Below are 60,948 nucleotides of genomic sequence, written 5' to 3'. Positions count from 1 at the left end.
TTATATATATATTAAGGGTATTTTGGTAAATATTTTGGGTCGGGTAGGGTCGGATTTCATACAAACCCGACCCTGACCCGAATCCGATATTTTTAAAAATAAAATCGACCCGACCCGAAACCCGATTTTTGAAAAAAAAATTCGACCCTAAAATAGTCGGATCGGGTCGGAACCTGACGGTTTCGGGTTGATTTGCCCGACCCTAATCATAATTATACTAAAATTCAAAATAATAAATTATTAAATAATGAGCTATAATTATAATAAAATTATTATATATATTGTAATCATAGTATTAATATGAAAAATAATTACATATTAAATGTATATCATATTAAATATTTAAAATATTTTTTATATGATTTTATTAAATAAGTAATTGGATATTATAATTAAAAATTTAAAATAATTTTTATATATTTATATTAAATTAAAATAAATATAAATTACTAAATGTGTAATATGTTACAAACATATTTCAAGTGTCTTATATATATATATTCATGTAATATAATTTAATTAAAAATATATTTTTATATCTTATACGTATTAAAATTTATATTAACATAATTAAATATGAATATATTTTTTTCATTTTGCTTTATTATAATATCACCAGGTTATATCAATAAAATTTAACTCTAACTCAATTAAATAATTTTTTAAATTTAAAAATATTCAAATTCCACTAACTTAGATGTCAATCTCAAAATATCTAAGTAAAAATGATGCGAATCTAAAATTAAACTAAAAATAATCTGACTCCATAAAACTCGGATAGAAACTAACCTCAAAATCGAAATGACACAAATCCAAAATTGATCCATTTTTAAGGTCCGAAAGGACCTAACCTAAACCCCATCCTACCCGCCAATTGACAGGTCTAAATAAGGATGCAGGTCGAGTCAGGTAACAATTGGCAAAGGGGTTGGGTTCATCCACGGGAGTTTTGAAGACCAAAGGACAAAACAGAACAAACAAAATTCATCCTCAAATACAGGCACAGAAGGCGGCATGCCACGTTCTCTTTTCTCTACAACAATTAGAATAACAAAGCGATTGCTCTTTTATATTTTTTGGAGGCAGAGAGCATGGGTACGTCCCTTCCTTCCAAAGACTGACTCCTCCCTTCCTTATTACCATCTGCAAAGAAAAAGGAAAAAGAAAAAAATTGCCTTTCACTTGAGCATTCTTTTCAACACGTAACCATCTGCCAGATCTCAATACATCAGTCAATAGTATATAACATTTTCACTCCGCTTGTAAATCGTTTGAATGCCTTTCAAGCATAATCAGAGATGGCAATGACGTAATTAGGCTGATTTTTCCATTTCTTTTCAGCGAAACAAAGACAGATGGGGTCCGGTGGGAGCAAGGGTTCTTGCAGAGGATCTGCATCTTCTTCCAGCGGTGGCCGGCGGGGAAGATCCAAGGTGAAGAATAGAGTTTTCAAGTCCTCTTGTCTGGGAGCGCCATCTGGATCTGCTGACCCCGACTTTGACGCCCAGGTCCGACGCTTTTCTCATTTTTTTTTTTTTTCATCTTCTTCCTCTTCTTTTAAAATAGAAAATATCGTCTTCAGGTTGTTGATCACCGGAATAAAGACTACCCCTCTAATGTTACCAACCGGAACCCGAGAGAACTGGAATCGGAATCCAATCAGGTGAAAAGAGAATGTTACAGAAAGGTTAAAGGTGAAGCGGCATCTGATTATGAAATGCCAATGTCATGCATATCTTCCAGTGATGTAGATATAGATGTCTCGAGAAGTGGTAGCAGCTCCGGTGGAGCCGCCTCAGCAGCGCATCACTCTTCTTCTCGATGCCTCTCCGGCTTTAGCTTCCTTCCGGGTAACTTGAGCTTCAGATTAAGCCGGGCTAATAGTTTGGGGTCGTCTAGGGCATATCCTGTTTCTCCTACAAGTCTTGCAATGTTGAACCATGATGACAATTCTGAGACACTTGAAACTCAACAACTTCCCCACAATCCTTCTTCTGCTCACGATGCAAACTTACATTCTCCCATAATCTTCAATGATAGGGATAGGGATAGACGTGTTGGAGTTGGAAGTCGAGAGCCTGTTGAAAGGAATGCTCGTTTTAGCAGAACCTTAAGTGTTGGAAGGCTTCGTGACCGTGTTCTTCGTAGAGCTTCCTTATCCGACTTCACATTCTGCCCTTTACAACAAGACGGACAACTCACTACCCAAACCCACACATTTGGAGGAGACAGAGACACACGGCAATCAGCTACCTTTCCATCCACCACCACCACCACCACCACTCCCGCACATGAAATTGAAACTTCACGATCTAGAGAAGCCAGGTATCATGATTTACTGGAGCATAGATCCAATTTCCTTGAAAGGAGGAGAAGGATACGATCTCAGGTTTGTAATCTTCTTGAACGCATGACCCTACCTACTACTCTTTTTAATTTAATATCTGGTGAGTACAGAAGAACCCAAATAGCATCTTATCAGCCTAACCGTGCTTTCTTCATTAACGATTATGATTACAACAATTACTTAGGCTAACGCATGTTCTGGTGTTGTATTTGTATCTAATTGTCATCTGCTCCTTCTTTAGGTTTTGCCCGCATTCCTTTCCTGCTTTGGTTGATTAAATTATTCATTTCATTGAATGCAGTTACTTGTCTGTTTACATTAGTTACTGACCTATGAAATGCTCTCTAGGTTCGAGCTCTTCAACGGCTGGGAAGTCGTTTCGAGAACTTTTCTGGACATGAGAGGTCTTGCATTTTATCTGGTCAACATAGAACTGGTCGATGCGCCTGTCGTGTCAATAATCGAGATTCCAATTCAAATAATGACACCAGTGCTAGGGCTAGCATATCCAGAATTGTTATGTTAGCTGAAGCTTTGTTTGAGGTAATTTTTATTTGTTATTGCCTTCTCTGGATGATCCTTCCTCCTACTTTCTCGTTGCACCTATATCTTGGGTTAAACTTTTACATATTTTAATTAGGTTCTGGATGAAATTCACCATCAATCTATCGTTTTATCTTCTCGAACTTCTGTGTCTTCAATTGGATCTGTTCCTGCACCGAGTGAAGTTGTGGAATCGCTTCCTGTCAAAGTATACAACAAATCTCACAAACTTCAGAATGATGAGGCTGTGCAGTAAGTATTTATTTTCCTCTGCTATTTGATAGATGTTAAACCATTAATGAAGCTGTATTTTACATTGGATTACCTTATACAAGGATGACAATTATTCTTATTAGTTTCAAGCTTTTCTGATGTTTGAGTTACTTGATCTAAAATCATGTTCATAGATATTGCATATATTCACGAGAAGTTAATCAAACACTACATACTGATTAGCTTGGGTTTCAGGGCCTGCATTGTGTCAATCAATATTTTATTGTTTATATAATAGAAGAATGTGTACTCTGTATTCTGTTGGTTATTCCATAGTAAACGTTTTTCTTTTTACTGTTGGAAGCAATGGACTAAAAAAAAATTTCTTGTCAATGCTAATCTCTTTAATTTTGACATTTTCTTTAGCATTAGATATCATCCGCTTCAACTAATACGGTGCTTTAGATTAAGGTAGGCATTGCTGTAAATAATGTGTTCCATCAATTTATATGAAAATTATTGATTACATCTTTGCACTTGCGCTAGTTGCAGTGGTGTGAACATGGATATGAAAATGTGAGGTGAGCATGATATATTCTTCTCTTGCCAAAAGAAGAGGTGGAGGGTAAAATTCTGGCTTGGGTGCAAATTCCTGTAATCAGGTCAGATGGAACATAATCAATCGTACAAAGAAGGAAGTAAAAGCTTCTAAACTATAGTAGCTCCTTGAAAAGATAATGAGACAGCTTAACTTACATGGTAACTACAAATTAAGACAATGAGAGTGTGAGACAAATTAAATTATATGCTAATGAGACCTGAAAGAAGAATGGCTGCTAGTTCAATATTATGGAGGCAATGAAATACTACCTCTTTTTGGATGCCAAGTTATAAAGCATGCTTCTAAGTTATATTCACCAATAGGCTCAAGAATATTCGGTGTCTGAAACTCTTAAAAGCTTGCTTGAACTGGGGCTATGTTGTGCGTTGCACTTGTTCTATTGTTGGCAGACCTCATGAGCAACCACTTGTGTGGATTCATAAGTCTAATTCTATGTAATCTATGAAGTTGAATGGGATGATTTGTGTAAGGACTTATGAGAGAAGGAAAGTTGGTTAAAGTGAAGGAGAAAATTAATTATCCTGCCATTCACCCACGATATCATTTGGGATAAGTTCAATATGCAATTTTCTAGCTTAGGGGTCTCTAATTTGACTTTAACCTATGAGGTAGTAGCTCTGAATGATTTGATCATCAATTTTTTGGAGTGTGTAAATTTGAAATATAGGCATGGTAAAGATAACATGGATGTAATTGGAGATGTGAAATTAAGTTGAAGAATCTAGAATAAAAGCGTTGAGATTCACATGATACAATTATTCAGATATCTTATCCTTGAGCATCTATGCCTCAACTTTTAAACCTGCTAAGTTACCTGGCTACAGGTTAATGATTCTATTTGTCTTCAAACCAATATTAATACCTGAAATTTGGGAAACTAGCGATGGAATTTTAATCAGACTTAGGCATTGATGTATCCATATAGACTTATAGATCGGGGGGCTGATGTGTGGTTCCTAGGGGTCTAACTCCATCAGTATGCTTTCTTTTTCAATACCTCCCTATGGAATCAGTATGCAATCAGGCATTTTGGGCCTAATTTGTTTTCTTTTATTTCAATTAACAGATGTTACATATGCCTTGTGGAGTATGAGGAGGGGGATAGCATGCGGATATTGCCTTGTAATCATGAATTTCACATAACTTGTATAGACAAGTGGCTCAAGGAGATTCACAGGTCATTGCACTTCTTTTTAATTTATTGTGATTCTAAATATGTAATTAACAGTGTGTCAGATAAAATAGACAGTGTCATTTGGCATCTCTTCCCCTCAACGAGTACATCATGGGTTTCACGCCTGATGTAAGGTTATCATTAAGAATAGTGTAGCGAAGGGGAATAGAAAGACGGACAGTCATATAAGACTCAAATGGCTCATCTAGAGAAGATTCCTCTTCTGAAAACTGAGATAAACGAATTTGTCTGTTGTATGGTGGTACAACAAATATGAAACAGCTGAGGGATGATACCAACATGACATACAGCATGTTGTCCCTAGAGCCTTCAGATTGCATGTAGGTTCATTCACTGTTTTTTCTTTCCATCAACCTACCCCATATTTTCCTTTTTGGTAATTTCTAGTAAATGATCTGTTGATTGCTATTCAATCAAAGGCATTTTGATCCCTTACGTGTTTGTGACGGATTTGCCACTCTTTCTTGCTTCATAAGCTGGTGGTGGAATGTATGGAGAATTAGATTCTTGCAGTTCATAAGCATAACATCAACAGACAACCTAGGCTACACCAATTTAACAAGGGAATTCTTGTCTGGCTGTTAATATCTTTATCTAATTGATGGACATACTCAATATATATTTGTTTTATTTCAACTTTTTTTTAATTACTATTGGCTAGATAGAGCTCTACCTAATTTCTAGGATTGACACTTTCATTGTGAAGGATTGCAAGAAAATCTTGTAAACTTTAACTTCTAGGAAGGTTGTTTAAATTCGCTTGGCCACAGAAAGTTTATATATTTGTTGGCATCTGGTCAACAGTTTCCCTTTCCCTAACAGTGAGCTAGAAGGTACTGCTACAGGTTTGTTCCACTTGCATGCATAATACCTTTAACAAAAACCCACACAGGCTTTCCTGGTTTCTACTAATGACCTATTTTTTCAAACTTTGAAAACGTTGAGGGCCTATTTAGTTCGGAAAATGTTTTTCATTTTCTTTCTCCATTTTTACTTTAATATGGTCTATAAGATAAGGTACGCCGTCTAATACATTAGAAAACATGGGTTCCCAAACTATAGTTAAAATTAGTGGAGAACAATTTAGAATAGATTTCTAGAAAATTCAAACCAATAGTTTCAGCTATTTTGTTATTTATTTTATTTTGTTGATAACGTATAAAGTAAAAATGAAGTTTTAAATCCATATATAAAAAAAAAAGAAAGAAAAACAGAGTTGGAAAATTTAAAACGGTATCCAAAAATGAAGTGGCCCTTATGTTTCCTATAGAATGGCATCTTATGTGGTGGCATTGGTTTCCTTTCTTTTCTTTTTCACCCCTTGTGTTCTAATTCATTTGCTGCAAGATTATTTTGGTTTTAGGGATGTTTAGACGCTTTGCTAACTTGTTTATGGCTTGCAGGGTATGCCCTCTTTGTCGTGGGGATATTTGCGGACCTCATTCATTGCCTGCGGAAAACTAGAGGTTCCAATTTTTCTCCATATACTTCCTGAGGAGCATTTGTAACTGTTGGAGATTGTAAGTTTTTAACCAAGCAAAAGACTATTGGTGACAAAAAGGAAAAAGAAAAAGAGAGAACATGATGACTGATAAAGTGATAATCTTGAGCATGAATCATGATGCTTTATAGGAAGTTCAGTCGTTTTTTCTTTTTTGCCTGCAAGTTCTTTGTCATCTGTGGCTGGTCACTTTCGGCTGCATAATAAAGATCATTTGGGTTGGGGGAAATGGGCTGAACTTGCAATTTGTAGTGCCCTTGGGTGGAGTTGATTGGCCACGATAGCTGGAAAAGAATGGACGAAGTGGAGGAAGGGTTTGTATTGGCTGGGGAAGGAGGAGAAGAAATTCATTGTTCATTGTGTTCTTTTTTACCGAGAAATATTATTACTAAAATGCTTCTAAAATAAAAAAGTTCCTTCAGCATATTATATCATCCTCTCCCTACCTATACTTAACTCGTTTGAAAGATGACCAGCACAGTGACTTATTAACTTTTTATGCTTTCTAGAAACGAAAAAAAAAAGGGGCAAATCGTTTCATTTTTGTTTGGAGTCGGCAGCCCAATCTTTCGACGAATTTTGATATAATTCGATCTTATAAGATTGATTTATTTTTTAAAAAATTAAATTTCAAATTAAATTGGATCAAATATTATTAAAAAAAATTTAAGTCATGTCGTTTTAAATAAATTCGATTTGATATTTATATAAAGATTAATTTTTTAATTTTTTAATTTATATATATTTATATAATTATATATTTAAATATTTATATTTTAAAAATAATATTTTATATTTTTAAAAAATAATATTTTATTAATTTCAAATAAGATTAAATCAAATATAATTTATATAATATCAGATTAAATATAAAAAAAATTTTAGATCAAATTCAAATTTGATAGATACAAAATTAAATTGAATTTGAGATGAATAAAGATCTATCTGATCCAATCCAATGTCAACCTTAGTTTTGTTGCACTAGTTCTCAGGTCAAGAAACTGTACCTGTATGAATGATGGGCACTTAAATATCCTGGCCAAGTGGCGAAGTTCTTGTGCTGATACCAACCTTTAGCATTAAAGCTAATAAGTATAGTATTTATTAGATAGCTTTTAAGAAGAAAAGAAAAATGGGGGATCCTATCCTCTGACCTGGCAATTTGTTCTGTCGGAGGGGTAAATACGGCGGCCTTGATGCTTATAGGGGCAAATTTTTTTCACTCAAAATCTAATCTAATATTTATATTACCATTCAATATGCATCTCTTTTCCTTGTGCGACTGCAATTCCTCTGATATGTGTATCACAATTTAAAACGGTACCTATTTGTTACATCGATCATTTCCAGTTCATTGTACTTGGCTAATGGTATTCTGCATGCATGCTGTGGTAAGAGATCGGAGTGGCTAAATGCATTTCATTCCGTTGTTACTCGAGAATGTTAAAAAACAAACCATTCTTCAAGTGCTCAACAGTGTCACAAAATCTTCCAGTACATCATAAGGTTAGGTTTGGTTTGTTTCTTTTCCTTTTTTATTGTTCTCTTCTTCTGCCATGCCTCCAATCCCAGTTTGAATTGTATTTTTTGTCCATTGTTAGCATTATTAGCAAAATGTACTACAAGTCATAAACTATAAAAATTTACGCAAGGAAGAATATATAGTTCAGAAACATGCAAAAATGTGATAATAACCATTCAACTTGATTTGGAAATAAGTGGAGTATATATAGGAATAGGAAAAGCAAATGCCATCTCTTTAACCAACACTAACATTGAAGCAAAATTAAGACCAGTCATTGGCAATTACATAATAATACTGCAAGTTCAGGCACCTTTGAATTCTTAGCTTGTTTGATTCCAATATTATACACTTTATTTTTTCTTAATTTTGATAAAAAATAAATAGCAAACCTGAGAGGTATGCAGAGTAGAGATAGACAGCTAGGACTTGAAGAAGACATGAACATCATTCAATATGCATGAATTATGACTGCATAAAGTAAGCACTATATATTATATATCTGGGACTTGTGATTCAGAATCAGTGTTTTGGTAAGTGGGTTTGCAAGGGTAAGGGCAGTCTATCTTTTGAACGGGACTTTGCTCATAAAAGTGGGGTTGCAAGGGTAAGGGAAGTCTATCTTTTGAACAGGACTCTGCTCATAATACCAGTCTCCAACAGCCTTTGCAATTTTCTACAAGTATTTTCAATCACAAACAAATAATGAAAAATGTTTTAGGTCCTACTAGAGTTTAAATGTCCAACACCAACAAAATTATATGTAGACAAAAGAAAGAAGAACAAGGAATGAGATCTCTTATGTACGTACCGTGTTACCCACTGCTGGAGAATTATTTCTTGACCACGTTATCTGCTTTCCTGCACTTAAGAATTGCACCCTGAAATCTGTAATTATAAGACAATTTTTCCTTCATTCATGTAAACCTTCTATGCTTTCATTTACTAGAAAAACCAACTTGAAGCGCTTCAAAACTTGTCTCTACCTCCACATGTTGAATGCAATACATGTCATCCATGTCAGTATGCAAGGCCCTTGTCAAACTGAGAGGTCCAAAACGTTATTCTTCCAGTAAGAGATATAAGCTAATTTTCTTTTTCCACTCATTTTTTTTTTTGCTTTCCCAATCTTTGATCACATTGAATTGTACCATGAAGCCTAGCTCTCTCAATTGATTTTGACCATATTATGGTTTTGGGTATAGTAACATCAGCAAATGAACTGTCATATTGGCGTTTTCATAGTCTGCAAGAAACACTGCACAATAATGGTGAAAATGAAGAGTAAGTGCAGAAGAGTGAAGGTACTAATATTACTTTTTTTTTTTAATGGAAAAGATACAATCATTATGGTATCATATAGCCACACCTACCAACTCGGGTCTCATTCTCATTCTTGAAGTACAAGATGCTGGCAAATTCTTAACAGACCCCTGAACAAGACATTAGATTTATAAGACTGGTAAGGGTCCATCTCAGTCTTTTTTGAGAAAAAGAAAATGCATTTGATGAACAATTCTAATATAGCTCACAATCATTAAAAATCTTCAAAAAAGTTCACCCCAAAAAAGGATGAGAGAGAGAATAGAGACAATATGTGTAATTGAGCCATTTGGCCATAGAAATTTTCCATGTGCTGCCCTCCAGAAATGTCCTTCCTACCAGAAATAAGGAATCCTGTAATGTTAAATTAGAGAGTTTGCATTCATGGTTGAGATATTCTGCCATTGTTTTAGCTATAATAAAGCTCAAGGTAGAAGTTTCTTCATCTGAACTTACGCATGGATGAAGAAGCCAGCATCTGAAATGCATTTTACTTTAGTTGTAGAGGGAAGAAGAGCTCTAAATCTTTCACAGTGCGAAGCCAATCAACCAGCAGAACAGCCAGAAAGAATAGCCTATAATAAACAGATACCAACAAGTCATCAGCAAGCAGTAAAAAGGTTAATGAATAAATTACCAAATATTAAGCAAGGCCTTACATTTTTAGCATTTCTCATTCCTTTTGCTAAAAGATCATCAATTATAGCCTCCCAATTTCTATTTCCTCTGACGTAGAGACTATTAACTTAATCACATCACCATTAGGTTAAAAAACAGAAAATGCATTACGCAGTAATTTTCTCAAATAATTCAAATAACTTACTGGATTGGCTGCCTCCACATCGCCTGTGAATGATGATCCATCACAGTACCTAACCTTAATTCGATTCCAATTGTAGAAATCTACATGCTCAAATAAAATAATTTTGCTTAAGATGAAAGAAAGCATCCAAAGGTGGAACTAAACCAGAGGGAAATTGTCTAATCCTACCTGGATTGGATTTTTGCTGGCTGCTCAAACGTCCAGAGAAACCAAATTGCTTGGCCAGTTTCTTTGTGTTCCTTGTAGAAGGGATGTCCTGTTACATATGAAGAGGCAATAAAGCCTTAAGATTCTGCATTTTAGAAAGAAGAAATAACACTTGAATTTTAGTTGACCTTCTACCAAGGTTCTAATTGGGGATAAAAGGATTTTCAAAAAGAAAATGAAGGTGGATGGAATCATAGATAAATTTAAAGCAAGATTGATAACCAAAGACTTTATACAAAAGCAAAGGATTGGTTACTTTTATACTTAAAATTACTATAATTAAGCTTTTAATTTCACTTGCTTTTATTTATAACTAGCTTGTGGTCTTAGCTATGCATGGATTATATTTTTATATAATTATACATAAAAATATTATTTTTAGCAAAAATATAAAATTTACATATATATATATATATATCCAAATGATATCTAGGAAAATAATAGTTTTAAAATATTTAAACATTCAATATATAATATTATTTAATGCTTAATTAAATACTTGATAAAATTTACTTATCCATATATTCAAATGATATCTAAGAGTAACTCATTATCATATGAATACTACATGTAATTAAAAAGTCATACGAAAAAAAAATCAAATTAAACATTTTGTCATAAGCGTGATCAAATTTGCCTTAATTACTTTAAGATTTCAACTACTTTTTAAATCAATTAAAAGAAATGCATGATTCCTTTTAATAATTATTTGTCTTTTTATTAATTTGAATATACATATTTTAGTTATAAAATCATATCATTAAAAAAATTATTTTGCTTTTGAAACTAAAAATTTTAATAATTTAAGACATTGTAAGAAATGATTTTGGAAAAAAAAAATTATATACTGAAGTATATGCTAAACCAAAAATTTATTATATATGTTTGAGAAAAAAAACCAAATATTTATTATACATGTGTTAAAAAAAAAAAACAAAAGATTTATTATATACTAACTTGTGGCCTGTGCTAAGCACAAGTTATATTTTTTTATAATTATACATAAAAATATTATTTTTAACAAAAGTATAGAATTTACATATGTAGATATCCAAATCATCTATGGGAAAATAATACTTTTAAAATATTTAAACATTCAATAAATAATATTATTTAATACTTAATTAAATACTTGATAAAATTTACATATACATATATTCAAATGATATATAAGAGTAACTCATTATCATATGGATACTACGTGTAATTAAAAAGCTAAATGAAAAAAAAAATCAAATTAAATATTTTTACATAAGTGTGATCAAATTTGCCTTAATTACTTTAAGATTTCAACGTAATTTCACCTACTTTTTAAATCAATTAGAGGAAATGCATGATTTCTTTTAATAATTATTTGTCTTTTTATCAATTTGAATATACATATTTTAGTTATAAAATCATATCATTAAAAAAATTATTTCGCTTTAGAAACTAAAAATTTTAATAATTTAAGACATTGTAAGAAATATTTGTGGAAAACAGTGATTATATACTAAAGTATATGCTAAACCAAATATTTATTATATATGTTTGAGAAAAAAAAAACTAAATATTTATTATATTTGTGTGAAAAAGAATGAACAAAAAATTTATTATATATGTATGAACTTTGGGTTGAAAACCCAATATAAATTCAAAAATATCAAGCTGGTTAACCTTTGTGTTGAATCACATACAAAAAATGAAGAATAAAATTGTAAATAAAGATAAGTGAAGAATAGTTTCTCTTCTACTCATTACAAATGCAATACTTAGTAATCAAACAAAAAAAAAAAAGAGAAAAGTAGACTTTTAATCATTTTTTATTGGCAAATTGAATAATAAATTCATCAAAGAGATAAAAATACATAAGTGTCAAATATTAATAATAAATCAAAAAATTAAAAAAATATATATAAATAGATCAAGTGAAATCATTCAAAGAAGTCTATAAATAAAATTAAACTTTTGATAAAAACAATTTATCATCATTCATATTCTTTTTTTAACATTATAACTTTTTGTTTTAATATAAAAACCTTGTAACTATAAAATTGAGAAGAAAAGATTAATTATCAATTAATTTTCATAATAAAATATTCAAGAACACTAAACCAAAATTGAAATAAAAAGAAAAAAAATTAAATAATCATAATTAAGATAAATCTAATAATTCTAATTTGAATAATCAAGGAAAATATATTTACAAAAATATAATACAAAATAAAAAAAAAGAACATATCACAAAAAATAATAATACTCACAAAGTTATAATCTTGCAACAACCCTTTAAAGCTTATTATAAAATGCAAAAAATTGGTGTAAAATATCAAAAAGTTATACCATTATTTAAACAATATATTAAAGGAAAAAAAAAAAAAAGAACAAAAGAATACAAATGAAAATTTTTTGACACCAGTTGTTGTATGTGTCAACTTCATCATATCACCATCATATATATATATATATATATATATATATATATATATATATAGACAACATACATACTCATAAACCAATTACATATTTATTATGAAAACTTTTCATCTCCATTAATTACATATTACTATAGTGTTTAAATTTTAAATACATAATTAGACCTATCAGTTCTTTTTATTTTTAAAATCAAACACTTAAAATTAAGGTAATATAAGTATAAAAAGTTATAAAGAATTCAAAACAAAATTAAAGTTACTAAATGCATGGCCAATAAGACTTTAATTTATTGTGAAAAGTAAAAAGAAATATTTGCACTTAAAGTTTTAAAAAAAATTAAAGTCATTAAATAGTTAACAATATTTTTTGAACGATAATTGAAAAATATTAAATATTAAATTAATTTGTAATTTTAATTTTGAAATTTGAATTGTCAATTATAATCTAAACACATGATATTATTTGACAATATTCATGCATAAAAAATTACCCTACTTATATAGACTTATTTTGGTTTTTTTTTTCATGTTAATATATTGTAGTTATCTTTTGTGTGTATGTGTCTATCTATCTATATATATATATATAAGATGGTTCTAGCAAATTAATATGTTTAAATGATCATAAATAATGATTAGTAAATATGTAAAATTATTCATGATTAATTAGCTTTCTATTTAAATTTTGATTTTTTGAATTAATGATCAAATTAATTATACCTAACTTATAGGAGGCAAGAATATTGATATTTAAACATAATTAATTTAGTCATAATAAATTATTTTAAAATTAATTATATAATCAAATTTAATAACTATATAACACATGGTATTTATCTATAACATTGCACGTGTAAAAATTGTAACATATCCACATAGGATTATTTCCTTTTATGCTAAAAGTTTTGACTTTTATATATTTATATAAGATTTGATTATACATCAAATGGATGTAAAGATGACATTTTTAAATGGAGAATTAAAAGAAGAAGTATACATGAAATAATCAGAAGGATTTAATATTCAAGGTCAAGAGTACAAGATTTGTAAGCTTGTAAAGTCCTTCTATGAACTTAAGCAATCGCCAAAACAATGGCACTAGAAATTTGATGTAGTCGTTCTTGCTAATAGTTTTAAAATTAATGAATCCGATAAGTGCATATATAGCAAATTTGAATAAGGCAAAAGAGACATAATTTGCTTATCTGTGGACGATATGCTAATATTTGACACTGAGTCAAAACAAGCTAAGGAAACAAAGAAATTTTTCAATGAAAGATATGAATATAGTAAATGTTATTTTTAGAATTAGAATAATTTGGAATGATAATGGCATAATCTTGTCACAATCATATTATATTAAAAAAGTGTTTAAAAAGTTTGATCTTTTCGATTGTATTTCAATATTTACACCCATAGATTCTCAACTAAAATTAGCATTGAATATGGTAAGACAATGAAGTAATTGCAATACGCAAAAATAATTGGTTGCCTAATGTATGCAATAACTTGTATAAGGCTAGACATAACATTTGTTACTGGAAAGTTAAGTAAATACACAAATAATCCAAATAACTTGCATTGGCAAGCAGTTAAAAAAGTACTTAGGTATTTGAAGAAAACAATCAATTATGGATTGTGTTATAATGGATATCCTTCAGTTTTGAAAAGATATTCTAATATTAGTTGGATTACTAATATAAATGATTATGCTTCTACAAGTGAGTGGATCTTTGTATTTGGTGAGGGTACCATTTCTTGGGGTTTCAAGAAGCAACCTGTATAACGAATTTTAAAATTTAATCCCTCTAATATAAAAAATATTCTGAATTTTTTAGAAAATTTCTAGTTTTTTAAAAATATTAAAATTTAAACATTGTTACAATATTTTCTCATAATATTCTATCACAATATTAAAAAATCTATCATAATATTCTATCATAATTTTTATATAATCACTAAATCTGTCACAATTATTTATCATATATGTCAAATACTATTACTAATGCTGTCACTATTTTTTGTTATATTTTGTCATAAAATATAAATATGTTACTACTTTTGTTATACTTTTCTATCACAATTATAATATATTGTGGGTATATGAAAAAAATCTTACACAAATATATTAAAAATCTATCACAAATTTGTTAGTATATAATATAAATCTATAACTATCTAATTTTAATAAAATCATTATTATTAATTTATCAAATGAATTAAAATTAAAATTATATCTTATAAGGATAAAAGTATCCATCAAAACAATGTTTCTATTTCCTTAAATTAAACCATATTTAAATATTTTTTATAATTAAATTTAGATTTAGGATTTTAAATACATTAAAGTAATTTACTAAACTTAATATGTATTGGTTTTAAAATTAAACTTATTATTTAATTTAACATAATTTTTTAGATAAGTTTTTTTTTTTTTTTTATGAAGATTCAAAAAATTGAAAATTCATATTATGATACATGATATTGATGATTCGGTTTATCAAATAAATCATTTCTTCCTTTCATTTTGTTAGAATTCAAAATTTATCCTTCAAATGGATAGAAGCTTATCTCTCGTAAGAATCTAAATTTAAATCTCTTATTTTGTTTGGTTTGATAGAATGATCATTTATTAATGGTTTATTTTGATTCATTACAAATACAACTCTTTTCAAATAATTTGGTTCATTATAAATTTTGTTATATGATATATTTAAATTAATTAAAATAAATTTAATTTTTATATATTAATTTAAATTATTAATATTATAATTGATTAATATAAATGATAATAATAATGTTATTAATATGATATTATTAATAATTAATTATATATAATAAAAACTAATATATTTCAAAAAATATTTTTATATTAGAGGGGCTAAAATATTTTTAAATTTTAATATTTTAAAAAACTTTAAAAAACAATAGTTTAAAATTCAAAATATTTTTTTATATTAGAGGAATTAAATTTTAAATTTCGTGCGAGTATAAAAACTAAAATTTAAATTTTGTGTTAGTATATGGATTAAATTTTAAATTTTGTATGAGTACATGGATCATTTATATAATTTTATAACTGATTTCATTCATCTAAGTTATAATGTCAGCAAATCAATGCCATATCAACAAAGTTAATACCTATGTCATCAAATTAATGGCCACATCAACATTTTTAAAGGTAAAAGATTAACAGAGTTAGTGAATAGACTACAATTATCAAAATCAAAATAGTACTAGAATTAAATTTTTATGAATTATAGTAGAAGTACTAAATTTTAAATTTTTACAAAGTATAAAGATATTTGACATAATTTGACCATAAAATAAATAAGTCAATTGATAATTTAATGAGAATAAATATAATTGATGTATTAAAATATTTTTAAATTTATATGAAATCAAATAAAAATAATTAAATGTAGAACACGTAGCGGTTGTTTAAATCGTCCACATGCCAAAAAAAAAACTATTCACATTAAATTTTTTTATGTCAAAAATTTTAACCTTTACATATTTATATAAAATTATATTATATTATACTATCCTAACAAAACAAAACAAAATAAAAAATCAAATTGTGAATTTTTAAACTCCATATTGGATATAGATCTTATGATAAAAAAAGAAGATTGGAATTGTAAATTTTTACTAATTTTTCTAGGAAAAAAAGAGAGATATGTACAACAGTTTGCTTTTTATTGGTATCAGACTACATTTTTAAGTAATTAAACCCATTTCTTTTCGTTCTCTACAAATTATTGTTCTCTTATGAAACACTTTTAATTAAAAGTAGCTGACAGGTCTGCCCTATGCTGTGGGTTTGTTTTAACTATGAAAATACTACAGCCTGCAATTGACTTGGAGCAGGGAATAAATTGACCAACAGGGACCCACCAAGACCATTGCTCCTAAAGACCATTTCTCAATAAATTCCTTAGCTCTCTAAGATTTTGTGGCACCAACCCTAACAAACCCTTGTAGATGAGATCAAGGTCAACTAAGCTATTAAAGTCACTGAGTTAAGAAGATATTGAAGACATTAAACTATTGTTTGAAAGATTCGGACGTTAAACAATAGACCTATAGACTTTGAAGCTTAACAATAGTAACATCTTTATCTATATTCAGGAAAAAGTACAAATGATCACGTGTTATTTTCCACTTATGAACCAAAGGTAAGATAAATAACGTGTTAATCTAAATTTAAAAATATAGTACTTTACAAATCCCACTAAGGCTAATCATTCAAATCAACTACCAAAAAGGAACCGTGATAAAGAATGACAGATTCCTTCACATTATTTTTTAGTAGTAAATGCAGCGAAAACCTTTTGGCAAGTTTAGAACTTGAGATCTATGTGTGCATGTGTCCAAGTGTCTTTGCACAGTAAAATTGGTTAATTGCAATGACCAATTTACACGTAAAAGGTCTGATCTCTTTAATGCAAATAAAAAATGAAATTGCCCTCTTAGAGTTCAATATGTAAGTCACATAGGTAAAAATTAGAGAAAATGAGCACTCGTAGTAGATAAATATGAAGTGAGTCAAAAGAAAATACAATTTTCAGCACTTAACGGCCAAATAAGCTTGGTTAGGGCTTTATTCATTTGAAACAAATTAATAGAATTTACGTGAAAAATGGCATGGAGTGATTTCATCACATATAATATTTTGCTTTTTTTTTGGGCAATGCAAATTATTCTCCCTTATATACAACCAAAGTTTCTTCACAACCTAAAAGTGTAGTAAAGAAGAGAGCAAAAGTCAACTCTAGAATTTCAAAATTCCAACAATACCATCGTGAAAAACTACTACAATTAAGGGGGAAAAAACTAATACCCATACCTCAATTCTATGCAATTCAGACTCTCCCACTACTTTTTGAAGCTGAGAAGAAAGGCTATATACTTTCTAAAAGCCACTTCCTCTTTTCTTGACTTGTTTGTCAGCTTTATTTGCTCTCCTACACAAAAGAAAAATAGGCAACAACTATCCACAATATTAATACCAGCAACGTGCTGCAAAAAACAACTATATATAGATAGAAAATAAGTTTTAAGGAATGGATAACAAATAAATGGAGGGAGATGAATAAAAGGAAGCCAGGAATTGTCACCTCAGAACTCTACAACTATAGATATTGGAAGCAAATGGCTCAAAGCATTCACTATTTCCAAGAATATGGCTAGTTCAAGCAGTAGGCATATGTGTTAACAAAAGTGAATTTCTCACTCTATTCTTAGCTATCATATTCCTACGAGCATTCCAATTCTAACGATCTGAACGAGTATCACCCTACATCTCTGGCTGAAGAATATTTTGTAATTTAACAGAAAACTCAAGGGTGGACAAAATAAATCAGAAAAAAATGAGCATTTAAGACATTGTAATCACATTGAATAACCAAAATAAAAAATAATTGCATGCATTTTAAAAAAAATTATGAAAATCACCTACCTTACTCACAGGACTCTCATTACACGGCTCATAGGGGCCCTCTTTCTCAGCTATATCAGAAGAAGCTTTTAGAGCATCGTAGCATATGATATCAAATATGTCATTGTTTAGCTGCTGAGCTTGAAATTCAAAACAGTAAACTATGAGACAAAACTAATTCAGGTTAAAAAGGTATAGCAAATCAATTTATTTGTAATCAAATATACCTCAAACAAATCAAAGGCCATGCCAAATAAGATGAATGTGTCTGCAAGCCCTGAACTACATTGGAACCACCCACTAACAATTTATATAAATGAACTCTAAGTAACAGCCCCAATATACATAAACCAAATTTATATTTTCATGTTGTGAGAGATACATCCTGTAGTTAATATAATTTCGATTATAATCATTTATTAAAGTCCATTATTAAAAATAATTGGAGCATAGTCATACAATATATTAAAATATTTTATCTTTATAAGAATCATTCATAACTTGATAAAATAACAACAACTAAAACCCCAATAAAAACAAAAAATCTGGCACCCATATGGTTGAGATGTTCAAATTATTATTAACCATTAATTTATTTGAATTGAATTTCATTACGAATAGAAAATTACCCATCTATCCCTTGTTGAATTTTTTTGAGCAAATTCTTCAACCTGAACCCAAATGAAAAGGATTAAAGATATCAAATTCAACAATAAATAAGTGAATAAAAGTTACTTATTGAAACATTACACAACAGCTTCATATCAATATCTAAAAGTTCCATATTAAAGTTGGGCAAATCAATGAAACATTACCTTCAACAATTTCTTCTTTCCAAAACATAGTATGAAATTTCACATAAGAAAAATTAAAAGCATGTAAAATCTTGCCCAAAAAAACATTTTCAATAAACATAAACAACATATAGTCAAAGATAAATAAAAGCAATCCAAGGATATAGTTAATTTTTGAAGATATTGTAGGTGCATTGACTTTGTTCGATCATATTGAGAACTTGGGTTAGTAAATCTGCAGTATTGACAACTTGTTTTATATTTTAAATTTTAACAGAATATTGCAGTTCTTATTAGTGTGCGCTACACTCAATTATTTTGAACATCCAAGGATACAGGTTAAATCAAGTACTAATAATATATTTGAGGATACAGGTCTCCCTAATAGTTCAGCTATGCCAGTAAAACTCAAATGTAATTAGTCAAGAAATCCAAAAATATGAAGAAAAATAAAAAAATAAGAAAATAAAAATTAATTAAATCCTACAACTAACAATAAAAAGCAAAAAGAAAAAAAAAAACACCCATTCATAAAGAGAGGAATTCATTGTCGGAAAGAAAAGATTCAATCTTAACCTTAGCCTCTAAGACAATAAGGGACTACTTTGAATGGGTATTTGATTCTTGAGGAAGGCAAAAAGTGGTTCAAGTTGTCGAAATCCTACAATCATGGTTAGTTATTGAAAACCAAACAAAAGTTTAAGTTCTTAAAATTTCATACAATAGATAAATTAATTAAACAATTAAAAACCAAAATAAGGATTAAATAAATAAATAAATTGAGAGAATGAGAACAGAAAATTTACCTTGATTAAGACAAAAAAGAAGAAATAAAGATCAAAAAAAGAAAGAAAGTTGTTGTAAGCCAGTGGATCTATGGAAGACTCCAGAAGTTGTATATATTTGGTTTTTGAGGAAGGCAAAAAGTGAAATATCTCCATGCACTTCTGGAATTTTCTTTTTGTTTTTTTATATGATAGAAAATACATATCATCCTGTATACTTAGCTTACTTCCTCTTATGTATTCAGACCCTATAGAACTTATTTGGATGCCTATCCAACCCTCTACATAAAGAAAAAAATCACCCAACACATTTAAGAGGTTTTTCAAGTTTCAAAATCGTGTACATTGTCTCATAAGTCAAATTGCATAACCAAGCCATAGATAAGGTGAATAGCAAAGACTAAATTCCTCCCAAAGCTATTTGCAATGTATAAAAATGATACTATAATTAGACCAACACTCGTAAAAATCTTAAAATATTTGATATATACAAGCCAAAATTGCCAGAAATTATGAACAATAGCATTAGCATTTTTCTATCTTAATCTAAAACAACATAAAAAGTTACACTCTTCATTACAATAGCATTTTTTCTTTCTAAAGAGTCTATTTGTACAGTCACACCATAGACAAGGATCAACCACATAACAACTGAGCAAATGTGTATACTTAGGGTTTTTTTTTAATTAAAAGCAAAACATGCATTGGATATCCAACAAAATGAATGGTCAATTAGTAAAAAAGGTTTTAAAAAATTATTACATTTTCTTCTTTCTCTTCCAAGTAAAATACTTATAACCTCCATAAAAAAGTAAACCCCAGCTTGTTAAAGAAACAATCACCAACTGCAACAAACATAAAAGATTAATTCAATAAAAAAAAAAGGTGAAAATTTAAGCATTTCAAATTGTTGGGTTTTAAAAATAAGCAACTAAGCAATTAAAAATATACCAAAAAAAAATTACATGCTCTTGTTTCCATTAAGTTGGGTTCATGAGGTCTTCCTAAAAATTCACCTTTGGAGGTCCACAATGATCTGCAACAAAACCCAATCACAAAAAAAAGATATTTTTTTTTTATTGAAATCAGCTCAAAAAGAAGAAAGACATTATTTTTCTTATCATGGTTATAAAATGGTGATAAAAGTGTGAGAAGGTAGTACCACCGCCACCGTCGATGAGGCCGCAATGGCGGATGAGGATGGCAGCTAAAGGAGTTGAAAAAGCTGACTTTGGTGAGGATAGCCGTGCCAGATTGGTGGCCTGGTGAGCCTTGGTGGTCCAAGCTGAAATAGTTTTGGTGCAAGCTGCTCTCTCTGTTTTTTGGAGTGCTTTTGAGAGTGTGTGTAGCATGCTTTCTCCCCATTACCCTTCTATCAGATGCAGTTTTTGGAGAATAAAAGTAGATGAAATTCTTGAAGAAGTTTTTTTAAGTCCAAAATTTCTTTTTATTATTATTATTTTTACATTGTTAAGCTATCTCTTTAATATAAATTGGGAATAATTTTTATATTAAGTGATAGATTTTGGATTAAAAACTTTTACTTAAAAGATTCATTCAAAGTGGACTGGAAGGAATATTTGACGGATTAGGAAGAAAACACCTCATATATATATATATAAGATATAAGATATATATATTATATATATATATAATAATATATATCTTATACTTTATTGACGACATCAATTATCTTTAGAAAAAATAGTTTCACTTTAAAATGAGATAATAATTTATTGAGTTCCAAATTTTTTATTTGCTTCATTTTGGGTTTTGCAACAAATTAATGGACATTCATTGATTTATGATTTATAATACAACTTTCAGCTTAATTTGAATAAATGAGGTATGTGCACACAGCATACTTATAAAATAAAATCTAAAAAAAAATTACAATGAAACTGAGTGGTAGCCTATCGCTTTGCTTGATATGTGTCCTCTGACGTGACCTCTACTCTCGCCTCGTTTGGAGAATGGTTCAAAGCTGTTGCTGATGGGCTTGAAACTTGGGGTTTCAGCTGATTGGGTGTTGCAGCATATTGCGGGCCTAACGTAGTTTTCTTGGGCCAACGGGCCTTACTCTAGTAAGGTGAACCATACAGAAACCAAAACAATGGGCTGGGGTTAGCTTTTAAAACTATTTTATTTATTTATTTATTTATTTTAATTATCTTTCATTTCAAGCGAGGGTTGTAAAACAAGTGGAACGCGGCGCTGAGTGACTGTGATCGAACGAACATGCTCATCAAGACCAGGAGTTTAGCTTTAACTCCTTGCCTACCCGTTCATACCATCATCGGCAGTGTCAGGTACTTTTGGCTGTGCTCTGCAGTGCAGAGTGTTTCTAAAAATAAAATCTAATTTTTTGGTCTCTTTTTTGTTCGAAATTCATCTCATGATCTCTGTGTGTATCTGTTTAAAATTTTATTAGTAAATTGAAAATGGACAGAAGCGGCAAAATGAGTACGAGGACAAGCACGGGAGGAAGTAGCAGCAGCAAGGCAGCACCAACAATGCGGGAATTTGTTAGGGTGGACGGCGGTGCCGGTACCAGAAGCCAACCTGAAGTTATCAAATTCCGTCTTGTATCATACAACATTTTGGCTCAGGTAACTAGTTTTTGGGATTTGGGATCATTTTTTTTTTCTTGTCTTGTTTGTGTAAGTAATCTAAAGCTTCCATTTTCAATAAAGTAGTATTATGTTTCTTCTACTTGTATGTATTGTAGGTGTACGTCAAGAGCTCTCTGTTTCCGCATTCTCCGTCTCCTTGTCTCAGGTCAATTAGTTACTTCTTCATCTTTTCTCTTCTCTTCACTTATCCCACTGCCATTGCCTTTCCTTCTCCTTTCTTCTTAACGTCTTTTCCAATTTTAGTATTTTTAACCTCATTAGTATAGTAAATAAATTACCACATGCATCGTCTTTCAATCCAAATTTCCTTTCTTTATTACCTTTCGAATTTCTCCACATCTTTCACTTGTTTATCTTCTCTTTCAACTTTGATTATGGCCACCTTAAAAAGGATAGTTGTTGATTTTTTAGTAAATATGCATTTTCCTTTCTTTTTTCAAATTTGTTTTCTGCAATTTAATATCCAAGTGATTGTTTACTATTGTATATGTAATCAAACTGACTTGTAGGTTATTCTTAATTTTTCTGATTCTACTTTTTAACAGATGGAAGGCTCGTTCACAAGCAATTTTAACTCTTCTTAAAAACCTTGGAGCTGACTTCTTTTGCCTTCAGGTTTGCTTCATTCTTTTAAATGAAGATCATAAATTTGCACTTTTTTCTACTACCTTCATCTCCCTCTCCAGCTTCTGATCTTCTATGCATTGACCATGTCAGTGCATGTGCATAGATACATTGTGTATATTTATGCATATTATTCTAATTGCCCTTTTTTTATGGTCTAAAAACATACCAGGAAGTAGATGAGTATGATTCCTTTTATAAAAGAAATATGGAGGACCATGGATATTCTAGTATATATGTTCAGAGAAGTGGACAGAAGCGTGATGGGTGTGGAATATTTTATAAGAACAACTGGTATGCTGAAACTAGTCTTTATTTTTCTTTCAAAATAATTTCCTTGAACATATATACTAGAATTTGAAGAATATTCTAGCGCATATACCAGTAGATTTTTTTACAGCAACTTTTTTTCAAATTAAAGCTTTTTCTCTTTCTTGGGTGTTTATTCCTTACATTTTGTGTATGTGTTTTGCAACAAATTTTGCCTTTACAAGATCCTCCTTTTACATGAAGCCATCATACTGTCTTATTTTACAAACTTACCGTCGCACAATTGCTTCAGTGCAGAATTCCTTTCAAAGGAAACAATAGAATACAATGATCTTGTAGACGTGATACAGGGTGAAACCTCCTTATCTGCTGACAAGCAGAATGAGACACTGACCAATACAAATAATGGTGCTGGTCCAAAGAATGGTAACCTTTTCTATTATTATGTTTTCTTTTTGCATCCAACAACACCCGTATTGTACTTATGACTTGTTGCTTGATTTTCTATTGTTATGTTTTCCTTTTGCATCCAACAACACCCATGTTTTACTTATTATGACTTGTTGCTTGATATTTTGGCATCTTAAAGCTGTGTTATGTAATTTTATTAGCCTTTCTGCCCCTGGCTTTGAGGACTCCTCAATAATTACTTTGCTACCTGTTACCCTTGTTTTCCCCTGCTTTGAATTACAATGGACAATTAGTTTTACTGTACATGCATTTGTTTTAGTGTCTTCTCTTCCTCTTTTTCTCCAGAAAATTTTGGGAGGCTTTTAAGTCCTTTACTAGTTGATATGGATCGAAGAGAAGCTTTATTTGGTGTTATCATTGAATGAAAGGCTTTATAGGAAATCATCAAACAAATAGATCAGTTAGAGATGCCCTGTTTTCTGGGGTTTTTGGAAGTTAGTAAATTGTGTTTCCCTAGTTAACTTAAATTGTGTTTGCAGAAAGCAAACGGTCGTGTAAAAGCATATTGCATTTTAGATTGCTAAACTTTCACTGGTTCATAAATCATATTATTATTGTATAATATCATTGCTTGCGGCTTAGGTTGATAAGAATAGATCTAATATTCTGCAGAATGCTAAAATTTAACTTTTTAAGATGGTACATTCTTCTGCTTGAGAAGGGCTTTTCACAAGGAAAGAAGTGCAGAACTAGCATTGTCATCAGCTGAGCTGGTGATGGCATTTTAATCATAAACTGTCTTCTAGTTATATTTATCATAGATAATATCTGCACTAAATGTCTCTCAGTCAAGTTTTCTTAGTTGATATTAGAGCACAAGTATAATTTGATGAATAACAAAAATGATATAGTTCATTGCATATGCTAAGCAAATCTTAAACCATTATTTGCTTTATCTCTACCTTAATATTTTTTTTTCTAAAATTCTATTTTTTGCGATGGAACTTGCTATTATCTCCAACTACAAGCTAGTAATGATATGGTATGCTGGTAGTTCACTGCTTGGATGATCTGTTATCAGATTCTTCTGTTAAAGAGCATCATGGAGATCCCAATGATCCACGTGTAAGATTAAAACGAGATTGTGTAGGAATAATGGCTGCCTTTAAACTCAAGGATCCTTTTCATCATGTTGTTATTCTGGCCAACACACATCTTTATTGGTAAACTATCCAAATTTTTGTTTATCCATTTAATGTAGGAATAATGTGTTATTCATCTTGGATTCTATGGGGTTGAAGCATAAGTATATTTATTGCTGTTTTTTTCCAGGGATCCAGAGTGGGCTGATGTTAAGCTTGCCCAAGCCAAATATCTTTTATCACGCTTAGCTCAGTTTAAAACACTGGTAACAGACAAATTTGAATGTACTCCATCATTAATTTTGTCTGGTGACTTCAATTCAACTCCCGGCGATAAGGTTTGCTAGTACATTTTATTTATTTATTTATTAAATTTTCATATATATATATATATATATGCTTATCTAGGTTCCTGGGGCAAATTTCTAATTCCCTTAGGCTACGTAATTCTTCAATTTGCTAATAGTTTCATGTTATCTATGGCTTCTTTTTTGACCATTTCATGCAATTTTATGTAGGAAAATGAACCTGATAGTTGTGTGACAAAACTGCACATGTCATGAATCTCAACCATTAGATTAAAAAATTTTTCATCCTTCCCCTTTTCCATCCTCCCTATCAAACTTAGCATAAAGAATAAACCTCTAGAAGGAAGACTGTGGATGCAAGTGAACTATGGTTGTGCTGAGTAGCAGTTTGTCTTGCATAGTTTTGTTTTGTATTCTATATCTAGCGCATGAAAATGGACAGTTTTACCCCATGAAAGCTCAAGTGTGATGTTTGGTGAACTTGAGCGTCCAAAAGCATTGCCTGACTTGTTCAATACTCTAATTTGATGTTCATTGCTCTTTTTCGATCACCTTAAGCATCCTCAGTCAAAAACCTTCCCTCCTCCGTGGCTGGTTTTTAGAATGCTTTCTGGGCCTCCTTATTTTTGTGATATCAATCTCCTGATGTTTTGTACATTGTTCTCCCACTTTTCATCTTTGGGCTTATTTCCTTGGGTATTATTCCAATTCAGGGATAGAAACCTGGCTTCATCCTCAACAGAAGCCTTATTAGGCAGTCAGACCTGCATCGTCTGTTTCACAGCATAGTAAGGCATGTTTTTTATTGCTTGATAGTTTTTAAGCAATAAAGAAGCTTTTATGGTTGACATTCTGAATAGCCATTTTTTTTATCTTGATAACTTTTATGAATGACTTAAGTAGTTGCCTACAACTAGTTTTTTGTTCTTTCTGCAGCCTTACACTTTGCAACATTCTGTATGTTCTTATCTTTGCAGGTTTTTCGGTATCTTATTTCTGGCAACTCTTTGTCAACATCATCAGTTAGATGTTTGGAAGAACTTCCCCTTCCCTTGTGCAGTGTTCATGCTTTCACAAGAGGAGAACCACCATTTACAAACTGCACCCCGGACTTCACAAATACGCTTGACTACATTTTCTTTTCCCCATCTGACTGCCTAAAACCTGTTAGTATTCTCGAACTTCCAGTGTTGGATTCACCTGATATTACTGGTGGATTGCCAAACTATAGCCACCCGAGTGATCATCTGCCAATAGGTGCTGAATTTGTAATTACTAAAGACTAAAATATTCGAGTTTGAATCTGCTGGATTCTTTTCTCGCTGGAGAATGGAGAAAGAGATAAAAGGGCCAGAGAAAGCTAAGAAATCTCTCAAAGATCTGTTTAGCAGGTAATGTGTGGCTTTCCAATTTATTTGGTAGAAACATTTGATTTTTCAAGCCTGTAACAAGCTGACAAATAACTAGACATTTTTGGTTTTGGAACTCGTTATTAGAGTGAATGCAATATTTTTTTAGGATAACACTTTAAATTTGTTATTGTTCTGTAAGTTGCTTTTGAGAAGATATGGTAGGTTTAATGATATTCTTGGCTATTAATGTCTCGTAGATCTCATGTATGATACTTTGGGGTTCAGGCTGGGGCTGTGGGGCATCTATTCTGAGTCTATTTAAAGGGGAACTGGATTAAATTGTCCTAAGCAATCAATTTTCAATCGAGGCCAAAAGACGTACCAAATTCCTCATGTGACATGTTACTGTATGTCTCTAGTTTCGATTTGTTTGACATTTCCCAAACGCCGTTAAAGTGAGATAAGTCCCAGACAACCTGCAAACATAATGTAATTGCTGCTTATTCTTTGTATTAGATCATCCAGTCTTGTGGCCTTTATCGTTTGTAATTGTTCCAAATAAGATAATTTTGTACTACATGGAGTTGCCAATGCAATGCCAGGAGATGAGATTAACGAATTCCCCTTTCTCACTTGAATGGAATCATAATAGAAGATCATTGCTGTAATTCTTAGAATCCTACAAGGATAATCACTGGAGAACAACTGTTTCTATCAGAAAATAAATTTGAATTTATTGCTAATTGTTTGAGTTTATTCAAGAATATGATTTTGTAATTTGTTTGTAACGAACGTCAGCCTGTTCGCCATTGTTTTTTGTATTCGATTCGATCAAAGAAAAGACAGAAATATGGTTAACCATAGATGTTACGGCTACGGGATTTGGAAATTGCTGAGGTTAGTGCAGGCAGATTGATGCTGCAGAGACAACAGGATTTGGAAATTTTTAAGGTTATTGCAGGCAGATCGATGCTACAAAGACAAGCACAAACAAGCGTTACCAATTTACCATTAGCAAGGGTCATCCATCCTCATCCAACATCTCTTCCATTTGACCTAGATGATTGGATTGAATTAAATTTCCCCAAACACGACCAACTCCCAGCTACTAATTTTGGAAAGCCAAAATGGATGGAGAATGAAGCAATATCCAATCTCTGAATCTAGTTGTCAAAAAGCATACGTCTAATACTTTGATGCATATGCCTAAAGTGAAGGGTGTCTAATCTTAAGCTCGGTCACTTCTCTAATCATCACCTTTACTCAATTGATATATGGGTATCTCTTTCTTCCTCTCAACCAAGTTGAATTGCGAACAAATTTGCAGAGCTCTCTTTTTTTTTCCCCCTTTTTAATCAACATAAGAAACCAAGAGGCCCAAAGTCTTAATTCACTATATTCATCAGATAACTGGCGCCAGTGCTTACATTGTAGGATGTCATGCTCAATGCAATAATTAATGCATTGCATTCGACTCAGAAAATTCTCAGTCCAAAATGATGCTGCCTTTCTGCCTTGACAATTCAAGTAGCACTTCTCATTTCTCAACGATTAGGAATTGGATAATTTTGCCGTTATAAATGGAGCCATTGAGACAAATCACTTCTCCTTTCTCCTTTGTACTTATTGATCACCCAACCTTTTTGTTTAACATGTACTGAACATAAACATAATCTTTCCAAGAACAATTTAAGAATGAGTTCACAAATGGAAGTATGTATAGGAATAAAATATTGTACGATAGCTTTTCATACGGAATTCTGATTATATCAATCTATAATAAATTCCATTACCAAATATAGGCATTAATATAATACTAAATTAAAGATGCGTTCTCAAACAAATTGTATCCTATTCCTACTCTTTCTAAAAGTTTAATATAATAAGGAATTAAAGATGCATTCTCAAACACATTGTATCTTGTAATAAGCCAAAATTATTAGTAGCAAGCAAGATATCATCAACATACAAAATCAAAAATATAAACCTATTTTTATTGGCATTTAGATATATGCATCGATCAATAGTATTTTCCTTAAATCCAAAAAAAAGTAATAGTATCATTGAATTTAAGATACCATTGTCTAAAGCTTGTTTAGGTTCATATATTGACTTTTTAAGTTTACACACTAGGTGTTCCTTTTTTAACTAAAAACCCTTTAGGTTGGTCTATATAAACTTCTTCCTTTAAATCTCCGTTTAAAAAAATTATTTTCACATCCATTTGATGTAATTCTAAATCATAATGAGCCATTATTACCATAATAATTCTAAATGAGTCTTTTTAAATTATTACTCTTTCTAGAAGCCATAGATAAAGGAATTTGCATGCAAACTTCTTGAAATTCCACATTGTATGGTTCCACACTCCCACTCATTTCATCATTTTTAATGAACCTAACATTTTTAGTTTTAACAATTATTGTACTATGGTTAGGACAATAAATTCTATATTGGATAACCACTAAAAAAATCATTGATTGTACTTGAATCTAGTTTTTTCTCATGTGGATTATAAATTCTTACTTTTGCTGGAGAGCTCACATGACGATTTTCAAAGCATACATCCACAATGAGCACACATGCCATGTTTTTCAAGGAATTTAACAAATGGATCAAGTTGTTGTCTATTTTCATCATACCTTCCATAATATTCATCACCTCTATCAAATTTGATAATTTTTACCTTATTATTTAATTATCTTTCAACCTCATTAATAAATACCTTTAAGGCATTTACTGATTGAAATTTTTCATGCAATAAATAGACATAACAATAATGTTAAAAATCGTCAATAAATATGATAAAATACTTTTCTCTACCAAAAGATAAAACATAAAAAAATCCACAAATATCAGTGCACATAATTTGAAGGAGTAGTGTGCTTTTTATAGCTGTTTTCTTAATTGAGTGTTTTGTGTGTTTTCCTTTAATACAACTCACACAAATACCAAGACTAGTAAAATCCAAATTATAAAAGATTTCATTCTTTATCAATTTTTGTATTCTTTCTTTGGATATATGACCTAAACATTTATGCCATAAGTAAGCTAAATTTTCATTCATTACACCACGTTCAGTACTAATATTATGATGCAAGGTCAATAAGATTTCAACAAAAAAGTTATCAAGATTTAATTTGTATAAACCATCACACAAAATACTAGAGCTAATAAAATAATTATGTTTAAATAATTAAAATATCCATTTCCAATATTAAAAGAGTATTCAGATGTATCAAGTTTAGACAAAAAAAACTAAATTTCAAGAATTAGAAAGAACATAAAGAGTTTGAAAAAGATCTAAATAGTGTCAAGTGTTTAAAATTAAACAGTTAGTTTCAATGGCTTCAACTGGGGTTTTGACTCAATTTCTCATAAAAATAAAATTTTCATTTGGATTTATGGTTTGGGTCGTAAAAAATCCTTACATCATATTTTAAACGTGAGTGGTGCAACTAGAATTAATCCACCAAGTGTTATAAGAAACTTCTATCAAATTTAATTAAAAACATATGAAAGCATTAGACTTACATTTTCTTTTGAACCATGTGTTACATTTTAAGTAATCTTTCTAAAAGTATCCAAACTTTTCCACAGAAATGACACTTATATTTATTTTATTCTTTCCTGTGGATTTGGGTAGATAATGCATTAATCTTTAGTGATCACTTATTACCTTTTCTATTTTTCTTTACTACTTTTTTTTTAACTCTTAGCTAGTCTATGAGATTAATTTAGTGAATTCTTTATGTCTTAAGTTTTACTTTCTCTTGAGTAAGTATACTTTGTAGTTTAGTCATATTCCATTTATCTTTTATAGTGTCGTAATTTGTTGCTATATTTGACATTTCAATGAAATGCTCATCCATAGTATGATAACCATAAAATTTCATGGTAATTAGTATACCCATTAATGTCCTAGTAAGTGACTTATCAACAAAGTCAGATTGAGATATAGCTTTCACAAACTCTAAAAATTCTTTAGCATTTTTAGTGTTAGGAATCGTTGACTTAATGTTATTTGCTACTATCATTCGCATGAATATCAAACTTAGTCTATTTGATCTTTTTCAAGTATTATGAAAAAACTTTTGTTTAATAATGTTGAATCAGTAAAGCAACAGGCCTATCAGTCAATAGTGTCAAATTAAGATCCAAACACCTAGATGATACTAGACTTGTTCACACCATTCAGAAAAATTAAGCTCATTGAACTTTGTAATAGATGAAGCTTGCAAATAAAGAGAAACAAGAATAGATGTTGCAAAATAAATGGAATGCTCATATGTTAATGCTTTGAGTTGTAATCTAAATACATAATAAAGATTCAAATAACATTTATGTAAACATTAAATGCATATTAAAGTTCTCATTTGGGTGATCCAACAATGTATAACAATAAATATAATTGATGCTTAAATTTCATTTCACACAATTAACAATTATATATACTCTAATTAGACATGCTTACTATTTTTGAATATGCATGCAAAAATATCTAATAAATTATATTAATCAACCTTGATTATGTTCATGATTATAGAATTAACCAATTTACCTTTGGGCGATCCTTAAATATTTTATAGTTATTAAACTTTAATTCATTCGGTAAGCATATATCATTATGTTATCTCATTTATAGAATCACATAATCATGAGTAATTGAATTTTATTTAATTTGACATCTATAAAAACTTTTCAATTTGACCACTTTGGTGACTAACAAATTATACATATTATAAATATCAAAATAAATTATCATAATAATTATTTTAATAATAATAGACATAATGATAATCCAAAACATAATATGCAGTTAGTGTTACTTTTATGAGTAAACAAAATACTTAGAAACTATCATATATAAATTTCACATAAATGTTGTATTTCACATATATAATAAAATACAACATATATGTAAGTAGATAGGCATAAAATAATTAAAGATTCATTTACTTTATTGACTTTTGTAAACATTATAAAATTTATAATATTTAATTGTATTATTTACAATTTAATAACTATTAAGTTTAATTTGTTTATTTTATCTTACATTCATTATGCCACATTTATTATTTTTGTTTATGTTATTTCTCTTTTAGATATATTATATATTCTTTAATATATTCATTAATCTAACAAATATATATTTATTATATTATACGTTTCGTCAATATATTAATATAATAAATATGATTTATTGTTATATTAAATTCATGTAAAGACAATACCTATATTGTAAATAAATGAACAACAATTTAAAATAATAATGATATAAAAAAAAAGAAAAGCAAAAGAAGCTCTAATTATTATTTTAGGAGTTCATGTAGCATGCCAATATTAACTGGCTAAATGCTTAATTTAGAACTAAACATTTAGGGTGTTGCTTAATTCAGGACTAAACATATTGTTTTATACGAATTATGATCAAATATTATCAACTTGTAACAATTTAAAACTTTTTAACAAGTGTAAAGTACATGTACCGTTAACTCTTCAATGGTAACATTTGTCAAAATAATATAAAAGATGGTAAATAATTTGACTAAAAATAAAAAATTTCAATGAATTTTTTTACATCACTCTCATTTTTTTATCTTTTTACCCTAAAACTTTACTCTTTCTCTCTCCTCACTTTTTGAAATCCTTCAAATCTCTTTTTCGTCTAAAATCCTCTTGCATGCTCATTAGAGATGGGAGAGTGAATATGATGTTCTTGCAGTTAAGCATATGAAAATGACAATAACATAGCTAGGTTTTGAGTAAAATGAGTTTGATGTTGCTTTTTTAAACTATTAATAATGACGTGGGCATACATGTGTCCATTGTTTATAGCTTTCATGATAGTAACATGAGATGAGAATCAACAATAGCATGACTAATTTGGGTTTAGATCTCGGTGTGCTGGATTCAGTGAGGAAATGATAAATTTGAAAAAAAAAAGGGTTTTGCCAAAACTACTATAGCCTTAATCTTGAAAATCTAATTTTATTTTTAGCAAATAAAAATACCAGTTTCATTTTCTTATCATGAATTGAATTTATGGTGATTTTTGAACTGGGTATTAGTTCTTTTCTATTTGTATTGTTTTTTATTTGTTGTAATTTTTTTGTAGCCATTTGTTGGTAGAAGTTATGGTGATTGCTTAGAAAAAGGAATGGGAGGTCAAGTTTCCTTGGTAGACTTTGGTGATTGATGAGGAAAATCGGTTGATGCTTCAGTATAAGTACCCAATCTTAGCTTGACCTTAGTTGTGCCAACAAACACCCAATAATCCTTAGTTTACTGTTGATTTGGTTGCTCTAGCTCTATCAGTAAAGCATCTTAGTCATTTTTTATTGGGTTTTTCTTTAATCCGTGATCAATCTTTTTTATAAGTGTAAAATTTGGATGAAATTTGAAAATATTTCAAGTGTAATTTGAATTTGAATGAGCTTTTGTTGGAAGTTTTAGGATAGCTTTAGGTTTTTTTCCTTTGATTCTTTCACAATGAACTACTTATACTCCGATTGTTTTTACCAATTTGAAATTTGCAATCTATTGAAAAAATTGTTGAAGGTAATTAGTGGATTATTTTTAATTTTTATGAGGAAGAAAGATCACATTCCGAACATAATTTATATTTTTTAATATTATTTTATTTTTTTTCACTTTAAATGAGTTTGTCATGTGAGCAAAAAGTCATCTTGACAATAATAATTCATTGCATTACGCAAGATAATGGCACATGTGTTTCACGATTTTTTTTTGTCAAAAAAAATCTTAAATTGTTACTAATCAGTAACATTTGATTCTGATTCAGATAAAATAATACATTTAGTCTTAAATTGAGCAATACCTCAAATATTTAGTCTTAAGTTGAGTATTTAGCAAATATTAACTTGTAGAGAATATTGAAACTCTTAACTTTCAATATAATATAAAGCAAAATAATAACAAATAACAACATTAAAATCGATCATAAAATTAATAATAATAAATATAGAAAGAGTAATTTTTAAAAGAAAATCATAAGTTCTTAAACTAAATGCTCTGATGCCATATGTGCAAATCAAATCTTAATTTTGCATAATCCTAATGTTTGAGATCTTAGAATAAGATGATTTTCACAATTTCTTGATTAAAAAAAAATCATACCTTGATCCATTATAAATTTTATATAAATTATTTTATGAAGTTTTGTTCATCTCTTTTGACCTTTCTTATCTTCATATTCTTTTTTTTTTATGGATAGAAAGCATCAATATATATAGGTAGAGAGAGAAGCAATTTTCTTTCATTCGATCATATGCTCCATCAACGTTTGAATTATAAACAAAATTCCTATTCATTCATTCCATAATTATAATTAAAACCCCTTTTGTTTTAATTACATTCAATAAACAAAACTTTTGTTTACATTCATTAATTAAACAAAATGTTTGTTTTAATTAATTAAGTTTAATAACATTTAATACTTATTAAATTTAGGGGCGAAAAAAAATCTAAAAATCGATTCGAAACCATAGTGTTCAATTTGGTTTGGATCAATTTTTTTCTTATTTGATTTGGATCAAGTTCAGATATTAGATATATATATATTATATTTGGATTAAATTTTGGATCGGGAGGCGAAAATTTAAAAAAAATCGGATATAACCAAATTATATATTTTTCTTAGTTTTAAAATATATTTTAAATTTTTATAAAATAAAAATAATAATTTTATATCAAAATCTACCTAAATATATTAAAATTTTATATTTAAATAATATATAAAAATTAAAAATCAGTAAATCGAATCAAATCGAATCGATAAAATTCAGTTCGATTCAGTTCAGATCGAATGAAGGTTTGGTTTGGATTTTAAATTTTTATAATATTATGCAATATCTGAAAAATTGAACCAAATTTGATCCGAACTGAACCGAACCCAACCATTATCACCCTTAATTAAACTATAATAATTAAACTTAACTTATTTACTTAAGTTATTAAACAATAAATAATTGATATTTTAAGTTAGATAATGGGTATGTAGGCCATATAATATCTAACAATAATTACAACAAACTAAGTATTATATCTCATAATTCTTGGCTCAGCTCTATGAAAAGTAAAAAAAAAAATCATGATTGGTCGTAATTTTAAATCTTCTTGCGTCACTTATTTTTATAAAAAAAAAACAACTATTTTATTTACTTCCTTAACATTCAAATCATTTTTTATTACTTACATTCATGTCTTTTGTGATCTATCTTTGCAAGTTTTGGTTTCTCTTAAATTTAAAAACCCATTTCTCATAACTAGTACACAAATAGACATACGTTTCATATATACAAACTATTTTAAATGGCTACTTCTCAATTTTTGCTCAATTTGGACTACTTATAATTTTTCTTAAATCTCTTTGTTTTTTATTCTGTCTCTTTGAGTTTTACTACACATCTATCTAAGCATTCTCATGTCAATTGCGCTCATTTTCTTCTCATATTATTTTTTAACGTCCTAACACTCAAATTTATCAATCAATATTAATTTTATACATAAAAATGATGTAAAGAAAAAAATTTAAAATGTCCAAAAAAATATTTCTTCACAATTTTGCTCTATTTTTAAATATCCATTAACACTTTATTTATATAAGTGAGTCTATTACCAACATATATTTACTTGCTTCATTATAGGGAAATAGATTTTTAGTAGCATTTTTTTTTTTAATGTTTAGTGGTGTTTATAAATATCACTAAATAATTTGCTCTGTTTGTCAAAAATATTACTAAGAACGTCGACTATACTTGCTTTGAGGAAAATAATGGCATTTTAGGGAAAAAAAATGCTGCTAACTTATAAGCATTTTCATGCACAAACACCACTAAATTTATTGGTGTTTGTTTCCAAAAATGTTGTTAAATTACATAAATTAACAGTGTTTGTGTAAAAAAAAGGTCATTAAATTTAACGAAGTTTTTTTACATAAATGCCATTAATATTGGTCATTTAGCGGTGTTTTTGCACACAAAATGTTGCTAAATTTAATGATATTTTTTACTATACATGCTGTAAAATTAGGAAATTTACTTTTTTTTTTTATTTCTTTCAATACTTACTACTATAATTAAATAAAAAATTTATTAAAATAAACAAAAAATGAATTAAAATTCATAAACTGAATATTATAAATATTTAAATATATAAATACATAATTTGTTCTAATATACATGTAACCACAAAGTTTAATACAATAACATATATTTTAATTATTTTTGACTTATTTCAAACTCCTAACCAAAATGCAAAAAAATACATTCACTGCATCAAAGATCTAAAGACTTAAACTTAACTAGTATCGAAATCTTACATCTATAATCCTCTTCATATATCTTTTACAAAAGAATCAAAACAAATTAAGCAGCAATCTTTCATTAGGCTCACTTGCCACTTTTTCAATGTGTGTACAATTTGATGGTGGAGGCATAATGTGAACCTCACTCCTCTTGTGCTCAAGTTCACATGTAGCTAATAAAGTATATATGGAACTTGTTGCTATGTCTTTGCAAGTACCATTATCTACATATTATATATATATATAATTAGTTTTAAAATATTTTAAAAATGCAAAACAGAATTAATTACTATTACAAAACAATTACAAACAATAATGTGATTAGAAAACAAAACTGAAATGTAGACTTAACACAATAATAATTTATGCATAGAAGTAATGCATTTTAGAAATGTGAAAACTACTTGATTAGAAGAAAAATGTGTACACAAGAATACATTCTTTAGCTCGATTAGAAGAAAAATGTGTACAAAAGCTAGAATTTCAACATTAAACAAGCATTTTCAACAAGGAAAAAGAGGCAAAACTTGCAAATACGTCATGTATGGCTTGAATTAACAATCCTCAAGCCTTTGTATATTTCAAATGGGTTAGCAAACGTTCTCCGTCTAAAACGTTGACTTAATATAATCTGGAAAATATCACTAGCCATGCTATATTCCTTAGCTAGCAATATAACTTCCTTATATACATCACTAGTCATGTTTGAAATCTCCAATTTAGGGTAAAAAAGACGAGTATACAACTTTATTCAACCTTTAGGTAGCTTTGGGCTGAAATTAACAATTCAATCACATAACTACAACTAAACAATAAAAAGAAAAATATGTTAAAATAAATGTGTGAGACCATAAAAAAAAATTAGTCTTGAATTTATATCATGTACTTTAGATATTAAAGTTTTCAATCATTTCATGCCACCATTATAGGTTTCATCGACAGAAGAATATTGATCTAATCGCACCCAATGAATCATAAATACCTTTTGTGGTAAAAGAATTTTTAAACAAATTATAGGAAAAATTATATTCTCAAAAGTAGCCATAAACTTCAACTACAATTTAAAATCAAAGTCTAGTGACACAAGCCAACAAAATTACGAAAAAAAAAAGAAAAGAACCTCATATCAATATGTGTAATGTACATTTAATAAAAAATATAAAAAGATAAGTCAATCACATGAATCTGGGCATCACTATAATAACCTTTGAAACAACCAAAAGCCTTGAATTTTGTAGTGAAATGAAAGCATGAAATGTGTGCATGTGGCACCAAAAGAGAAGGAAAGATACATGATTACCGTGAGTGTTCAAGTGTCATATGGTAAATGTTTTGGTGCCTGATTTGAAGAATGTCAAATGGAGTTGATGAGTTGGTATTTTGGAGGACTCCTATTGGCTATAATGTGGACTCATTGGATTGGAAAAATTCATGAGAAAAGAGCTTAGAAACAAGGAGTTTAAGGAATCAAATAAGAATGAACCAGTTATGAAGAAAGGAAAAAAATGTTTTAGAAGAGTGTTTATGCTTAGATATTTTGAAGATATTTTGGGGTTAAGGCCTTTCTTATTTCTTTATAAATAGGAGAGAAGTACCAGCCATTTGTAAAACTTTAGGCTACAATTTACATTTTTGTTCATTTTAAATTTTATGCACTTTTTTTCTATATTTTCATTTTCTCTCCAAATAAAAAGCTTTTAATTTTATTTTCTCACACTTTTTTTCAACGTTCTTTAAGATTTTCATAATTAAAATTTCAAATTCTTACAATTTCCTTTTCAAATTTTGTTGATTTCACATAAACTTCAGATCTGATTTCAAAATTGCACACTTGACCTATCTTCAATTTTTTGATTGAAACTCATGAATTCAGCTTGATTTGCTTTAAATTTTTTCTTAAATTCTTGTTCATAAGGCTATAATCTAGTGAAAATTCAACTTCAAATTCAATCTATACAAGTACAATTAATTCTTCAAAGTTAAAGCTAGATCTAGAAGGTAGTATCGATTTGTGCATGAAAACTGGATAAATGATGATCCTCTCTCCTTCTAGGCTTTCAATTTTTTTTTTCATACCTTTTGCTCTTGATTTTCATGATTATTTATTAGTTTTCATTCTTTTTTTGCATTTTATTTATTGCATTTACTTGCTTTTTAGATTAATGTTCTTGCTATTGCACTGAATTTTTAGTTTTTGCATTTTGTTTAAATATTAGTTCAGCGAGCTTGAATCTTAACTTTTTGTTGCAATTTTTTTGTTGATTTAGATTATAAACTTGTATATTTAATTTGTCGTATCTCATTTCAAGTTCATTCCTTCTAGATAGCTTTAGATCTAAGTTTTTATGCATGAAACGATGGTTTCTAGAATTTTTTCTAACTTACTGTTTTTACATTTTTGTTTGAATATTGTGATTTTGATGCATCAATTGCATTTCACATTTACTTTCACATTAGTTCAATCATTGTTTTGCACTTTACCACTCAATTTCATACAAATCATAACACATTAGATTTAGACATTATGGTTTTTCCATGGTTGTATCTTCTATTCGGTTTTTGCATGTCCATTTATATTTTATGGTTTCATCCTTTAAATCTTCATTTTAATTCTATTTTTACCTTAGCTAAGCTACTGTTTCTTTTTTTTTTTGGTCAATTTACATCTTTTTTGGTTCATTTTTTGAGATTTTACTAGTATTTTTTTAGTTGGAAGCTAAAGTTAGTTAGGAATTAGTTTAAGACAATTTCCTAGTATTAACAAAAAGCAAGTAATGGTACCTCTATGGGAGTAAGCATCTTTTTTTCGCTAATATTATCATACTTCTACTTTTTAGTGCCAACTTTCAGGCCCTGCCATGGAAGGCTAGGACAAAAAACAAGAAACTAAGTTAATAATGTGAGTCAACATTTAAAAAGTTTGTGAAGTAAGCACATAACCAATCTTCCTTTCAAGAAATGCATAAGCACAAAACCAAGGGATTCCAAATCATCCCTTTTGCTTTGCTTTACAAGTTATTTGGAGTACAAATCACATATAAACCAAAATAATCCATAACGACAAGTGCTCATTGAAAGTAAAACCCATATCAATATTAGATGTAGTAAGTTCACTCACCATGACATTTGCATATTGAGTTATTCTTGTAAGATTCTTGGTTTTCCTATAATAAATTTGATAAATTAACAAGTGTCTGTGGTTACAAAATGCCTATCAACTTAACAGCCACTTCTTATCCATTTTGTCCATTAACACCTACAAAACAAAAAAATCAAATCAATAAAACAACGAGGACCAAAAAAAAAAAAAAACAATCATAAAAAAGCCATAATTGTAATACCTAAATAAAGTTCACCAAATGACCCACTTCCAATCTTTCAACCAAGCTTAAATTTTTCACCAATAATATGCTCCATGATCTAATCTTTCTCAATTGTATCACATTAAAAAAAACACCTCTCCCCTTTTATTTCATTGTATTAATATTGAAAAAATGACTTTCAACACAAAAATTGACTCAATACCCTTTTTTTAAAACTAATTATCAGATATATCAAAATTCTTTTTTATTAACTCCAAAAATCAAAACCCATATTCTAAAATCCTTATTAAACCCTAAAAAAAAAATTCAAAACGATCGTTGCAAACCTTATACTTGACTAAAGAGATAAACAAAAGGAGACAACTTGTTTGAAAAACTAAGGCAAGTCAATCTCAAACACTATATTTATGCCAAAAAAATTATCACCATTTAAATTATTAGAATATATTCTTAAATGAAGCTATAAAAAAGAACAAACCTCAAGGCCTTTTATTTTTTCAAACAATACTTTTGGGGAATTTAAACCTGAGTTTGGGCTTGTTATTGAGAAATGACAAAAAACATAGTAAATGAATCATTATTAAAAAAAATAAAATTATTATTTTCATTGAAAATCAAGGTCACCAAGTTAAAGATACATTAGGGATTTGCCAAAAAACTGCCCACATAGATTTTATCGAAACTTGAAATGAAATAAGCAAAATGGGTTTCGTTTGAAAAAGAAAAGGAAGGCAAAATAAAAAGAAAATGCTTCAATTTGAGCATAATAAGGGAAAAATGAAAGGAAATTAGGGAAAAAAGTGGGAATAAAAGATATAGTAATATGCCAGAAAGGCTCGACCAAATTGGTGAAATTGAAAAAATTTAGCAATTTTGTAATGACAAACACGACTAAATGATGTTATATAGCTACATTTATCTAGACAAATGCCACTAAATGATGATAAATAGTCGCATTTATTATAATAAACGCAATTAAGTTTGACTAAAATTGTGCATTTGTTTTTGTAAAAAAGAAATTAATTTAATCAATTTTAATAATTTCATTAATGGCATTTGTAACCTACAAACACCATTAATTTTTACTGACTAATGGCATTTTAAGGAACAAACACTGCTAAATACTATTGATATGTGGTATTTTCTATTATAAATGCCAATATATGTAGCATTTTCGATAAAAATGTCGCTAATTTTTTAAAAACATGAAACTTAGTGGCATTTGTTGAAAAATACTACTAAAAAACTGTCACTAAATACCCATTTTCTTGTAATGCTTCTATGTATTAATTGGATTGACTCTAACTTACCATCAAATACCTACCTCAAGTTGCAATAGTAATACACGTTAAGATCTCATATAAAATAATAACACATGTATGCAAACTTTTTAGTTCATATGATCACAATTAATTAATCACTTAGTAATAACGATTATTTATTTATTATTTATTTGCTAGTATAAAGAACAAACAATATATTATTTTTATTTGGAGGATTCTAGAATTGTAAAATTTGGTATGATGAGTTAACATTTTTTTTTTATACAACAAGGCTTTGTTTTATATTCCTATTGATTAACTCTACTTATTCAAGCCAACCTGTCCTCCCTTCTGAAATCTAATCAATAATAATAAATATATCATTAAAACCTATTTTCTCAAACATGTAAAGCTTATGTTGAATGTCAAAGGGTAGCTAGCTCTTATGTCAATCATTCTTTTTTCATTAAATCTAACATTATTTTTTAGTATTCCTCAACTCAAAACAATGAATTTCATTTACTAATCATAACATTCCAACCTTCAATGCAAGAGACCATTTGAATTACAAAATTTTTTTTCCATTTTCTATCACCCAAAAAACCTATTATATGTTAGAATCGATAATTTTAAAGGAAAAAAATTGATCTAAAAAAAAAATTTCGTTTAACATTTTTCCTCAAAGAAAGATGTGCCAAGAGTATAAAACAACAAAAATTAAGAAATCTCTTCAATCTCATCCACAACTGAAGCTTTACCATTTATCAAGTAAGATACTTTTTAATTTTTTCTCACTTTTCAAGCGAAAATGGATACACTTGTTACTTAATTAAATATTCAAAATTTAGAAATAAAAAACAATACATGAATGCATGTAGATAATTCATAAAATAATTATTTTATTAAAATATGATTTAATTTGCTTTCTGCAATTTATTTTAATTATTTTATTGCATGTACCTTACTAATATTGTTTGTTTGTTTTGCATTACAATTCAAAAAAAAAAGAAAAAGAAAAATATAAGATTGAATTGTTGAAACCATAATTTTTCTTATCATAGCAGATTTGAATAACTTAATATTACATATATTATTTTGTTTTTAATAACAAATTATTTTAGTTACATTATTGAGCATAAACTTATTATTCTCTTAAACTATACCAACTTTTGCTTACAATATTACTTATTTGAACATAATATATATATATATATATATGATACAAATTTATAAATTATAAATAATTTTTATAATGCATATTTTATCTCATATCAAACAGTTAATATAATATTATAAACTAATAATTTTGAAAACCTAAAGTGATGTTCGGAATGTGATTCTCATTATTATTATTAAATTAATATTTTTGCATATTTATTAATATGGAGCAATGTTATTATTTTTTAGTAGCGATTTTACTAGTTCCAGTTGTATGAACAGGTGTTAAAATATGCAAGTGCAAAATCGGTAATATCGGCGAATTCAATTTATCATAGAGTTTGTTTTAGGGCTTTTTGTTTTGGGCCTTGAGTTTAAATAAACAAATAAAATCAGAAAATAGGATACGCGTAACAATTGAGCATGACAGAAAATTCAGATCCCTGCTAGCATGAAGTTTTTATTGTTGGTGCTGGTGGTGGCGCTGGCTCTGGCGATAACGCCGGTGGTGGAGTCGTAATTTAGCCTTCGGTGGTGATTGTGAGTTTGTTTAGGTGGTTGCTAATTGATAATCAATAGGCAATCAAAAGAATCAGATGGCGATAGCTGGGGCAGGGCAGCTTAACCTGAACGAGTCGCCTTGTTGGGGATCAAGAAGCGTCGATTGTTTCGAAAAACTCGAGCAGATTGGCGAGGGTACCTACGGGTCCGTGCTTCTCCTTTCTTTGCACTTATTTATTTTCAATTTAAGGCTTTTTGTTTTTTTTCTTGGATGTTGTGTGTGCTCTTTACCTTAATTTACTTTAATTTAGTTACAAGTACTTGATGTTTTTGCAGCCAAGTTTACATGGCCAGGGAAATAAAGACCGGTGAAATTGTCGCTTTGAAGAAAATTCGCATGGACAATGAGAGAGAAGGAGTATTTTGTCGCCCCTATCTTTTAAAGTTTTCTTTTTTCTTCTTTTTTTAAATAAAAAATGAAAAAGAAAACTAAAATTGCGTTTTTCTTCTTCCTCAAAAACCTTCTGCAGTTCCCCATAACTGCAATTCGTGAAATTAAAATTCTGAAGAAACTGCATCATGAGAACGTAATTAAGCTTAAAGAGATTGTTACTTCTCCGGGTAGTTACACTTGCTCTCTACTTTGCAATTGCACCTTCTTCTTTTAATGCATTTATTTATTTATTTAACACATACTTATAATTTACTCCTTTCAATTTTCCTCTATATTTTCTGGTTTGATATTATTTTATCTGTAGGTCCAGAGAAGGACGACCAGGGGAGACCAGGCAAGTGTTATTCCATTCTTGTTAACACTGTTATCATCTCAATTTACTGTTCAACTCTTCCCTTTCTTGCATTGCAGATGGTAATAAATATAAAGGTGGAATTTACATGGTTTTTGAATACATGGACCATGATTTGACTGGCCTTGCTGATCGACCTGGGATGAGATTTTCAGTTCCTCAAATTAAGGTATCCCAATTTTATAGGCAAACAAGAACAAAAGGAGAAAACTCTCCTTTCAATCATAAAAAATTTTATTCTTCTAATTATGCTACCTTTTCTTCCAGTGCTACATGAGGCAACTTCTTACCGGACTTCACTATTGTCATGTAAATCAAGTACTTCACCGAGATATCAAAGGTACTTATCTACATACAAAGTTTCCTGTTTTTAATATAATAATTTGTCCCTGACTATGAACTCCACAGTAAGGCTTTGCTTGCTCTTTGCTGCAGGCTCCAATCTTCTTATTGACAATGAGGGTAACCTCAAGCTTGCAGATTTTGGTCTTGCCCGTTCATTCTCGAATGATCACAATGCAAATCTTACGAATCGTGTCATTACTTTATGGTACAGGTATGTGTTTTTACTCCCTGGGTTGAATTTTATGCTAACCAGCTATGAAGGTATTTATATAAAGAGAAACATGAGAAATGCAATCCAACTTTTTAACTAGTGCAGCATTTACTTCTTAGTTTTCGTCATTTTCACAGACCTCCAGAGCTGCTTCTTGGAGCAACAAAGTATGGTCCAGCTGTTGATATGTGGTCTGTTGGTTGCATCTTTGCTGAGCTTCTGCATGGGAAGCCTATTTTTCCTGGAAAAGACGAGGTTAGTTGTGTTACATTGGATTGCATGATTATATTTTATTGAAGGATAAGACATAATCAAAGGTTGTAATGTCGTATGAGTCAAATGGCGCTAGAATGTGTAACCCATCTACTACGATCCTGGTGGTATCTAGTAACTGAGATCTTCTTTTTTTCCTTTTTGGGTTGCATTTTGCAACTTGAATTTAAAGGAAGGGATTTGGATTTCAAATTTAGTATAAATTGTGTAATGATGCACATTACATATGACCTTCAGGATTATTTACAAATTCATTGATTTGTTTGATCTGTATATGGTGGTGAATTTGTAATCCCAATAGGTATTTGTGAATTTGAAATTCTCATTCTTATACCCCCTCAAATATATAAACATATTGAATCTTAAGTAATTTGTGCACAGTGCACAGTGCATAATTTATATATTAAATATTTAAATCAAATACAAATCCACTCTCTCAAATTCATCTTTCCAAACATAGCATTAAAGTTTTCTAGTCTTTGGATTTAGTTGTTACTGCTTGCTGAGATAACTGTCCAAATTTCTTAATAATCAATTCAGAAATAATAGCCTTTTGATGAAGCCCGTGGAAAGAAACTTTAAAGAATAAATTTAGGGACTGATATCATCTCTTGTTTCCAATTTATCTATATACTGCCTTTTTGTTGTTTTGCTCACTGACATATTTGATTTTAATGCCTATATCCATTTCTTCTATAGGTGCACAAAACCAAGCTTACAAATTTGCTGATTTATGTTGCCTTTTCTAGAATATGAAAACATAATTGTTTCTCTATGCATAATAGAAATTTGTTTGGTAGGATGGCGTTAACCGTTTTATATGTTATTATGTATAGCCTTGTCAACAGTTTTTTGAAGTTATGAAGTTTGAAATTACCTCAGATCAGTAAAACCCTGGGTGAAAATACTCTCTCTCTCTCTCTGCAACACACACACATTTTGCTGAACAAAATAATTTGTGAACGTGCATGAGCTCATTCTTTCTTATTTCATGGGCCTTTATTCTGGTAATTGCTTGCAAGACACCAGTATCAAATGCTATACTTGTAATCATTGCAGCCAGAACAATTAAATAAGATATTTGAGCTCTGTGGAGCACCAGATGAAGTCAACTGGCCTGGGGTTTCCAAGATTCCTTGGTATAACAACTTCAAGCCAACAAGGCCAATGAAGAGGCGTCTCCGAGAAGTTTTTAGGCAGTAAGTTCACATACACTGTTATATGGTACTTTTTCCCCTAGGTGGATACCTGAGAGTGATATCTTAAACTTCAACATGGCTGACATAACTGTCTATATGCAACAGTTTTGACCGTCATGCTCTGGAATTGTTGGAGCGGATGTTGATGCTTGATCCATCTCAGGTACCAATTACATATTTTTCTGCATTTTATTCATTTATGCTCTACAAAATTCACGGGACTCTTTTCTCTGATTTACTGGATTCTTTGCTTTTAAATCATATGACTGTTGACATAATCACAGGGTTCATTTGTACAGGAATTGGTTTCTCTCAGGATTCATTTTAAAATCTGGAGCCCTATGGTTCAAAATGATTGGTTAAATGGATTAAATAAAGAATTTTCTGTAGGTATATATATATATATATATATACATGTATATATATTTTCCATCAAACTTCCTAGCTTGTCCAGTTGCACTATCAAACAAGAAATTAAGCCAATTTATACTCATCAGTTTGCTCAAACATTTTTTGAGGAATGCAGAATTTTTTGCTATATTATTGATTTATTATAGCAGTTTAAAACATAGTAATTTGACTATCTTTTTCATAAAAAAATTATCTAACCTTGGTAATTGTGATTTAAGGGAAGCTTAAGCACTTATCTAATTTATCTGTTTCAAAGTGAGGAACTAGTTCTCACGTGATAACATTTATATTCTTGCTTGCAAATTTTGACCAGTTTTCGAAGAGAAAGAAAATGGATATTTTGATTTTGACCATGTTCTAATTAATTATTCGCCATTCTGTTCACTTTATTGTTTAAAACATAGAGAATATCCGCCAAGGATGCACTTGATGCTGAGTATTTCTGGACAGACCCTTTACCTTGCGATCCAAAGAGGTTTATTTTCTCTTGCGTGGGTTTCCATTTCTGGTTCTATTTATTTTCTGATGTATATTACGTTTAGATATTTGTCTATGCTACCTTTGGTTCAGCTTGCCTAAATATGAATCATCACATGAGTTCCAAACGAAGAAAAAGCGCCAGCAACAGCGACAACATGAGGAAAATGCCAAGCGACAGAAACTACAGCATCCACAGCCTCACGCCCGGCTTCCACCTATTCAGCAGTCTGGGCAAGCACATGCGCAAATGCGGCCTGGACCTAACCCACCCATGCATGGTTCTCAACCCGCAGTGGCTGCAGGGCCTAGCCACCATTATGGGAAGCCTCGTGGGCCTGCAGGTGGGCCTGGTAGGTACCCCCCAAATGGACCCAGTGGGGGATACAATCACCCAAGTCGTGGTGGTCAAGGTAGCGGTGGAGGTTATAGCAGTGGACCGTATCCACCACAAGGACGGGGCCCACCATACGGCTCATGTGGTATTCCTGGCACTGGTCCAAGGGGTGGTGGGGGAAGTGGTTATGGAGTTGGAGCTCAAACTTACTCTCAAGGTGGTCCTTATGGTAGTTCTGGTGGTGGACGTGGCTCCGGTATGATGGATGGAAACCGCAATCAACAGTATGGCTGGCAGCAGTGATGTTGTCATTTGATGATTTATGTAATCAATAGCATCTTTTGTTATAATTAATAGAAGAAGAAGCTTGTCTAGCATCTTTTGTTGTCTAATGTGATTGTGATAAAAAAAGTGAAACACCGATTGATAAGCACTTCTGACGCTGGCTCGTTTTGTCCTCTGATCAGAGTTGATGAATATGTGATTTTGCCATCCAAGAGTATAAACATGACCGGTTCGGCTCCCCATTTTCTCCGTGCTTTATAAAATTGGTTTAGAACTTTAGATCTTAAATCTTAAAAAAAAAAAAAAAAAAACTTTTGATATATAAAATGATAGATAGAATAATATGATAATTACTTTTATTATATTTAATTTGTATTTAATTGATAAAATTATAAAGAGAATTATTATCTTTTTGATATAGAATAATTTAATCTTCATAGAAAAAAAAAGATTATTTTTAATTTATGAGATTAAATATATATATATATATCTTATTATATTTTTAAAAATTATATTAATAATTTAAATTATATAAATTTTAAAAAATAATTTTGATCAATAAATAAATAATTTTATTTTAATTTTTTTACACATTAAATATAAAATAAAATGGTGTTATTTAATATAATTTTGTTTATAATGAAGTTTTAAGCTTGTACAAATTAATTGGAAGATAGAAATTGCCTTTTCTTTCCACCACCACTCATTTTACTCGTAATTGTTGCCCATTATTACGGTTGAAGTGATAATTGACCATATTTGTTGGCCGGTAAGAGCCTTGAAGTAAGAATAACTCTTGAGGCTCTTAACAATTGTCAACCTTGCAGGTGGTCAAATTCAATTTTGCCATGGCAACCTGCTGAAATTTCCTTTCGATCTTTGTATTCGCTCGTGCACATAGTGTGTGTGTGTTTGTATATATATATATATATATATATATATATATATATATAAATATGCACACACACACACTTGTACTACAAAGAATTTACACTTGCAGTAATGCCTTCCAATTTGGAGTAGCTGAAGTAGACTTTTTGTGAACACCTCCTGTACCTTCTGCCCTCAATTTAGCAGCAGCAACAGAAACTCCAATTTTAGTGGATTTTGAGGACGCAAGCCACTGACCAGAGGAGATTGCCATGTTCTTGTACTGTTGCAGGGCTTCCAGAGCTTGAATAATTGCTGGCATCCATGGCCTGTCTTTAGGGCTCAAACTAGTGCATTGTGACAGAAAAGCCATCACTTTTGCTCCTTTCACAGAATACTGGCCGCCAAGTGCGAGATCCATAATATAGCGCAGCCTCCGACTGCTACTCAAGTAAGGTTTAGCCCAATCAACAAGGTTTTGCTCATTCTTAGACCTTGATTTCTCCACTGATCTTCCCGTAAAAAACTTTTGGGCGGCCAGTGTGGATAGACAAATCTGTTGCCAACACAGGTTTTGTACAAAATTAGATGATCTAGCAATCTACATCCTTAACTAAATTAACGTATGGTCTAATAATCGGTCTCAATGCGGTACTTATTCCCTGGATGATTTTTGCATTCTCAAAGTGCTTTGCATAACAATTAAGTTCTTTAAGGATTTAAATAACGGTTAAAGTTGTGTTTTCAATAACATCATATTTATTATGTTTTTAGATATAACAAAAATAATTATGATAAGAGATAATAAATATTTTTTAATTTTATATAGTTTATTATTAAATATAATAATTATAATTATAATCATAAAAATATAATTTTTAAAATATTTTATGATATTCTATATTTTTTATTTTTAAAAAATTTATTCGTAATTTTATTTAAATTATAATAAAATATTCATATTTAATTTAACAATAAATTATAAATTTCTTTCGATCCCTCTAACTAAATTTTTTTAAAAAAATTTTAAAAATTAAAAAATTTTAAATTTATATTTTAATAAAATTAATTATTAAATTAAAAACAAATCCACTCCACCCACCCATCCCACTTTCACGATCTCACTCCAAAATTTCCATGAATTATAAATCTCACCGAATTTTCAAATTCCCTCCTCAAGTCTTCTTCATGACCTACCTCAGGTCATCGACTCAACCCTATTCAAGTTTTCTTCCTCTCTTTAGTTTCTTTGCATCTCTCACTCTCTCTCATATCTCCCTCTTGCCTGTACTAACTTCCAATCATTAGCCACTAGTATCTCCCTCTTCTTTTAATCTTTTTACTTTCTCACGACTTACTCTATAAAATCTAGTCCTAAGTCGACCTCTTAAGTCCCAACTCTCTTTTCCTTATATTCATTGACCTTTATTATTACCACTGCTTACCGAGTGTAGCCTTGGCCTTGTCTTTGTCAAATTTTTGGTTGTTGAAATTTTGTTTTGTTTTTTTTAACTTGAATTGTGAGGAAAAAAATGAGAATAGCATCTATAATTATTGCTATTTCCTGTTACATCATTTTCTAACGGTTATTATGTCTTGTTTTGAGTGTGAGTATGATTGAATTTTATAACAGTATTTATTTAAATAACGATAGTAGGTGATGACATTATTACAATTTCACGGACCACTATTTGATTCCCTCTTAGTACTAGCAATAGTTGGACAGACACTATTAAAACTTAAGATATACCAATTTTAGAGATATGCACGTTATCAACAAACAACAAATGGAACAAAACCATCATCGGAAAAGACATCATAAATTTTTACCAAAAAATAATGTATCAAGTTGGAAACATTATCTTGTTTCCTTTTCTTGATGACCAATAAACAGATGTATCTATCGATCATACTATTCATTGACGAAATCCCATCATAAAACGTTAAACACCATAAAATTCGGATACTATGTTAATATTGTAGAAGTTCATTGGCTTATCATTTTCAATGTAGTTTACAAGAAACTTGCACTGCTTCTCTTGTCATTTTGATAACACTAAGCGATGCAGCTGTTCTCGGCTATCCTCTTGTCACATAAGAAGGGGAGAAGGGAACAATTAGACCATAAGACAGTGGACAATAAAAATGAAAAATTTTGCCACCATCCTTACGTCTGCATCTGAATGCATATTTTTATTACTGATTTTATTATCACTACGATATCTAATTGTACTCTTACTGATGTTTTTAATCTCCATTGATCGCATCAAAATGTACCCTTAAATCAGTAGCAATGACTCCGCCGTGAATGGGCATGAGTTGCTAAAAGTCCTTGTATTGGCAATTGCAATAGCACCGGTACGAGTCGCCAAATCAGCGTAGAAACCTTGTCCCAATTCTGGGAATTGTTCAAAGCCACATCCTCCACTAAATTAATAATAATTTTAGTTTCATGTTTAGGAATCAAAACCCCTTCTTGTACGCGCAACACCAAATCCCTTCAATGCTCACACCCCTTCTTGTACTGAAAGGGCCTCCTCACTTCAATACTCTGCCTCCAAGCATAATATAGCTCTTCCAAAGACGCTCTTTAACGTAAAGTTTAAATCCACATTCTCGTTGTTACCCGAATCCAGTTGAGATAGTATTACTGAATGAAGTTAGAGATCAAGTAAGTCTTTTAGAAGCCAGCTGAGCTCTCTGGCGGAGGAGAGTGGAATCGGGGCCATTGTCTAAGTTGAAAAAAGAAGTGCCAACCGATCAAGCCTTGTTTTCGACCCAATTACGCCTTTTGAAAGAGACACGTAGAAGGAGGGTGGCCAATAGATGGAATATTAGGTTTAACCTCTATGGATGATGGTATTGATGATTTTGAATTTGAAATGAGTGTTCGAAAATTGGCACAAACACCAAGACGTAGACAAGAAAACCTTCGCTTCATCATATCTGACTCTAACGTCTAATTTGGTTGATGTCTCTCACGCGCTGCGCTGCCCTGCCCACCAGACCAGATTGGCTTTAAGCCTTTAACGGCACAGTTTAAGCAAACTAATCACCACTGCAGCAATCATTTCTGCTTGCCATTGTAAATTATCCTCAGTAACTTGTAATGGAATGCTAATTTCACAAATTAATAAGGAAGAAATGAGTAGACCAGAGAAATGAAAAGAGGAATTTTTAAAGAAGAATTCAATAGATTTTTCTTTCATAACGCCACCATTTGCATACATGGTTGTTATAGCCATCGTAAAGGTAGTGGTCCATCTCTAATTACAAGGAGGTAATAGAAATAAGCCAGCTGGCCATTGTTTAACTGGTTCTTTCCCACACTCATAACAACTGATCACAACTCTTACAGATTCTCTCCCGCTCTCATAACAACAAAACTAATCACAACTCTTTGACTTTTTTAGCGCCTTTTATGCCGCTGCTTCCTTCAACAACTCTTTCTTTCTATTGCTACCATCATCTGATGTTATCATCACATTACCCTCCCTTTGAGAGGATCCTTATACCCAGAGATCGAAGGATGGAAATTGGGATTGCAGGATTGAGAAATCCTCCCACGTGGCGTTTTCAGGACTTAAGTTTAACCATTGTACTAACAGTTATGTAAGAGCCTTGTTGTTTCTCTTGACAATCCCTTTATCAATCACCATAGTTGGATAAACTAATAGCTGTCCATCATCACCTACCTCAGGGGGTCAATGCTTGGTACCATTGTAAAGCCAGTTTTTTTTCTTTAAAAGACTAACATGGAACACAGGGTGTAGTCTGGAAGTAGGAGGTAGTTGCGATTTGTAAGCCGCATTTCCAACTTTTGCAGTTATAGGGTAGGGTCCATAGTATTTTGCGACGAGCTTTAAATTTTTTCTTAAGGCTAAAGAAGTCTGCCTGTATGGTTGGAGCTTCAAATAAACTTCATTACCAACCTCGAACTCCCTTTCAGTTCTATTCTTATCAGCATAAAACTTCATCTTATTTTGTCTAATTGGTCAATTAGCTGTTTACTCAACTCTTCTCTGTATTTGAGAAATTCTTCAACACTTGAAACCTTAGCCTTGTTATTGGCATCACAAGAAAATCTAGGGGGTGGGTAGCTATATAATGCCTGAAAGGGTGTCATCTTTAAGGTAGTGCGGTAACTAGTGTTATACCACCACTCAGCCAAAGGAAACCACTGTGACCATACTTATGGTTTAAAAAAACACATACACCTTAGATATTGCTCTAGCCATTGATTTAATCTCTCAACTGTCCGTCAGATTCAGGATGGTTTGCTGAGCTGAGTTGAGTGTTCAAGCCTAATAATTTCATCAATTCCTGCCACTCTGAGCTGGTAAAAATTTTATCTCTATCCGATATAATAGCTCTGGGAGTACCGTGGAGTTTGTGAACCTAGTTCAAATAGAGCTTGGCCACGTCTAAAGTACTGTAGGGTGAGAAAGAGGCGAGAAGTGCGCATACTTTGTAAGCTTATCAATAACGACTAGATGTTGAGCTGAGTTCAGTGTTCGAGCCTAATAATTTCATCAATTCTCTGGGAGTACCATGGAGTTTGTGAACCTGGTTCAAATAGAGCTTGGCCACATCTAAAGTAGTGTAGGGTGAGACAGAGGCGAGAAGTGTACATACTTTGTAAACTTATCAATAACGACTAGAATGCAATCGAATTTCTGTGACTGAGGTAATCCTACTATAAAGTCCATAGTGCCCACGTCCCAAATTTGTTGTGGAATAGGGATAGGTTGAAGTAGACCTGGTTAGTCAACACGTTTATCCTTGTTTCGTTAACAAATCTCATATTGTTGGCCATTGTTCTGCACTGCCTTCATTATCTTAGGCTAGTAAAAGTAGAGCTTAATTCTATAATAAGTGGCCCGTATTTCAGAGTGTCCACCTTGTGGGGAATCATGCAGCAATTGTAACACCTAAGCTGTTAAATTTTCTTAACTTCTTAAATAAACCCTGCCTTTGAATCTTAGGATGCCATTAGCAAATGAATACTGATGATCATCAATAGGATTAACAGCAAGGGCTGTAATTTTCTCTTTAGCAAATTCATCTCCCTCACAACTATTCTCAATCTTAGTCACCCATTTAGCAACAATAGTGGTTGAACTAAAGCTTACAATCTTCCTTCTTCCTCGTGCTGTCTGGATAAAGCGTCAACCACTATGTTCATTCTTTCTCTTTTGTATTAAATAGAATAGTTCAGTCCTAACAGTTTGGTTAACCCTTTTTTTCTGGATTGTTTTGGTCAACTTCTGCTCAAATAAATACTTCAAGGCCTCATGATCTGTTTTTATAATAAAGGTTCCTCCTTCCAAATAGTGCCTCCATTTTGTAACAGCCATTAAAATGGCTAAATATTCTTTTTCGTATATGAACAAGTCAGCATGCCTTGGTCTTAAGACTTTACTCAAGTAAGCCACAAGTTTTCCATCTTGAGAAAGGACTGCCCCTATACCAGTGGAACATGCATCTGTCTCCAAGCAAAATGGTTTTGAAAAATCAGGCAACGCTAGGACCGGAGCAGTGCTCATGGCTTCCTTAAGTTCATGAAAGGCTGTTGTTGGTTGTGGAGTCCAATGAAAGCCGTATTTCTTAAGCATTTTTGTCAAAGGCTTACTTATCAACCCATACCCCTTAATAAACTTTCTATAGTATCCACTGAACCCCAGAAAACCTCTCAAAGACTTCAAACCTTTTGGTACTGGCCAATTCCTTATCGCTTCCACTTTGGTAGGATCTGTGGCCACACCTTGATCGGAGATGATATGTCCTAGATTCTCGACCTATTTTTGTCCAAAAAAAAAACATTTGTTTCTTTTTACAAACAATTGGTTGAGTCTCAATAATTCAAATACAGTTTGCAAATGTAAAAAACTAGTACAAACTTTCTTAAATGAGAAGAGAAAACCTCATTGATCGAGGACCAGAATGTTGCTAGGGCGTTGGTCAATCCGAATACCATCACCTTGAACTTATAGGGTCCATGGTGAGTTCTAAAGGCTATTTTTGGTATATCTTTAGCCTTGACTCTAATCTACTAATAGCCAGACCTCAAATTGATCGTGGAAAAATATTAGCACCTTTGAGCTCATCCAACAAATCTTCAACGACTGGGATTGGAAATTTGTCCTTGATGGTCATAACATTCAATTGTTAGTAGTCAATACACAATCTCCAAGATCCATCATTCTTTTTTACTAACAACCATGGAGAGGCACATTGGCTTTTACTGGCTTGGATAACGGAGGAAGCTAACATGTTTGCAATTTGTTTCTTTACTTCAGCCTTTTGGTGGTGAGAAAATCGATAAAGTCTGAGGTTGACAGGTTGGGATCCCACTTTAAGAGGTACGCAGTGGTAATGTGATCTCATAGGAGGTAGGCCAGCTGGTTTTTCAAAAATATCAGTATGCAATAAGTAATTCCTACAATTGTATGGGAGTGTTGTCCTCTGCACAGTTCACACTAATCATGTAAAGTTCTCCATCAACTCTGGATCTTTGCCCACCATTTTCTGTAATTTGTCAACGGAAATAAGTTTAATATTTGTTTGACTCGGTTTTCCTTTAAAAGTAATCTGTTGACCATCCTTTTGGAAAGTAATGGATAACTTATTAAAGTCACATATTAAGTGACTGAACTTTCTCATCCAATCTACTCCTAAAACATGTCACTACCTCGTAATACTCTCAAATCATGAGAGAAGGCATGTCCCTGCATCATCCAATTCAGCTCCTTACATTTGGCAGTGCTATAAAGCTTATCCTCATTTGCATCATTAATGGAGGGAGGGTTAGTTTGCTCAACTTGTACTCCATTCTTCGCCCATTTAGGAGTTACAAAACTATAGGTGCTGCCATTGTCAATGAAAATGTTAAGTGGCTTGCCCTTAATAATGCCTTCAATTAGGATTGTACTATGTCCAACACTTACAGTAATAGCATTTACAGAAATCTGTAGCCCTTTAGGGTCCTCTTGCTCGCCATTCACATCTTGCTCTTCATCAGCATCCTAATTGTCGCTGCTTTCATTTTCAATCAGTTCACCAGCCATAATGGCATTAAATTGCTAGCCTTACAAACATGGCCTGGTGTAAACTTATCCCCACGTTTGAGCATAAGTTTCGTACTCTTCTGTGTTCGAGTAGCTGTCTGTTAGGTGTGGTCAGGGGAGGTAGAGTTGTTTTTCGTGTTTGGTTTGTGTAGGTGTTTGTAGGTTTTGGGTATGGTCCCATGTTTGGTGTAAACAGGGGTTTGAGGGTCTGTTTATGCCTCTTGCTTCATAATCAATAGATAGCTCGTGTAGCTTAGCTTGCCTGTAAGCTGCAGTGAGGCTGCTAGGATTATTATCCTTAACTTTAGGTTTGATTTCTTCTTTGAGTTCACTGCTGAAGCTAGAAATGAAATATCCCTCAATCAAATAGGGATCATATTGTAGCATGTAGGGTCGAAGCTCCTTGAACCTCTCTTGGTAATCTTCCACTGTTAACTTTTGAGTGAGCGTGTCGAACTCTTCTATCGCATTAGAACAGGTTCTGTCATAGAACCTCTGGCACAAATCATAAGTAAACTTTTGCCAAGTCGCCTTCTCTTTCTGCATGAGGTATCCATGAACCATATCGAACCATACCTCTGCTTTCCCAGTCAAGTACATAGCGGCGACTTATAATTTCTGATGGTCTGAGATAGAGAAAATAGCAAAATATTTCTGGCATTTTCAAACCAGCCTTTAGGGTTATTTCCTTTAAAACAAGGCATCTCAATCTTTGGTCTTGAGGCAAATGCATTCATGGTAATAGGTGAGTTTAGTGCATTTATAATCAGTGGATAACGACAAGAATCAAGCTGATTTCTATTTAAAATCCCAGGCTTATGAGTTTTGCAAGTGTATTTTCCTTGGTCATCAATAACAGTTACTTTAACAAGAGCCTTACCTTCTTTTCTTGGTTGAGAAGTTGACATAGATTGAGTGTTGCTGGTTCCCTTTACGTCAGATTGATTCTGTGTGAACTTTTTTGGATTTAGCAGCTCAAAACCTGAGTGATATAGCTCTGGTTTTCTTCCAGCTTGGCTTGGTTCTCATCCAGTTTAGCTTCAATAATCTTCTTTTGTTCCTCCCACCACTTAGGAATGGTGGAGCTTGCAGACTGTAACTTTTCTATCTAGGTTTGTAAGGTTTGGAGTTGGTCATAGATAGTGTTTCGGGTTCCTTCTGCCATAGCTTTGCTTTTCTTATAACAACAAAACTAATCACAACTCTTACAGATTCTATCCCACTCTCGTAACAACAAAACTAATCACAACTCTTTGACTTTTCCAACGCCTTTCATGCTGCTGCTTCCTTCATCAACTCTTTCTTTCTATTGCTACCATCATCGATGTTATTATCACATAACATTCCTGGTTACTACAGTATCGAGAGCATTAAGAAATGGCAATTACTCTTGAAGTGTAACGGATATAAGTTTTAACATAGGTGAAATTGTGAATGGAAAAAGATGAGATGGAATGATACCAAATGGGGACCTGAAGGTTGATGAGATATTTCCAGTTACGTTGTAATGGTTTTAAGTTGGGAGATTTTTATTTGCACCGATTTTTCTCTCCACACCCAAATTTTATTTAGAACTCAAATTCAAACTTAAAGTTACAGTTTTACTCATTACAGTTATTTTTTCATTTTTTTCCTTTAAACATCCCTCACACTCTCTTTTTTTTTTTTTTTTTTTTTTTTTTTTTTTTTTTTTGGCTCTTCTGTCTTTTTAAATTCACACTCTTCAAACTTTTCAAACCCTAAACCAAATTTTATCTTAAAAATTTCAATCCAAACCCTAAAATTACAATCTTATTTAGAATAAAATCACAAACTTATTCTGAATATTTGGATTGAATTGGCAAATTAAGATAAGATTGAAGTATATTTTTTCTTATTTTGAATATATGGTTAAATTTGTGTCAATGTTGCAAAATATTATTCTTGGTTTATAGTTATATGGAAATGCACATAAGAAAATTTTAAAAACTTTTCAAACATTTATATGTGTAAAACAAAAAAATTGCATATATGCATATTTAAAAAATTCAAAAACCTTTTAAAAATTCATATTCAAAAAATCTAAGTATTTTTGAAAAGCTTTTAAACTTTTCGAAAAGCATACTTGGAAAGTCTTTAAACTTTTCAAATATATATTTTTAGAAGCACTATCAATTAAGAATAAGTTGATTTTTTTTGAGAGATAAAAAAAATAATTTCAGAAAACTAATTAAATAATTTTATTTAAAAGTATTTTATAATAAAAAAATGTTGTATAAAGCAAATTTAAGGTGCAAATAGAAGCTCATTTCAAATTATTTTATCTCTTTTGCCCTTTTAACTTAAATTACTATTTTATCTTTAATTAAAGAAATTCTTTTCCTTTCAATTTCCATCTTTTTAACCACCGACAATTCCTTTAGCACTAGCGCTGGTTTTATAGCCATATTTGGTACTAATCTCCATCAGGACAGGATGGCCTTATCTTGTTTGTAGATTTGGTCTTTTTTGCTTGGATTTGGTCTCGTAGGCTCCGATTCGGCTTTCAAAGGTTATTTGCGAGCTGAGTTTTCTGTTCTTTTTATTGCCATTTTCTCTCTCCCTCAAACTAATTTAAAAAAAAAGTTAAATTTATCACTATATAGATTAAAAATTTTATGATCATATGTGGTATATGAGATGATGGATAGAATATGATGATAATTATTATATAATTTTTTGTTTATATCTAAGGAAATAGATAGAATAGAAAATATAATTAATCATACTTTTGACTTAAAATGATTCAATTCTCTAAAAGTGAAGAAAATTATTTTTAATTTATAAAATTAAATTTATAAATTTTATTATATATTTAATAATTATATCAATAATTTAAATTGTATAAACTTTTATAAATGATAATTTTAATCAATAAATGAAATTATCTTATTCTAATTCTTACACACATCAAGCACAAGATGTTGTATAAACTTTTATGAATGATAATTTTGATCAATAAATAAAATTATCTTATTTTAATCATTGCATACATTAAACACAAGATATGATGACATTATTTAATCTAATATTATTCATAATATCATCTTATCATATCATAATCTTATACATCAAACACACCATATATTTACTATTTTGTTTTTTATAAAATTGAATATCTTACTTTTTTTTTTATGTAATTTTAGTCATCTATAGATGAAAATAAAACATTTCATCTAAACTAAAAACTATTTAGTTAAAATTCTTTTTTTTTTAATTTTTATTGTATGAAAATAAAAAATTATTTTATTTTAAATTACAACTCAAAACAACACTTATAATTAAATTTTTATTAAAAATACCAACAATGTCATTGCACTTATGAACCATCCATCAAGAAATCATCTAAACTACACTCTTGCAAAGCAATGCTAATGTTACTTTTTCCATCTGAATCATTTAAGAGAGTTTCTGCTTTTTACATAAACATTAATGTTGTTAGGTACATTAAGTTTGGTGGATGATGAAACCACTCCAAAAGAGCTAGTGTTGAGTGTATAAAAATGGTGTACTTAAGTTGAGAGGTTCGGAGTTTTGGAGTCAAAATTATTGAAAGCTCTGAAACATTGGCTTGGTGTTGTAAAGAACGCAAATGCAAAATTGAAAAGATTGCAAAGCAGAATTGACTTTCATGCAGGATTAAGGAAAATGAATGATTCTATCATTAGGCATCGCCATAGCTTTGATACTACTGTTAGGCCAAAAAGTCTCAATCTAATCATATCAACAAGAGCAAAATCAAATAATTAAATAATCACACAAGAGACAACAATTTAATGTGATTTGGTTCAAATGACCTATGTTCATAGATGAGAAAAAAAATCCACTAGTTGTAGATAATTACAAACATATAATCAAATCATCAACCTCACTCAATAATCAATACTTATAAGACACTCTCAATCTCTTCTAGTCTTATGAAATGTTCTCAATCCAAACAAACATATACCCTTATGCACCCATACACCATACCTATATGGACTCTCTTAGTTTCCTTTAGTCTATTCACATGCATTATACTTATGTGGACTATCTCATTCTCCATTAATCCACTCAAACATACACACTCATAAGGACGTTAATCTTCTTTAGTCCTATGGGGTGTTTATCCTATAAAACTCTATAACTCTTTTACATTTTTTTTTCATACCTAATTTTATAGAGACTTTACCTTTTTATAAGCATAAAAACTTGACTATTAAGAATCTCTTTCCTTTTAGAATTTTTTTTTTGCAAGTTTTCTTGTCCATCAAGTAATATCTAACCAATTTCAAACAAATCACTTATGAAATTTGAGTCACTATTCCTAACAATCTTTACCTTGACTCAAATTTTATCAGATCATCTGTCTTCATGCTAGACATACTTGACTTCACTTCTAATGAAAATCTCACAATCATATTTTCTTATATGTTTTCACGTTTCACGCAAATCAATTTTTAAAACACGAACTCAAACTTTTTTTTTTGAGTCAAGCTCTTCTGGACTTGCCTCTTCTCATGGCTCAAATCATGCGCTAATACCACTTATTAGGGATTACCACAGCTTTGATACCATTTTTAAGCTAAAAGGCCCTAATCTAATTACATCAGCAAAAGTAAAATCAAATAATTAAATAATCACACAAGAGATAACAATTTAACATAGTACGATCCAATCAACTTATGTCTATGGATGAGAAAAAATATTCACTAGTTGTATAGAATTACCAATATATAATCAACTCACTCAACAACCAAGACTCATAAGACACTCCCAATCTCTTCTAGTTCTATAGAGTTTTCTTAACCCAAACAAATACATACCCTTGTGCACCCATACACTATACTTATATGAATCCTCTTAGTCTTATCTAATCCATTCATATGTACCATACTTATGTAGACTATCTCATTCTCCTCTAGTCCTCTTAAACATACACACCCATAAGGACGTTAATCTCCTCTAGTCTTATAGGGTATCTATACAATAAAATCCTACAACTATGTTACATTTTTTTCTCATACTTAACCTTATAAAGACTTCACCTATTTATAAATATATAAACTTATTAAGAATTCTTTGCCTTTTAAAATTCTTTTTTTACAAGTCAAATATGCCTATTAAGAATCTTTTTCCTTTTAAAATTTTTCTTTTGTAAGTTTTCTTATCCATTAAGCAATATCTAACCAATTTAAAACAAATTTCTTATGGGATTTGAGTCATTATTTTCAACATCCACTACTTCTACTATTTAGTTTTAGGTTTATTCCTGTTCATACAAAATAGCCCTTCCCTTTTTTTTTTTCTTTTTTGGGAAATATTAGCAACTTTGATGCATAAATCAGAATTTTTTTTTTTCAGTTCAATGAATATAATGATATTATAGCATTTAGTTGAAAGATTGATATGAGTATAGTAACATTGGCATTATTAGTATTTTAAGAACAAAATTAATTATTTTATTTTTTAAATTTTAATTTAATTTATTTTAAATTTGAAATAAAGTAATTTTATTTTTTATACAATAAAAATTAAAAAAATAATTAAAATTTTGAACAAAATATTTTTTAGTTTAGATGGAATATTATATTTTCATTATAATGAGTAGAATTGCATAAAAAATAGTAAAAAAGTAAAATTATATAAAAAAAATTAGTGATAAATATGTAACTCTAATATAATATAATGGTAAATTTGATATTTTTTCTAAAAAATAAAATTTAAATTAACTTTTAATGTTTTATAATAAAAGGCAAAATGATGAAAAAAATAAGGATAAGACAAATAATTTAAAATCATTACACTTTAGAAGAAATTATCTAAATCATTACATGCACAATTGTTATAACGTATAAATCCGTGGACCTACTACTATACATAAATCAAATGAGTTGCCACAAATATTTTTTGTTTAGGTTTGATTGGCCACCTGATCGAATCTGTCCTATTTAAAGAGGAGTAATAAATTGACTTAGGTATCTTTAAATAGTAGATTCTGATCCACAAAACTAGATTTTAGGCTAGAGAGTATGGTTACGTGTAAGGAGGTTATAACTCTCCCACAGTGCCTATCAAAATATGATACCAGTTTGATTTCAAATTATTCAAGCCTTAAAAATGCTTATAATTTACCAAAATATTTAATATTGAAAACTAATCTTAAAATTACTCAAATAATTTGATAGCGATTTAAGATAATTTTCTCATCTCAAGAGTATTTATAGAGACTAGTGTCCTACCCTAAAGAGGCTCTGTCATCCGATTTATTAAAGTATTTTTCTCAAGAAAATAATTAATAAAGTCCTCTAATAGTTTGGTAGAATTTAATTTGATGCAGATTCCCTAATAGTTTAGTGAGATTTTATTGTAAAAATATTTATGAAATTTTATTTTTTAAGAAAATTCATTAAATCTTCCAATTAAATCTTCCAATAGTTTGGTAAGATTTAATTTAAGATGCAATCCTCCAATAATTTGGTAGGATAAAATACAAAATTTTTTTAAAAAAATTATTTTTCTTTTGAAAATTGATTTATGAAATTCTCTAATAGTTTGGTAAATTCCATAAAGTTTAAATTCATGAAAAATCTTCTAATAGTTTGGTAGGATTCTTGAATTTATTTGAA

General features: G+C 30.4%; 4 protein-coding genes across 36 annotated transcripts; 3 read left to right on the top strand and 1 right to left on the bottom strand.

The window, feature by feature from the left end:
* Positions 1–824: 824 nt before the first annotated feature.
* LOC111275405 (uncharacterized) lies at positions 825–6,850 on the top strand. 7 transcript variants are annotated; one of them, XM_022860813.2, is made up of 7 exons: positions 825–1,095; positions 1,342–1,508; positions 1,583–2,389; positions 2,696–2,890; positions 2,988–3,142; positions 3,530–3,574; positions 3,650–4,774. In XM_022860813.2, the coding sequence occupies exons 1-7, from the start codon at positions 1,092–1,094 to the stop codon at positions 3,681–3,683; spliced, it is 1,407 nt and encodes a 468-aa protein (XP_022716548.2). In that variant the 5' UTR covers positions 825–1,091; the 3' UTR covers positions 3,684–4,774. The 7 variants fall into 7 exon arrangements, with proteins under 7 accessions (XP_022716548.2, XP_022716555.2, XP_022716538.2 ...); XM_022860803.2 differs by lacking the exons at positions 3,530–3,574; positions 3,650–4,774 and adding exons at positions 4,792–4,902; positions 6,324–6,850 and having other exon boundaries at positions 834–1,095; XM_089745853.1 differs by lacking the exons at positions 3,530–3,574; positions 3,650–4,774 and adding exons at positions 4,792–4,902; positions 6,324–6,850 and having other exon boundaries at positions 1,079–1,202.
* A 977-nt stretch (positions 6,851–7,827) lies between these two features.
* LOC111275375 (uncharacterized) lies at positions 7,828–21,308 on the bottom strand. 22 transcript variants are annotated; one of them, XM_089745867.1, is made up of 15 exons: positions 20,892–21,308; positions 20,746–20,765; positions 20,492–20,574; positions 18,780–18,821; positions 18,378–18,450; positions 18,172–18,285; positions 17,560–17,677; positions 10,258–10,381; positions 10,090–10,169; positions 9,926–10,011; positions 9,723–9,841; positions 9,476–9,620; positions 9,317–9,376; positions 8,755–9,201; positions 7,828–8,619 (listed from the first exon to the last, which is right to left on the bottom strand). In XM_089745867.1, the coding sequence occupies exons 1-7, from the start codon at positions 21,079–21,081 to the stop codon at positions 17,666–17,668; spliced, it is 534 nt and encodes a 177-aa protein (XP_089601993.1). In that variant the 5' UTR covers positions 21,082–21,308; the 3' UTR covers positions 7,828–8,619; positions 8,755–9,201; positions 9,317–9,376; positions 9,476–9,620; positions 9,723–9,841; positions 9,926–10,011; positions 10,090–10,169; positions 10,258–10,381; positions 17,560–17,665. The 22 variants fall into 22 exon arrangements, 21 of the variants coding, with proteins under 21 accessions (XP_089601993.1, XP_089601990.1, XP_089601984.1 ...); XM_089745864.1 differs by having other exon boundaries at positions 8,755–8,831; positions 8,930–9,201; positions 9,317–9,620; positions 10,258–10,345; XM_089745858.1 differs by having other exon boundaries at positions 9,317–9,620; positions 10,258–10,345.
* A 579-nt stretch (positions 21,309–21,887) lies between these two features.
* Positions 21,888–26,714, top strand: LOC111275351 (carbon catabolite repressor protein 4 homolog 4-like). Of its 6 annotated transcripts, none has more exons than XR_016328989.1 (10): positions 21,888–22,038; positions 22,161–22,338; positions 22,458–22,507; positions 22,908–22,977; positions 23,159–23,280; positions 23,549–23,682; positions 24,722–24,890; positions 25,000–25,147; positions 25,328–25,910; positions 26,095–26,232. XR_016328989.1 is itself a non-coding variant. In XM_089745850.1 (9 exons), the coding sequence occupies exons 1-9, from the start codon at positions 21,968–21,970 to the stop codon at positions 26,401–26,403; spliced, it is 1,224 nt and encodes a 407-aa protein (XP_089601976.1). In that variant the 5' UTR covers positions 21,889–21,967; the 3' UTR covers positions 26,404–26,714. The 6 variants fall into 6 exon arrangements, 4 of the variants coding, with proteins under 4 accessions (XP_089601976.1, XP_022716423.2, XP_022716431.2 ...); XR_016328990.1 differs by having other exon boundaries at positions 25,328–25,905; positions 26,095–26,231; XM_089745850.1 differs by lacking the exon at positions 25,328–25,910 and having other exon boundaries at positions 21,889–22,038; positions 24,749–24,890; positions 26,095–26,714.
* Positions 26,715–41,946: 15,232 nt separating this feature from the next.
* LOC111275346 (cyclin-dependent kinase C-1-like) lies at positions 41,947–46,627 on the top strand. The gene is made up of 12 exons (XM_022860666.2): positions 41,947–42,246; positions 42,378–42,459; positions 42,572–42,662; positions 42,800–42,829; positions 42,907–43,016; positions 43,115–43,187; positions 43,283–43,403; positions 43,541–43,658; positions 44,736–44,875; positions 44,981–45,038; positions 45,691–45,761; positions 45,857–46,627. Exons 1-12 carry the CDS (start codon positions 42,137–42,139, stop codon positions 46,401–46,403), a joined length of 1,551 nt encoding a protein of 516 aa, XP_022716401.1. The 5' UTR covers positions 41,947–42,136; the 3' UTR covers positions 46,404–46,627.
* Positions 46,628–60,948: the final 14,321 nt, after the last annotated feature.

The sequence above is a fragment of the Durio zibethinus genome, chromosome 17 (assembly GCF_047325235.1).
Source record: "Durio zibethinus cultivar Kanyao isolate XHJ-2024 chromosome 17, ASM4732523v1, whole genome shotgun sequence".
NCBI lineage: Eukaryota > Viridiplantae > Streptophyta > Magnoliopsida > Malvales > Malvaceae > Durio > Durio zibethinus.
This window is presented reverse-complemented; position numbering and strand designations above follow the sequence as displayed.

Coding starts and splice junctions, on each gene's coding strand:
- LOC111275405 (XM_022860803.2), top strand. Junction 2,390..2,695: donor GGAGAAGGATACGATCTCAG/GTTTGTAATCTT, acceptor AATGCTCTCTAG/GTTCGAGCTCTTCAACGGCT. Junction 4,903..6,323: donor TGGCTCAAGGAGATTCACAG/GTCATTGCACTT, acceptor TATGGCTTGCAG/GGTATGCCCTCTTTGTCGTG.
- LOC111275375 (XM_089745859.1), bottom strand. CDS start 21,081: ATGCTACACACACTCTCAAAAGCACTCCAAAAAACAGAGAGAGCAGCT. Junction 20,766..20,891: donor CCTCATCGACGGTGGCGGTG/GTACTACCTTCT, acceptor GTTTTGTTGCAG/ATCATTGTGGACCTCCAAAG. Junction 18,451..18,779: donor ATTCAACAAGGGATAGATGG/GTAATTTTCTAT, acceptor ATAAATTGTTAG/TGGGTGGTTCCAATGTAGTT.
- LOC111275351 (XM_022860688.2), top strand. CDS start 21,968: ATGCTCATCAAGACCAGGAGTTTAGCTTTAACTCCTTGCCTACCCGTT. Junction 23,281..23,548: donor ATATTTTATAAGAACAACTG/GTATGCTGAAAC, acceptor CAATTGCTTCAG/TGCAGAATTCCTTTCAAAGG. Junction 25,148..26,094: donor ATTCAACTCCCGGCGATAAG/GTTTGCTAGTAC, acceptor TTATCTTTGCAG/GTTTTTCGGTATCTTATTTC.
- LOC111275346 (XM_022860666.2), top strand. CDS start 42,137: ATGGCGATAGCTGGGGCAGGGCAGCTTAACCTGAACGAGTCGCCTTGT. Junction 42,830..42,906: donor GGACGACCAGGGGAGACCAG/GCAAGTGTTATT, acceptor CTTGCATTGCAG/ATGGTAATAAATATAAAGGT. Junction 45,762..45,856: donor TTACCTTGCGATCCAAAGAG/GTTTATTTTCTC, acceptor CCTTTGGTTCAG/CTTGCCTAAATATGAATCAT.